At 44.9% G+C, this 70,570-nt stretch overlaps 4 protein-coding genes and 1 pseudogene across 6 annotated transcripts; all 5 read right to left on the reverse strand.

The window, feature by feature from the left end:
* Positions 1–3,133: 3,133 nt before the first annotated feature.
* Positions 3,134–8,049, reverse strand: PYCR2 (pyrroline-5-carboxylate reductase 2). 2 transcript variants are annotated; one of them, XM_061185361.1, is made up of 7 exons: positions 7,814–8,049; positions 7,443–7,513; positions 5,354–5,533; positions 5,038–5,259; positions 4,728–4,820; positions 4,379–4,542; positions 3,134–3,824 (listed from the first exon to the last, which is right to left on the reverse strand). In XM_061185361.1, exons 1-7 carry the CDS (start codon positions 7,878–7,880, stop codon positions 3,659–3,661), a joined length of 963 nt encoding a protein of 320 aa, XP_061041344.1. In that variant the 5' UTR covers positions 7,881–8,049; the 3' UTR covers positions 3,134–3,658. The 2 variants fall into 2 exon arrangements, with proteins under 2 accessions (XP_061041344.1, XP_061041345.1); XM_061185362.1 differs by lacking the exon at positions 5,354–5,533.
* On the reverse strand, positions 6,179–7,048 carry LOC133087753 (small ribosomal subunit protein eS1). The gene has a single exon (XM_061185358.1). The coding sequence runs from the start codon at positions 7,011–7,013 to the stop codon at positions 6,219–6,221; it is 795 nt and encodes a 264-aa protein (XP_061041341.1). The 5' UTR covers positions 7,014–7,048; the 3' UTR covers positions 6,179–6,218.
* A 6,701-nt stretch (positions 8,050–14,750) lies between the features above and the next one.
* Positions 14,751–17,976, reverse strand: LOC133087757 (left-right determination factor 2). Of its 2 annotated transcripts, XM_061185364.1 has the most exons (5): positions 17,727–17,976; positions 16,830–16,858; positions 16,612–16,727; positions 16,086–16,328; positions 14,751–15,114 (listed from the first exon to the last, which is right to left on the reverse strand). In XM_061185364.1, the coding sequence occupies exons 1-5, from the start codon at positions 17,974–17,976 to the stop codon at positions 14,751–14,753; spliced, it is 1,002 nt and encodes a 333-aa protein (XP_061041347.1). The 2 variants fall into 2 exon arrangements, with proteins under 2 accessions (XP_061041347.1, XP_061041346.1); XM_061185363.1 differs by having other exon boundaries at positions 16,612–16,858.
* A 161-nt stretch (positions 17,977–18,137) lies between these two features.
* Positions 18,138–27,796, reverse strand: LOC133086925 (deleted in azoospermia-like; annotated as a pseudogene).
* A 26,188-nt stretch (positions 27,797–53,984) lies between these two features.
* SDE2 (SDE2 telomere maintenance homolog) lies at positions 53,985–66,882 on the reverse strand. Its single transcript, XM_061185365.1, has 7 exons — positions 66,603–66,882; positions 60,925–61,042; positions 59,811–59,922; positions 59,306–59,475; positions 58,409–58,523; positions 56,214–56,718; positions 53,985–54,320 (listed from the first exon to the last, which is right to left on the reverse strand). The coding sequence occupies exons 1-7, from the start codon at positions 66,720–66,722 to the stop codon at positions 54,099–54,101; spliced, it is 1,362 nt and encodes a 453-aa protein (XP_061041348.1). The 5' UTR covers positions 66,723–66,882; the 3' UTR covers positions 53,985–54,098.
* Positions 66,883–70,570: the final 3,688 nt, after the last annotated feature.

The following is a 70,570-nucleotide window of genomic DNA, read 5'->3' on the forward strand; positions in this document are numbered from 1 at the left end:
TTAGATATGCAGAAAGGCCTGTCTACACCATCGCGAACGGTGAGGGAAGCACAGTGAGGCTCTCTGGTGTCCCTCCCCAGAGCGTTGCTTAGTAATGGTCACGTCGGGACAAGGATGAAGAAGGGTGTGTTTGCGCCCCACGCGGCCTGCCGGTGGGGATCAGTGGAAACGTTTTAAAATCTTTTAACTATGGAGATCATGCCTGCTTATTGCAAGCAACAATCTAAAGCAAAATAAACAGAGAAAGAAATCAAGTGAGAAGTCAACCTCAATCCCACATCCCCAAAGTAACTATTGCTAACATTTGGGCCGGAGGTCTGTGCCCCCATTTCACAGGAGAGCAAACCTGAGGCAATAGATGAGGGAGTGTTTGGGGGGTCCTGAGAGAAGCCAGTTATGAAACGAGGGCTGTGCCTGCTCTAGGCCCGGCTGCCCCCAGAGTCCAGGTGGGAGCAGTGAATGGGGGAGGGCAGGCAGGGGGTTAGTTGGCGCCCTTCCTCACTCTTACCCATCTCCGTGCTGCCTTTCCCTCTGCCTTCCCGTGTTTTCCGCTTCTCCTCCCTGTGTCCACGTCTTTCCTCGGCCCTTGTGCAACTCAGAACAAGGACCAAGTCTTCCTGACTGCGGCACGCCCAGGCCTCACAGGGCGCTTGGCGCAGAGGGAGTGCTGCGCACGTGCTTCTTAGGAAGGCTGCCCTAGCCTCTCACACCAGCTTTTACTCCTAAAAGGCGTCAGGAGGCATTCACAGGCTTTTCTGGTGGCTCGGGCCCCAGCCTCTAGACCCTCTGTCCAGGGTGTCCTCTGCAGCTCCAGCCCCCGCGCCCGTCAGCCCTGTGAGGAGGCGGGCAGCTGAGAGGGGCAGGCCTGAGGCCCCGCAGAAAGGCGACCGGAACTGATTTCCAAGGGGTGGCCCTCTTCGCCTACGCCCTGGAGGACTGGGGCCGCAGCCACCTTGGGTGAAATCTAGTCTTGACCACACCTGGTCGAAGCTCAGAAGCAAAGGGTAGGGGGTCCTGAGCAGGTGAGGACTCACCTGAGCCAGGTGGACCCTACACACCAAAGCATGAGCCAGGGTCTGGCAGTTAGTAGGTCCTCAGTAAATGTATGTTGGTGGATTTAGACCTGGGAAGGAGGTGGCCTTGCAGCGGGGCGGAGGAGAGGAGATGAAGGGCAGTCTCCTGTCACCTAAGACAGCTTGCCAGCAGGCTTGGTGCAGAAAGGACAGAATTTGGTATCAGACTTGGATTTGAGTCCTGGTACCACTTCCTAGCTAATTAAACCAGGTATTGAACTCGGGCCACAGCAGTGAAAGCCCAGAATCCTAACCACTATGCCACAAGGGAACTGCCTATTTCCTTTTTTTAAAGTTTTATGAAGTGTAACTTACATACCATAAAATTCATGCACTTTTAAGTTTACAATTCAATAACTATGTACAGAGTTGTGCAACCATTGCCATAATCTGATTTTAAATCACTTCATCACTCCAAAAGAAACCCTGTCCTCGTCCCATTCCCACCCCAGCCCTAGGCAACCAGTCTATCTCTATAGTTGCATTTTCTGGACATTTCATGTAAATGAAATCATATAATCAGTGGCCTTCTGCAAGCAACTTCCTTCACCTAACATGATGTTTTTGAGGTTCATATGTTATACCATGTGTCAGTGCTTCCTTTTTATTACTGAATAATATCCATCGTGTGGGTATAACACATTTTATCCCTTCACCAGTTTTTCAACATTTGGGTTGTTTTCACTTCTTGGCTATTTTGAGTAATGCTGCCACAAACAATCACGAGCAAGTTTTTGTGTGGACATCTGTTCTTATTTCCCTCGGGTAGGCATCTACAAGTAGAATTGCCTGGTCATATGGCAACTCTGTTTAACCTTTTGAGGAACTACCAGACTGTTTTCCAGAGTTGCTGCACATCCCTACCAGCAATACACAAGGGTTCTAACTTCTCCACATCCTTGCCAACATTTGTTATTATCCTTTTTAACTAGAAGTCACACTAGTGGGTGTGAAGTGGTATCTCACTGGGTTTTGGTTTGCATTTCCCTCATAACTAATGATGTCGAGCATCTCATTTGCCATTTGTAAATCTTCTTTGGTGAAATGTCTATCATCTTTTTGGGCCACTTACTTAACCTCTTACTCTTAATTATACCCAGCTCCTAAGGCCATGAGACTTTACGTAGAGAGTTTGCAAAGGGGCTGCCATATAATGAGGGCTTAAAGATGACAGCTTTTAGTATTGTCGTACTCGTTGTCACTTTGGCCCCCTAGGAATAAGTTGGAGTTGGGGCCCAGCTGCCCTCCCTCCTCAGGGGAGGGTGAAGGATGAGCTCCACTGGCACAAGGGTCCACATGTTCTAGATGTTCTGCTGAGCAATTCCACACGATCTCATTTCATACCCACCAGAACCTTTTGATGAAGCATGACCTCCATATTTCTAGGGATGAAACCTTGAGGTCCAAGATATTCAGTACCTTCTCCAAGGTCGCCTAGTTGAAAGTGGTGGGAACTAAGATGTGAACTCAGAGCTGACGCTAAAGCCAATGCCACAGGCAGGAGCTGGTGGGGACAAGCGCCAGGCACACGGACTGCACGGGGAGACTGCAGGCTCAGTCCAGCTGTGTAGACGGCCCCACGACTGATGAACAACTCAACTGGAGTAAGCTGCTTATCCCCTTCAGGCCTCAGCATCTTCTATAAAGTGAGAAAAAGAATAGTTCCTCCCTCGGAGGGCACCTGTCTGGATCCGATGTAGTGCCTGGCCCACTACAAGTAGGCAGCTTCCTCCTTTGTGTCTGGGCTGCGGCCAGCCCCCCACCAAGGCCACTTGGCTCTTCTTTGCCCTGAGCTTTGGCCCATCCTAGAACACAGTCTCCTGACCCTGACCCTGACCCTGACCCTAGGGGCCGGGCTGGAGCAGGGTGTCTTTACAGCTCTCAGGGCCTGGCCCCTTATTTCCTCTCATCCCTACTTCTTGCCTTTAGGCTTCTTGCTCCCGAAGCTGGAGCACCTGGAGAGGGCCTCGAGTTCTCTAGAATGATGACTTAAGATAAAGCATAAGAAAAGCAGGGTAATAAAAAATAAAGCTTTATTAAAGCAGCTAAACTTAGCAGCACTGAATAACACACTTTCAATGGTATACCTCTGAAGCAAGAGTTAAATATAACTCAGTCTAATACGTGCATTTCTGATTAACTGTGATAATTCTAAGTCACTCACTTCTTTTCCATTTACCAATTCAAACAGAAAAGCTCTTGTCATGTTTTGTACCTCTCATCTCCTTGACTTGGCAACAAACTGACCCTGCCTTGGGCTCCAGCTGGAGGACCCCAGTTGAAGGGGTCATCAGCTGAAGGTCTCCAGACCTCCCTATGGAGCTGGGGCTCTGACTGGAGTCCCAGCCTCTCTCTCCTGTAACCGTGTGAGGTGTGCAGGGCTGCATCTGGTTTCCAGCGTCAACCACCCCTTCAGAGCACCTTCTAACCCGAGACAGGAGGGGAAACTAGTGCTGCTTGGTCTGAACAGACTTAAGGAGGTTTTATCACAAGGACCCGAAGACTGACTGAGCCTACCCCTGCACTGCACAGCGCCCCTCATCCGAGGGCTCCGGTCACAGAGAGAAGGGCAGACCGAGGCTGCCTTAGTCCTTCTTGTCTCCTGGGACTGGGCTTCTTGTGAGGAGCTTCCCTGAGCTGGAGGGAGTCAGTGAGGTCACTGTGCGGGAGTCCAGCTTCACTCTGTCCAGGAGGGTCTTCTTGAGGGCAGCTGGGGAGATCTTTTCTTGGTCGGCCATGGACTGCAGCTCTCTGCAGACAAAGCCCCAACAGGTTGAAGGAGGAGCCAGAGCTGCACGAGGCTTCCCCATCCACTTAACCCCCAACCCTTGCTGACTTGGTACCAGCCAAACTTAGAACCCCAAACCAAAAACTCCCCTAAGCTTCCTAGAAGTGCTATTTAACTAAGTAGGGGTTACTACATAGATGTAGAGCTTTAAGTGTTATCTGTGATCAGATGGGGAGAGAGAGTGTGGAAAAATCACAGGACTGGAGGTCAAAGACTTGAGGTCGAATCCTGCCTCCATCACTTACTAGCTGTTTGACCTTGGGAAAAGCTGTATCTCTAAACCTCGACTTCCTCATCTGTAAATCAAGCTAACCCCAGCTATCAGAACTGTGTGAGAATTAAATGAAGGCCTACAAACCCTTAGCTAACAAAGTCTACTAAATCATGGTTATTAACAGAGCACAGACTCCAGCACTGGTAATAGGACCAAAGATGGCAGATTCTGCAAGACGGCGTGCAGCCCATACTGGGGCTGGCTGGGAGTAGAGGGCCTGGGCAGAGAAGGAGAGACACCCACCGTGTTTGGATGCAGGAGGCCTCAACTGCGTTGATGAGCAGGGAGCGGAAGCCCCCACTCTCTAGGACGTGCAGGGCGTGGATGGTGGCCCCCCCAGGGGAGCAGACATTGTCCTTGAGCTGGCCCGGATGCTGCTCTGAGTCCAGCAGCATCTTGGCAGCCCCCTAGGGCAGGAAGGAAGCATTAGAGCAGAAAACTGCTGGTGCCCCTTGAGATGAGCTTATCCACACCCACCGCTCCTCCCCAATCCTTATCCCAGCTTCCCCACCAAGCCCTGCCCCGGCCCAGTGACCCCTAAGAACCCCATCCCCACACTGTGGTCCAGAACACGCAGGCGGAAGATACTGACCAGCAAGGCCTGGGCCCCCAGTCGGACAGCCAGGCGCCTCGGCAGGCCCATCTTCACCCCACCGTCAGCCAACGCGTCCAGGGCCATGAACGCCTGTGGAGACACTCACTGAGCCCTGGGGCAGCAGGCACTCAGGGGCACGCCCTAGGGTCTACTTCTCCTGATGACTGGAACTAGCTCCAAGGGTTGACCTCCTCCACCAGCCTGCCTTGCCCAAGAGGTGGGTGACACCCCCAGCCCAGGCCTGCCTGCCAGCCCATCTTGCGCCCCTGGGTCCCCGGAAGGCTGCGTAAGTATATGAGGGCCTCACATAGGCAGGCCCGCTGCCGCTGAGCCCCGTGACGGCGTCAATCAGGTCCTCCTCCACCTCGGTGCAGAAGCCCACGCTGCTCATGAGCTGCTCCAGGAGCTGCCCATCCTCCACCAGGGCGTGGGTGCCCGTGGCGTACACTGTCGCGCCCTCTCGCACCAACACGGGCGTGTTGGTCATGCAGCGGATCACCTTGGGGGCCGGCTGGAATGCCATCAGCTTCTGGGGTTAAGGCAGAGGGCCGAGTGAGTTGCCAGTCCCACTAGCACCCACCCCTCCTCCCCTCACACAGGACTGCCAGGGCCGAGATGGGCACCTTCTCGACAGAGCTGATGGTGACACCTGCCGCGCAGGACACCACAATGTGCCTGGCCTGAACGTCGGCCCCGATCTCGTCCAGGATGAAGGGGATGATGTGTGGCTTCACGGCTAGGAACAGGACGTCACTGTGCCTCACTGTCTCGTTATTACTCCGGGTCAGGTTCACACCCATCTTCTGCGGGAGGAGACCACTGGGCTCACAGTGTGCAGCAGCCTCACTAGGCCCAGGGCCTCCCAAGGAGCAGCTGAACCCCCCGACAAGCCTGGAATTCCCTGCCCCTCAGGGTCTGCCCCTACCGCCACTGCAACAAAGTTTTCCAATGTTGCTACCGGGCAAGTGAGCATAGGTGCTGGACGCGGACAAGCTTCCCCATGGCAACCAGGAAATAGCTGTCCCCCATCCCCACCACTTCTCTGGCACCCAAGGCACCCCTCTGCCAGGTTAGAAGTCTCCATGGCTGGAAAGTGGCAAAGGGAAAGGTGAAATGCTAGTAGTGCCCAATGGTCGGAAGCGAGGCCGTATCCCAACTCCAGACACTTGTTCATCAGCGTGCGGCCTCTGTGTGGTCCAGGGGTGGGCTGGAGGACACCCATCTCTCTAAGACTCCACACTGAGAAGCAGGGCCCTCCAGTGCTGGTAACATCAGCCGTCCCCGGCACAGACACCGCCTGTCGCCTGCCTCATTAGACATCCTCTCCCACACTGCTCAGGTTTGGGGTGAAGACTTGGGATATTCTTTTAGACAGAGGAACAACTAACCTGCCAGGTTCCTTCCCAACACGCTCTTTTTTTTTTTTTTTTTTTTTTTTTAAATATCACAAATGAGGTCTTTTATTAGTCGCCATTGAAAGTCTGATTTTTAAACAGATTCCTGGACTGGTGGCTCATATCCATCAGCTCGTTCAACTTTAGCACCTGTCTCGTCCCCAGTAGCTTTTCCAGAACTACTGCCTTCACCATGTAGCTCCATGAGTTTTCCCAATTCAAACTTGGGCTTCTTCAGCATTTTTACTTTTCTAACAAAGACATCATGGAGTGGATAAATAGATTGGCAGGCCTTTTCTATGTCTTTTCCAATGCTGTCTGGAATCAATTTATTGACCACCTCTTTCAAGTCATTTGTCTGCACCTCTCGGGTCATGATTTCCATCATCTTCTTGCGGATCTGGCGGACCTGCTGGTGCTGGGCATAAGAGGTCTTCCGAATCTGATTGTTGCGTTTTTTAGTAAAACCCACACAGAAGAGACGAAGCAAATATCCATCGGTAGTCTTGACATCAACGTGAGCTTCAATCATGGTCTGCCATTTTTTGACCATGGAGCACATTTTGTCACGGGTAAGATCCATGCCATGGAAATTAGTCAGGCAGTTTTTGCCCTGAACATCCTCAGTAATAAGCTTGAATTTTCTAAATGCAACTTCATCGTTCTGCAGATCAGCAAGGCTCACTTCAAACACACGACCCTTGAGGCCATCAGATGCGATTTTGGTTCCTTGAGTTCTTGTGACTAGTGTTTTCCCAATATTTCTTATATTGAACATAGCTGGTGCTTTCACATCATACCAATCTTTCTTAGAAAATGGGTCAACCACTTTCTTCTTGGCTCCCTTTTTACCGCCTTTCGTAAGGCGCTTATTCTTTCCGACCGCCATATTGCTGCTCCGAGAGCCAAAAGGCCAACACGCTCTTTTATGCCTCAGAATAATTCAGCTAAGTGGCTATTGTGGTCTCCATTTTATAAATGAGGAAACTGAGTCTCAGAGTAGCCGAGTACCGTAAGGCCACTTAGCCAGTGGATAAAGAAAAGTGAGTATTTTATTGGATACCTACTATGTGCCAGGTGCTTTCCATACATAAAACCTCAACTAACCTTCTCACCACCCCAGTATCTGGAGTGGAACCCAAGTCTGTCTGCCTGGGTGCTCCCACCACCCTGAGCTGCGCCATGGAAGGTGGGAGATTATGATGCTCCTGGTGGGTAGGTCAGCGCCGACCATGGACCAGCACAGGGGCTCAGCTCATCAGGCCATCCTTCTCCTGGGCCTTCACCCTCTTCCCCAGTTACCCCCTGCCCCACCTACCCTGAGCGCGGACACTGTGGGCAGGTCCATGTCCGGGGAGCTGGCTATTATCTTGTGAGCCGACAGGATGCCTGCAGAAGACAGGGCTTTTCAACTGGGGATCATGGCCCACCCGGTTCCCATGCCTTCCCTGGGAAAGCAGAGTCAAAACCCACGACGTTCTGACCGTTGTGGAGAGGGCTGCTAGTGTCCTTCTCCCCGCTCAATCCCTTGTGCGAGCATGACTCTCTTGCTGCTTAAGAGGAGTTTCCTCTCCCCCAGCAGACACAAATTCCCCTTTCTTCATTCATTCACGTTCGTGGGGTGGAGGGCGGTTCACAGGGTAGGCTAGGGACCGTCCGCACATCCGCCTCCCGCCTCCAGGCACTTACCTGCGGCCGTGAAGCCCCGCACCAGGGCACAGGCCAGCTGGCCAGCGCCGATGAAGCCCACGCTCATGGTTCCAGGCTCTGCGTCTGCCGGGCCGCCGCAGAAGTCGGCTCACAGGTGCCCTAAAAGAAGAGTGGAGAACGGAGGGCCCAGCGGGCGCAGAGCCCCGGAGGCGAATCCCGGCAGCTGCCCGCAGCTTCCGGGCCGGATCCCGCCAGCCCTCCTCACTCACACTCACCGACTGCGCCGCAGGGGCCCAAGTGTCCCCGCCCCTCCAGGGCGACCAATCCGCGGCCGGGACGAGGCCGTGTGCCCGCCTCCTGCACACGGGATTGGCGGGTGGAATCTCGGACGCGGCGCGCGAAGCCGGGATTTCCGCCTCGTGTGGGTCCCAGCCCTGCGGGCCCGGGAGCCCAGCTTTTGGAAGCTGCCTGGGGCTCAGGGCTGAGGCCGGGTAGAGGTCTGGCTAATGTTATTCCTGGTGCTGGCCATGAACCGCACCTCGAGGGCAAGAGGAGCTCTCCAGGTTGCTGATTTGAGGGGACGAATGTGACGCTCTTGGCGGGGCTTCAGACAGGAGCTTGGGGACCTGTGGGCTCCGAGCCAGGCGCCTCGGTGCGCCCGGGGATTATCCGGGTTGGAGCTGGGAGGCCCCCGGCTGCCGCCCGCTCCCTCCCGGCCCGCGCAGGGCGGCGGCGGAGGAGCCGCGGTTACTCACTTGAACTTCCGTGGTTCACGCGATTGGTCTTATTAACTAGATTGCAAATAGGGTTAGTTCCTCTGTTTAGGAAATGATGGGCTCCTTAGAGCCTGACTAAAGTAACCCCGACCACCGCCACTTGCTTTAAAACCCTCCACAAATGTGATGTTTACTTTTTCATCAGTAGTAAATATAAGTACTACGGGGAACAGGTGACAGAGGAAGGAGATGGCGTCTCAAGAGGAAGGCGTCTCAGAACAGCAGGAGAGACCGTTGGTTCCCCACCGCCTCTCTCAGTCTTTCTACAGGCCTTTCCGTATAATCCACACCCCACCCCCAGCAGCGGGCTGCTTTCTGCAATGTTCCTCTAGTTGATCACGTCCAGGAGGACAAGTCCCTGGTTCTTGAGTTTCTGGACCCTTAGAAGTGAGGACCAGGGACTTCCCTGGTGTTGCAGTGGTTAAGAATCCGCCTGACAATGCAGGGGACACCGGTTGGATCCCTGGTCTGGGAAGATCCCACATGCCCACATGCCGCCGAGCAGCTAAGCCGGTGCGCCACAACTATTGAAGCCGCGCGCCTAGAGCCCGCGGGCCACGACTACTGAGCCCACGTGCCACAACTACTGAAGCCACAGCAATGAGAAGCCCGCGCACCGCAATGAAGAGTAGCCCCCCCCCCCGCTTCCTTTGCAGCAAGGAAGACCCAACACAGCCAAAAATTAATTAACTTTTAAAACGTGAGGACCAAATATTTACTATGAAGCAAAATTACATTTCTATAACTTTCTCTGATTAGGAAAGTAATACATGTATATTGAGAAAAAATTTAGAAAATACAATAAAAGTAAAAGTCAAAATCACCCATAGCCATACTTCCTAAGGATCATTTTCTGCAGACATTTCTTGGTGTGTTTCCTTACACGTTATTTTGTATGCATACATACCTTTTCCATCGTTGGAAATAAATGATATACATGTGGTTTTGAAATTTCTATACTAGATATACAATAAATATTTTCCAATGTCACTGAAAAGTTATTCAAAACAAGATTTTAGTGACTACTTAGCGTTCCATTAAATGGATGCACTGTACTAATTTAGCCATGCTCTCAAAGATCAGCATTAGGTTTATTAATTCATTCAATATATATTTATTGAGCCAGTTTCTGGGGATCCAGCCACGAACAAAACAGACAAAAGTCCTTATCTTCATAAAACCTATATCAATTTTTAAAATTATTGTTCATACTACTGTGAGAAAGTCTTTGCCTAACTCTTTGACTATTTCCTTAGCCTGGATCCCTAAAAGTGCGATCTCGTGGTTCAGTGTGTAGAAGCCTTAAATGCTTCCCATAGTGGCCATGTTGCAGCCCAGCCTAGCTGTCACCAGCATGGGCTCTGACACCAGAAACCCTACAGCTCAAACTAGCTGAAGGAAGAGGGGGACTTCTGACACAGCCCTTAGGAAAGGTGCCGAGGAGCACACTAACAGGAGGAGCACCTACATCATGAGGACCTTGGGGACGGGAACCAGAACTCCCTAATGGTGCCTGTGCTTCTGAGGGATGCTCGGGTTCCCCATGGTCCACTGGGAGGCTGCAGGGCCCCCTGGCTGTCTGGCTCTGGCCTGCAGTACAAAAGGTTGTGCACCGAGTGTGTGTGTGCGCGTGAGTGCGTGTGTGTGTGTGTGTTGGAGTGGGGTGAGGTGTAGGAGACACCAGTATCTCACACCTGTCAGTCCCCTTACACACATCCATCTCTTACCTGGTTGCCTTGGTAACTCCTGCCTCAGCTTCCAGGAGTGGAGGTGAAATATGAGGAGGACTGGAGAGCCTGGGAAAGGAGGCCGAGTTGGTGGCCCCCAGTGCTGGCTTGATTCCCAGCCAGGGCAGGCCACGTAAGACAGGGAGCAGCCAAAGCACTTGGTCCTCCTGACTAAGCTTGAACATGTGAACTCCTGACCAGAAACTGGCTATTTTTTGTGGTACTTTGTGATCTTTTTTTTTTTTCATCTCCAAAGTTTAAAGTTTATGCGTACAAAGTTTTAAATATATATTTTAATTGTAGGCAATCCCATTTCATTTTCTTGTAATGACCTTGCTGACTCTAAAGGCTCATTTCATCTGCACAACGGCCCCCGCCGTGGCTCCCATGGCCATTATGTTTGATACCTGTGAAGTTCCTTTGGGTACAAGTGTTGGATGGATGAGATGAGACGAGATGAGATGAGATGAGATGAGAAAAGACCCGTCCTCCCCACCCAGCCACTTAAGACATACCCTCAGGAAGCCTGGTGCTGCCATTCTGCCATGGACATATACTCTCCTTCTCTGGCACCTGTCTTCTTGGGTGCCTACTCTATCACTTTACTCCATCTGAATAGAGAAGTCCAGAAAGAAAACGGGGAGTTCACTAAGCTTCCAGGACTGCCCACCTCACTCCTCTCCTCTGATCCTCTCATCCACCAGTCAGATGGGTTCAGCTGTTCCTGCCCTTCCTCCCTTCTCACTCCCCACCCCACGGTCCTGCCCCCTCTTCACCTCCAGCTGTCCCAACAAAGTGGACAGTGCTTCATTTCTGCCTTCACTTGTCCAAGGTCTTCACTCTCAAGGCTTCAGGGCATCCTTCCTGGTCTGTCTCTGGATAGCAGGCTTATCTTCCTAAGAATGGAGATGATCCAGGGAAGGAGGGCGAATCCTGAGCTGCTCCTAGCCACTCAAATGGCAGGTCCCCTGGACTCCTAGTCCTTCCTGATATAGGAATCTCCAGGGAGTCACACTTTGCACGCATTTTTGCCTTGTTGTTGTTGTTCTTATACCAATAATCCATGTTTATTGTAGAACAATTAGAAATTAGGTCAAATGGAAAAATGAACACTGCCTTTAATCCCACCACCTAAAGAGAATCAATGTGACTCTTTTGGAATATGACTCTACACCTCTTTTTCATATGCGGTAAGGCACACCTTGACCTTGATTTTTTTTTTTTTTGGCCATGCCACGCGGCTTGCGGGATCAGGCTTTTTCCCCGACCAGGGATCGAACCTGGGGCCCTTGGCAGTGAGAGTGCTGAGTCCTGACCACTGGATCACCAGGGAATTCCCTTAACCTTGATTTTTTAAGACAGGTACGTACTCATGTTTTATGTAAACAGGTCAGGTTGTGTATGAACAGGAGATTCAAAAACCAAAACAGTTTTGTTTTAAGATGGTGGGATTATGGGTGGTTTTCAATTCATTCAAAATTATCTTTAACGTTGTTACTTTATCTATTCAGTGGAAAAAAATTGTAATTACAGCTCACTTCTAATGGGATTTGGTTCACTGTCCGTATTAGTTTTCTGCTGCTGCCATAAGAATTCACCACAGGGGGCTTCCCTGGTGGCGCAGTGGTTGAGAATCTGCCTGCCAATGCAGGGGACGCGGGTTCGCGCCCTGGTCTGGGAGGATCCCATATTGCCGCGGAGCAACTGGACCCGTGAGCCACAACTACTGAGCCTGCGCGTCTGGAGCCTGTGCCCCGCCACAAGAGAGGCTGCAACGGTGAAAGGCCCGCGCACCGCGATGAAGAGTGGCCCCGCTTGCCGCAACTAGAGAAAGCCCTCGCACAGAAACGAACACCCAACACAGTCAAAAATAAATAAATAAATAAATAAAATGCTGGTTTAACTCCTAGAGAGTTTCATTAAAAATATATGTATAAAAAATATAATACAAATCTTTAAAAAAAAAAAAAAAAGAATTCACCACAAAGTTAGCAGCTTAAAACAAAACGGATTTGTTATCTCACATTCTGTGGGTCAGAAATCTGAGTGGACCCAACTGGCTTCTGTGCACCAAATCAAGGTGTCACCTGATCTGGGTTCTTACCTGGAGGTGCTGGGGGGAAATCGGCATCCAGTCTCGTTCAGGTTGTTGGAAGAATTTGGTTCCATGTGGCTGTTAGGACTGAGGTCCCTTTTCCTTGCTGGCTGTCAGCTGGGAGTCATTCTCACCTTCTAGAAGTTACTCACGTTCCCTGGCTCATGGTCCTTTTCATCTTCAAACCGGCAATGGCAGATTGAGTCCTTCTCAAGCTTTGAATCTCTTTGACCTCCCCTTCTGCCTCATCTCTCCTGCCTCCAGTTGGAGAGAGTTCTCTGCTTTCATGTGATTAGATCGGGTGCACCTGCATAATCCAAACCAATCTCCCTATTTTAAGGTCTGTAAACTTAATTACATTTGCGAAGTCCCTTTGCCATGTAACAGAACATAGTCACAGTTTCTAAGGATTGGGGGGCATGGACGTATTTGGGGAGAACATTTTGTCTACCACATTGTCTCCCTGTGTGGATGAGCACATCCTTACATTTTGAAACGAAGCTGATCTCCTAGATATTTCTAGCTCGCATGGGATGATGTGAGCAGTCCCATCCTTGCTACTGATTGCATGGGACTGGTTGGGAGTCCACAGACCTTTTAGAGCCACAGATACATCACTGAGAAGCTGGTAGAATTCTTTAGATGATTTTGATATCCTTCTTGTAGAGAAAGCGACTGTATGCGCTGGTACTCACAACATGCCAAGTGGCAGTTCTTCATTTTGATGTCTTAGAGAGGTAAAATAGCCATTTAAAAGTCAGAGACAAATCTTCTCTCCCCATCTCCAACAATATTCTTGCCAAGTCCTCAAGTCCTGGCTGTCCATAGACTAGCTCCTTTTCCCCTTTGCTATTCAGTTGCTATTAATTAGCTTTGTATGCCAAAATAGAAAATCCATGAACTTCAATAAGTCAGGCATAAGGAAACCCCGCTGAGCGGGAAAGGTAAATGTAGGGGAATTGCCAGATGTGGCAGCTTCCAAATGACATGTTAACTAATGCCTGTGTCATCAGCAGAGCATGGGGCATGCTGATCTCTACCCCACAGATTTGCATTGCCTCAGCCTTGATTTCTTCATCTGAAAAATGGGAATAATAATACCTACCTCAAGGAGTAGTTGCAAGAATTAAGTCATATAATATATATGAGGTTGCCTAGCATAGCTCCCAGGTTCAGAGTGAATGCTCAGTAAACATTCGCTTGCCCGCCCTGTCCCCAGAACCACTATTGCAAAGGTTGAAGTGCTTTCTAAGGAGATGGCATATGTGAGTGATTGTTTACAATACTATTTTTGGAATGAGAGTTGGAGGGATATAAATATTACAAATAAAAGCAGAATCTAAACCGTTATTACAGTCTTCAGCGCCACCTAGGGGTTGGGGGTCCTTGGTCACGCCCATTCTTCAAATCATTATGTCGCTCTTATTCCCCATTATTGCTCCCTCTCTCCTACGTAAAGGACACTAGAAATTAAATACAGAGACACAGAGTGAAACATCACTTTTATTTCAGCAGATTATCTACATTCGATTGTTTTCTTTTTGCTAAGTTAAAAAAAACAAACACGTAAATACATGTGGGTTCTGGTGATAAGTTCTCTAAAACAGTGGGGGAAATAACCTAAATATGCACAGGCAATGCTCTGTCTCTGGAGGAGCAGAGGAGTGGGTGAGGTTAGGGCTGTCTGATCCCCAGGGCAATGAAGTCCTAGAGCTGAATCCCAAATCCTCCTTTTTAAAAGGAAATGGTGGCCCAAAGGCTTCTGCATTTGTTTGAGGTCACAGTTTATGGCCCTATTAGATCCAGAAACCAGGTGTCCTGATACCCTGTCCACTGCCCCTAGCCTAAAGCCCTTCATCCTCCCTTCTAGCACTCTCTCAGGGGACTGGGGACCCAAGTATATGTACAAAAGCCCAGAGTGGATCAACATTTTGGTGAATGGGGGTTCTTTTTAGACCTCCTCCCCACCTAGGGGAAACAGAGGAATTTTTTGTTTTGTTTTAATTCATCATATAATAGAGTAAATCGGTCTATTTTCCCACTTCTCATTGTAGGGTCTGTTGTCCCATACTCGGTTGAGAATCTGCTAGAGAACAGAAGCTCCTAGCTGACAATCTGTCCATGCTCAGCTATATCCTTTAACAAGTAGGCTGGGATTTCCTTCTACAGCTCTGCAATCGGGTTGCATTAATTACTCATGTAAGTGCTTAGGGTGGGTGACGGACAGGAGAGCAAGAAATGGAAGAACACACAAGAAAGGTAAAATAGGGGCACTCAATTGGGGCAGGGGTAACTTGCTAAGTAGAAAATTAAGACCTATGTTAAGACCTGCTTTGTGCACGTGTCTAGTCAGAGGCCTCCATGGCTGCACCCCACACCTACGGCTTCAGCTTCCTTGGTACAGGCGCCCCATCCGAGGCACAGCTGCACTTCTGCACCCTCATGTTGGGCAAGCTGACCACCTGGGTCCTGGGCTTGCCTCCCTCCGGGATGCTGACAATCATGGGCAGCGAGGTCGTCTCTGAGGCGATGCACTGTCTCGGCCCCAGAAATGGCCACTTGAAGGTCAGGGGCTCTGGGGGCTGCTGGCAGGTGCCCACACACTCATAGGCCAGGAAGCCTGGGGGCTCCAGGACCCAGTTCTCAGCCCACTTCATCCCCTGCAGGTCAATGTACACCTCCCGGCGGCAGCAGCGGGTGCCCTCGGTCACTGGTGCCTTAGGATCACAGTTTCCCTGAGCTCTGTGGGGGGCAAGGAGAGGCAGAGTCAGAGGTCAGCTGGGAGGGCAGAGGTCAGGGGGCCCAGGGCAGGGCTTAGTGGGGCATCTGGAGGGAGATTTATGATTCATCTCTCATATTAAAAAGGAACTGGTTATTTGTGATAAGTGGTGAATGAATAAACATATCCAAATATAAATTATAAATCAGGTACTGTTTACTAAAGGTTTCCTATTACGCTAGGCACTGAACTAAGTACTTTACATATATTATCTCAGATGATACCTGCATTTCATCCTCAGATGAACCTTGAAGAGGTTCCAGTATTATTCCTATCACACATGAGGACACAGAGACCCAAAGGTGTTAACTGACGTGCCAGAGTTCCTGCAGCAGTAGAAGGCAAAGCTACATGGACCCAGACTGTATGATTCCAAAGGCCTGTTATTAATCACCCTACTGCACAGCTCCATCCACTCCAAACAGCTAACTTGTCCCAAGAAGAAAGAACTCACTAATGCCAGAGGAAAGCTGTTCAACCTTAGCAACCGCTAATGCTAATATTTTTCAAAGAATTAATCAGGGAAAAGGGTAGAGTGAAAACAGATGATTACAATAATGTATATGTATCAATGACAACATAAAGCTCGTTGAAAATATCTGAAGTTTTTTGGTTTTTGGTTTTTGGTTTTGTTTGGGTTTTTTTGCCAGTCGGTTGGCTTGCGGGATCTTAGCTCCCCGACCAGGGACTGAACCTGCCCCCCCCGCCCCCCCGCAGTGAAAGCGAGGAGTTCTAACCACTGGGATGCCAGGGAATTCCCTGAAGATATTTTCAATAAAATATTTGAATAATAAAAATTTTTACCATTAGAAACTCTTAACATGTAGTGGGGAATCAGTTGCATCCTGGGGCTATCTGCATCTGCCCCCCAGCTGGTCCCCGCCGCCGTGGGCCTGGACCACCCAGTCTACTAGAGTCCTGGCCCTGCACCTACCCATAATCCCTGAGGTCCAGGGTGTGCAGCTCCAGCTGGGGCTCCCGCTGCCCGGCGCCCGACGGCCCCTGCGAGGCGAAGCGGACCAGCCTGTGGGCGCTGGAGGCCAGCGGGCCCAGGTGCTCCCGCTGCACCGACACCTGCAGCAGCAGCGGCTGCCGGGGCCGGCGCAGCTGCTGCCAGAAGTTCACGGCATCCGTCACGTCCAAGGCCTTCCAGCCGCTCTCGTGGACGGACACCAGCCTGCGACACCGCACGGAGACACAGGCCCGCGCTGAGGGGTGGGACTGGGACGGCTGGGGTGACCCCGGGGGGGGCCCTCTCCCCCCCCTCCCCCCTCCCCCTCCCCCTCCCCCCCTCCCCCTCCCCCTCCCCCTCCCCCCCCTCCCCCTCCCCCTCCCCCTCCCCCCCCCAGGGCCCCGGCCGGGACCGCGCCGCCCCTCCTCCCCCAGGCCGCCCCTCCTCCCGCGCCGGGCCCAGCCCCCCTCCTCATCCCCGCCCCGCACCCCAGCCGCCACCTCCCCACCTGGAGTCGATGAGGGAGGTGCGGTTGGAACCGTCGTCGCGGACGTGCAGCCACTGGACGGTGACCCGGGCGCGGTCGCTGCGCGGGAAGAGCCGCTCGTGGCTGCGGAGCGCGGCCTTGGGGACCGGCTCCTGGAAGAGGCGCAGCACGGCCTGCACCAGCTCGCTGTGGGGCGGCAGCCGCTGCTCCATGTCGAACACCAGCAGGTGCGAGGAGACCTCGGACACCAGGAACCTGCCGGCCACCTCTGGGGACACGAGCGGGGTCAGCGGGGCCCCTCCGGGCACCAGGGGAGCTCTGAGGGTGGCAGGGCCACTGAGGTGGTGGCCAGGCGGGGAGAGACCAGCCCCTGTTCTGTCTCCCTGGGCCAAGCCCAGTTACCTGAAAATCCCCCTATAGGTCTGGGCCTTGTTTGTAACAATCTCCGCCCAGCGGGAAGGCTGGCAGTGCTGACAGGGCTACCTCAGCTGAGATGCTGAAGATCAGAATCCTCACCTGGGGACACCTGGCCTTGGGTCTAGCTCTGGGCACTGAGGAGGTGAGTCCAGGCCCAGGGAGGTAAGAGGCTGAATAGGACTCAGGACGGCTGCATCCCTGACAGCTGAATAGCTCGGCGTTACGCTACAGTGTTGTCCCTACACCTTTTCATCCACAATAACGCACTTTAATATTCACAGCGCTGGGAGATGGGTCAGCTACAGTCACACCAGTGCTCCGGAGGAACAAACAGAGAAGCAAAAAGATGATTCTAAAACCATTTGCTCAAGGTCAGGCTACTAGTGGCAATGTGAAAATGGTACCCCGGAAGCCCTGACTCTACGCCGGCTCCCTGAGACTGCGCCAGGGTTCTCGCCACACCCACACGCTCCCATTGGCTCTGCTTTCTCTTCTCCATCCTCATCTTCTCTGATGCCTTAGCTTTGGTCCAGCTCCTCCTGGCCCCGAGGGGTGGGGCCCTCAGTGCAGACAGAGACCAGGGGCCGGGCCCAGCCTTCCTCACAGTCCATGGTCCCTCCCCATCGCCCTGTGGACCCTGCGCCCCCAGACTGCCTCCCCAGAGCAGGCCCTCCCCCCCACCGCGAGGACCAGGCTGCAGCAGGGAGGGAGGGCCTCACCTCGGAAGTTCTGGCTGAACCTCTTCCCCCGGGAGCGGGCCCCGTGGCTGCGCTGCAGCAGGGCCACGTACTGGGCCCTCACGTGGGCAGGGATGACCAGCCTCTCCGCATCGGCCTCGTCCAGGACGGGAGCCTCGCTGAGGCGCAGCTGCCGCAGCAGGCTGCCCAGGACTCGCTCCTCGGTCAGGGCCGCCCCGGGGCCGGCCAGGGGCAGCGCCCAGAGTGCCCAGCAGAGCCAGAGGGGCCGCATGGTGCTACTCGGGAGAGGGAGGGGCAGAGAGGACGTGTCCCCGGAGGAGGCTCCGGGAGGGTCCCAGCTGGGTGTGCTGAGGGCCAGGCTGGGCCAGCTTTATAGCCAGGCCTGGGCTGGGCCTGGGGGGTGGGAGGGAGGGAGCCCGGGAGGGAGGGAGGTCACACCCCTCGGACCTCCTGGGAGTTCAGCGGCCAGACAGGTCCCTGAGCCCCGAGGAGGGGGCTGTCTAGAAAGGGCACAAAGGGCTGTCTGGATGCCACACGGGCCTGGGGCCTCTGACCGCTGCTGTCTGGCAGCTCAATAATAATTTTAGTGCCTATTGAATTTCCCTGACCCCACCCCAGTCCTAGTCTATGAAAAAAGTGAGCCGCTTCTGTGAAAACAAGTGTCCCATTAGCCAGCTGTTTAAATCTCTTTCCTGCAGGCCAGTCTGGGTCTAGGTTTGCTCACTGAGAGGAAGGAGGGAACGTGTTCTGCACTCCTGCCTGTTCCGGTCCAGGACCCGTTCAGGGCACTTTCACAGAAGCCCCTTGAGTCGCCTCCCTCCATTCTCCAGTCCCTGCAAGCCCCCTCCCGCTCATCTCCACAGTCGCTCAGGTGACCCTGTCCTCCCCATGACAGAAGGAAGCTAGACGCTATCAGGACAGGAAAGCTGGCAGCTCGGCTCTCTGCCAGTCCCAGGAGAAGCGATTTCTGCAAATGTCTTTGCAACCACAGGACTGCAGTGAGGGAGCCCTCAGGTGCAGCATCCTTCCGGAGAGCCCTCTGCACAGTGAGCCTGCCGCGGGCTCACAGCACCAGCGCAGTCTGAGCCCAGGTCATGCCCGGATTCAGAACAACAGAGCTGCCCAGAGTCACGTGGGTGGGAGCCCCCAGTGCCTCCTGGAACACACATTTGAGGCTGGCTGGGCTCAAGTAGGGGGCCTGCTGCTCGCTGGCTATTTGACCTGCTAACAAGTCCCCTAACTTCTCAGTGTCTCAGTTTCTCCTCTGAAGGAGGGGGCGATGACAGGTCTACTTCACAGGCTAGTGTGAAGATTGAACGGATTCCATGCATAAGACGCTGGGTGCAGTGCCCGGTGTCGTGAGCACCCTAGAGGGTTTGCTCTGGTTACCATCTGCCTGCTCTTGCAGTCTCGGGGGCACCTTTCTAAAAATGACGATGACAAGAAGAGCAGTCATTTCCTGAGTCTCGCTCTGTGCCAGGCAGTGTTCTGGGCCCTGAACGTGTATTCACAACAGCCCTAGGAGGCAGGTGCCAGCATCCGCAGATCTTCCAGATGCGAAGTCAGAACACGCGCGGAGAAGGAACCTGCCTGCGCTCGCTCAGCAAGTCCCCGATGCCCCTCCTGGCACAGGGGATTTGAGTATGCGCAGGAGGAAGCCTTTCTCTAAACGAGACAGCCTCACCTCCCCCTGTCCTGTCACGTGGGAGGTGAGCAATGACGGTGGAAGAGGACAAGGATGGTGGTTGGGGGCCAAGGGGCCCAGTGCGCTGGGAGCACCCCTGAGCCCTTTCCCAGCAGGGGGCACTCTGGCCTCCTCTGTGGGTATGCTGTGTCACTGACAGTTCTCTCATGCCATCCCCCTGCCTCTGTGCTCCTCACATGTCCCAGGCAGAGGAAGAGAGAACCTTCTGGTGCTCGAGGGTGGAATTCCCCCCGGATGAGAGCACAAATTGCCACCATACGCCTATGTCTGTACATATATATAGATAGATAGATAGACGTATGCATATACCTGCGCGTGTGCATTTGCTTGGGTTTTAGTAGTAAGGTGGGGGGGGGTTTTGAATTCGAGGAAGGGGAGAAATAATAATAACGCTGATAATAATCATAATGGCTAATATTGTTTATGGGCTGCACACTGTTCTGAGTGCTTTATATACATTAACTCTTTATCCTCACAATTTGCCATTATTGTTCCCATTTCATAGATGAAGAAACTGAGGCATAAAACTGGGTACCTGACTTGCCCAAGGTCATACAGCTAGTAAGTGGCAGAGCTCGGGTTATTTGAAGGGAAGGAAACAAGGATTCTGTCAAACGCGCTCACAGGACAACCTAAGAGGAAATACAGAAATCCCGACAGTTGAACGGGGTGGGAGGGGTAATGGATAGGGAAGAGCTGGGAGCCTCTCAGGGGGCAGCACAATCATGACCTTTACTGCTTCTCTGCTCCCCTTTCCTTCTCTTGCACCTCTGTTTCCTCAGCATTTGTGTAATTCACAAGGCAGAATTCAAATCCCATCTTGGAGTTCATATATCACGTTGTTCCGACACCCCCTGAAATATAAGGCGCCACCTCTGGGTCCGGCCTGAGGGGGCCCTCCTGCTCTCCCTGTGAAAAGTGTAGCCTTCTTCAAAAGGAGAGCTGTTGCCTTTCTTTGCAAGTGATTAGCAAGGAAAGGACTTACTTGATGCAAACATTTGGGCCTTAAGTCAGGCCAAAAGGTGCAGAAGTGTCACATTTACAGGAGACCCAGGACTTGTGGCCCTCAGTCCCTGGAAGTTGTTCCATAAATATGCAGTAGCCCACCACGCTCGCTGCTGGGTGAGAGGAAGAGCTGTGGCTTATCACTGGCCAGGGCGGTGCCAAGGATATGACACCCAGGCTGCCCTTGCAAGCCGAGGCCCCCTCTCCAGGCCCCCAACATCTAGACCCCCCGGAGCCCCCCGGGGCTGGAAGCTCACGACGAGGCCTTGCGGGGCCCCTGTGCTGCAGCTCCCTGACAAGCCAGTGCGCCGAGGAGATGCCTCAGGGCTGAGGACCTCTGGGAGTCCCCCTGGTCAGAAGCCGCTTCTGCACCTGGGGTAACTGACCAGTTAAACTGAAACTTAGTTTTTCAGATAAGAAAATAAAGCGGAAGTACCCTCCTCTGCCGGATTCTCTGCCTTTCCCAGGTGTGTCACTGGGCTCCTGGGCTGGCCTCCCAGCACGGAGCCAACTCTAGAGCTGAGTCCTTCATGGGAACTGGAACTGACCGGGACCAGTCCTGCCTTCGTGGATGGGCTTCTGGGGTCTGGTGCTCAGGGACCTCCTAGGGCCACTGGTGCCTGGGCAGATGGTCCACGGTTTGGAAACTGAGAATCCTTCCCAATCTCCCTTAAGGCGCGAGAGCCTGGGAGCATTTGTCATCCTCAGAGGATATGTCCAGCAAGGTGCCCCATACCCGGCCTTTTCCTGGCTACTTTGTAGAATTGGAGGGCTTAAGGCTGAAGTGGACCATCCCATCCATTCTCTTGTCCCCTGGTTTTTAGAGCTAAGAAAACTGAGGCCCAGAGAGGTGACAGCATCTCCAAGCTCACACAGGTAATGATGGATGCCTGCATAAAGTCAGGTCTTCCGATTCCCAGCCCCAAATATTTCCACACCTTCAAACTATTTCCAGCACATGGTCCTGCAGGACCACCTGAAGCTGGCTGCGAGCATCCATAAGCCCCAGGCAAGCTGGGGACTCAGTCAATCCAGGGTCGAGTCTGGACTGGGCAGGGGATGCAGGGGAGGCAGACAGACAGAGGGCAAGTCCCCCAGACTCCTGAGGCTTTCTGGACACAGGCTCCTAGTCCTGAATGTGGATTCCAGGCGGACTGAAGAGTTTTGTTGGGGAAATAAAATAATTGAGCAATTAGCTAGTGGTGAATGTGGATTGGGAGACTTTTTTCAAGGGACCTATTAGTTGCAGGGAGGAAGGGCAGCTGCCCTTTGTCATGCAGAGTTGGGAACCAGGCCTCCCCTCTGACTGTGGATCTGGGGGGAGAGTCTGGTCAGGCAGTCTGTGGGGTCAGATTGGGCTTGAAAAGTGGAAAAATTGTAAAATAGCCTCCACTGACCTTGTGGGAGGGGAGACTACTTACAAAGCTGTCTGAATCAGACCTTTCTAAGGTAGAAGGAGTGCATACTGTTTACGAAACTGTGTTGTTAGGGGTTTGAAAAGTTTGTGAAGACTTTTTTTCCCAGAGATAGTATGTTTTGAATGCTCTAAGTGTAATCGTGTGAATTCTGTACAAGCATGCAATTACTCCACCTCCCGTCTGGTTGGTTGGCATGTTGTTGGCATGCACATGCGTTAGGACTGGGGACATTTACGACCAGTCTCCTCCCCGCCCCCGGTGGCCTTTAGATAACCCAGACTGGCAGCCTTGCTCTGTCTTCCCCAGACCAGTCCATGGCTCCTGCAGCCGCTTTCCCTGACCTGGCGTCACCCGGCCCGGCCATCCAGCACAGCTTGGCCATCATGGAACCACAAAGCCCGCAGCCCCTGAGTGTCAGGGGTGGGCCCCCCCATGCCTCCCCTCCCCTCAGCCCCAGACAGCTTCTCTACAACCCCTGTTCGGGCACCTCTCACCTTCCGCCAGGTCTGGGTGTTTTTCCACAGGAGACTCTTGGGGGCAAATCATCTGCGGAGCTGGTGTAACTACGGATTGCTGGACGCCAGCCCAGACCTCCTTAAAGGGCTTGGATGGGGGTCCGGGGCCAGGAATCTGAATGTTAGAGCTTCTGCACGTGCACGCGAGGGTGGAGGAGAGCAGGGTTGGGTGGCAGTGCGACAGCAGTCCTGTGGGAGAAAAGCATCCCATCCTACCATTAAGGAGAACCGTAACCCAGCCCTTTCCAGAGAGTTCCTCAGCTTCCTGATTGCCTGTGATGAGAGGAAATAAAGTGACCAGAAAAAAAAGGGAAAAGAATTTTTTCCCTGAGGTCTTTTGTGGGCTTTCCCCGAACATTTGAGAGTAAGAGCAGGCAAACAGAAAGGTTTTTTTTTCCTCTCTCTGGTAAAAAGCCCTTTTGTGTCTTTCCCCCCAACTTCAGTACTTCTGAATATTTTCACATTCAAGGACCGTGACATAGGACCCAGGAGCCCAGGGTGCTGATTCTGAACCGTGCCTCTCTGCCCAGGTGACGCCTAACTTGTCACTCTCGTAGCCACACGGAGCACAGACAGAGGTTCCTCCCCCAAGGCCCAGCCTGCTTTCCCATCCCCGCGTCCTGCCCCTCACAGCCGCCCTCCACTCAGCATTCAGGCCTCTCACAGAACACCCCCTGGAGGGTCATCTAGTGGCTCATTCTTCATCTCTCTTTTATCTTTGAAATGTTCTCATCTGGCAAGTCTCAGCCTACATTTCACTTCCTTTATGAAAACCCTTCCTAATGTTCTGAGCACCCCCATCTCTCCCTGCCCAGTTCATCACTATGTTCTCTGGATGCCCTTGGTCCCTCGTGAAAACAGGGGGATGACACTCCCTGTGACATTCTGGAAAGAGATGCTGGGGTGCAGCTCTCCCGATAGAGCACCTGCTCAGCGAGGGACGGACACCCTCTAGGTGTAATCATGCCTAACATGGTGCCCGGCAGATAGTTTGTGCTCGAACTGCACTTGCTGAAAAAAGAGAGAGGCAAGGGGTGGGCGGCAGGGGAAAAAGAGAAGAGTAGATGGATGGAAATTAGACACATGAGATCTTAGTCCAGATTAAGGCCACTATTGACTCAGGAAACTAACAACCAACACATACAACTTTAAAGTTGGCAAACTTGGCAGATGGACAGACAATGAGAAGTGTCTCCTGTGCTCACCTCTAACCTCTGCTCTGCTTCCCCAAAGCAACACTAAATCTTGTATGAGCTTCCAGAACGTCTGGACCTGCACAAGCCCAGGTGTGCGATAACATCCGTGTGGTAACATGTTCTCCTGTTTTCACCTGACAACACATCCTCCACTGCCTCCCTGCCCTTGGAGACACAGCCAGGAGTCATCAGGGCCAGAGCTGGGTCCTGGTTCTCCTGATCTCACGTGATTCCCTTGGCCTTTTCTTTATTTTTTTTTCAGTGTGTCAAGATTTGCTTTTATAAACTAACTTGGCCAGATTAAGAAACTGAACAATATTTACACTTCTGAACTTCAAGGATCTAAATCTTGTCACATACTCCCCACCCAAATCCCCACCATCTTTTTAGATAATATGACATGAGTAAGTAGGTCAAAACGCTTTTGAAAAAAATTTTTTTTTCTTTATTTCTATTTATTCATTTATGCAAAGACAGTATCAACATAGGTAATAGGAACACACTTTTAAGTTTAATTTTCCATTTTGAAAGGTTCAGAATTTTGTCTCTTCTTTCTACCTTTTTAAATACTTCGGTCCAACAAAACAGCACACAAATAAAAATTTATTCCCTTACTTTTCTTAAGGTCATATTGGGATAATTAGAATTGGCTCTTTAGAATTTAGGTATCATTTATAGTAAACTGGAGATTTAATCATAGAATAATACATGTAAGAATATTATAGCACACACACAAAAAAGTACAGAGAATTTTAAAAACAAATTTCAGGGCACTTTCAAATTCTGAGGCATAAGAAAGCACTCTTGGGGATCCTTAAGTTAAAAGACTCTTCCCTTCAGATTCAGAATGAAGATTATTAGGAATTGTAAGACAATGGGCACTGATGATATGGCCGATGGAAGATTCATTAGGTTAGGGAAAAATGGAGTTTCCATGTTTTAGTGAAGGGGCTGGCCAATGAAAGAAAACCCAGGAAGCCACTTTAAACTCATGTCCATGTCAGGTCAAATGATGCTGATACAAGAGTTTCCCTTAGAAAGGTATTATCCCGTTGCTACCTTTCCAAGGCTTAGCCCTCAAATTGTTTATACTGATACTTCTCTTCTTCACATCACCTGTTCTAGGAGCAAACCTCCTGGAAGAATGGTGCTACAGACTGGAAAAGCAAGACTGTGGGTACAGCAAAGGGGCTCTGGATCTCTAGTTTGTCATGGTTTACACTGTCTAACGAGGAATCTAGCTAATCTAAAAATGGACTGTTAACTCTAAATCTAGTATATTTTTGGGATATGCTTATTGCTAAACAACTTTTGTGGTTTAGAAACGCCAAAACTTCCTTGACTCTCCTGGACATATTTTACTTTAAAAAAGGAAATATAATAGGCTAAAAAACAAAAATAAAAATCTATCTGTTCTTTAACAAATAACTAATATTTTAATGTTTTTATAAAAACAATTCCTTTCAGGTACTCTGAGTAACTTTTAAGCAACATTAAAAAAAGTTTCAGGGCTTGCCTGGTGACGTAGTGGTTAAGAATCCGCCTGCCAATGCAGGAGAAACGGGTTCGAGCCCTGGTCTGGGAAGATCCCACATGCCGCGGAGCAGCTAAGCCAGTGCGCCACAACTGCTGAGGCTGCGAGCCACAGCTACTGAAGTCCGTGTGCCTAGAGCCGTGCTCCGCAACAAGAAGAAGCCACCACAATGAGAAGCCCGCGCACAGCAACGAAGAGTAGCCTCTGCTCACCTCAACTAGAGAAAGCCCGTGCACAGCAACGAAGACCCAACACAGCCAAAAATAAATAAATTTTAAAAAAAACAAAAAAAGTTTCAGCCTTCTTTAATACCAATATTTTGCACAATTTAAGATACAGCCATTGAATTTAGCATTTCAAGGGAAAAAAAAGTAAATAAAAAAAGGAGAATGGTAACTTATCGAGAAACTTATGTACTTAATAAAGTTTAGTTTGTTTTGGAGTCTTTAAAAAAAATTAGGCCCAGAATTTAATTATCCTAATTACCATCCCAATCGGATATCTCTATGTGTGGATTCTAGATAAGATAAAATATTTTGAACTAATAAATGTAAACCCACTGATTGGACTGTTTGTTTGGAATCTGTTTTACTGGGTTTAGATAAGGAAAACTTCAATAAAGCTAACTATATACTGAGTTCCACTGATTAAAAATGCAGTTTTAAAAACTGCTTTTGTAGTAAATTTCTGGACAAATCATAAAAGCACAACATCGTAGCTATTGTACTGTTCACAGGTACTTGCTGGAAAAGTGAAGTGCTTGTATTTAAACTATCAAAATTCTGACCTTTCAAAATAGGTTTTCTAAAACAATTTTTTTTGAAAATCAGCATTTGCTTTTAAACTCTTAAAATGTCAATTTAAAAAAATCCTTACAGATAAATCTTAAAGTTATTCCTTTCAGTCTCAATTATTTTTTTACTTTTAACTATATTTTGAACACAGAATCAGTTTCTAAGTAAATGTCTAATGAAAAAGTTTCAATGTAAAATAAAACTAGGCAATCTAATATAACTTGTATAGAAAAGTCTGAGTGTGATTTATCAAAATTCAGAATTAAATTTCTATAATAGTTGAAAAACTTTCAGTCTCTTCTTACTATTCAAAACCTGCAACTTCCTGTGAGACTAGAAAGTCAGCAGAGAAGATCAAACAGACTTAAGCACTGCCCAACTTCTTCTAAAGTGATGAAGAACTCTTCACTTCTAAAGTGATGAACTCTTATCCTACTCAAGTAGTCATCTTGAGCAACAAGGGAGTTTCTCAGTCTGTTCTCTGGATTAAATAGACACGATTCCACCGTCTGTATGCTTCAGCCCACAGATTTCTTTTGTGGGCCATTTCCAGAGGATGGAGTAACTTCATGAATTGAGCATTCACTTGGCAAAACTTCAGCTCCTGGATCAACTTCATTACAGTGGTAGTTAACAGCTGTATAATCCAGAGGACTAACGTTAACTCCTTTGTTCCCCAGTAGGCCACTGAGGTGGCATCTGATAATTATAAACCCACAGCTGATATCTGGTCATAACCTGAACTGGTGAATTTGTTTTTTTTTGTTTGTTTGTTTTTGTTTTTTTTTTAATCAGTCATCAATTTTATACACATCATTGTATACATGTCAATCCCAATCTCCCAATTCAGCACACCACCATCCCCACCCCACCGCGGTTTTCCCCCCTTGGTGTCCATACATTTTGAACTGGTGAATTTGGATAAGGAGGATAAGCCTGAACACACTTATTGATCATGGTTGGAGGCTGCATGTAAGTTTCAGTGTTGGGATTACTCCAGTGTTTGGATTACACTGAAACTCTGGTGGAGGAGGAGAATTAAAAACCAAAGGACGTGGTTGTACATGATAAGCACTTAAATTTTGTTTCCTGATTGCAGGGCCCAGTTTCAGCTTTTTACCATGGAAATTTACCTGTGATTCTACTATCTTCTGCACATCCATGTCATTATAAAATGAAACAAATCCATAGCCTTTGGACACACCAGTTCAGTCCGTGATTATCTTCACTTCTCTTACTGAACCATATCTAGCAAAGAAACTTGTAATTTCGGTTTCATCCATCCTAACATCAATTCCACCACCAAAAAAAAAAGGTATTTGGCATGATTTTGCCTTCTGGTAAAACATAGCCTTGGCTGGTCGTAGTTGATGAAGGCTGGGTGCTGGCCTCTCTGGAGGTGGTTGAGTTTGGAGTCTCAGGATTTGCAGCCTCAGGATGGCGGCAGCCAGGGTTCCTGCAGAGGGCCTTGAGGAGGGGCAGGGGCTGCTGTCAGGCCTGCTCGTGCCCGCCACCCGGCTTGACTGGGCAGAGGCGGATGAACGAGGACAGTCAGAGACGGGTGGCGAGGCCGAGGGGCACAGGCGGACTCCCTTGGCCTTTTCCTTAGGATCACCTGTTCTAGATGGAAAATTCTTTAAGGCCTGGATCAGATCATATTTTCTAGGCTGTCAGTACTAAGTTCATCCTAGTTGAGCCAGAGTTCTAACCAGTCCAGGGGAGAGTGTTAATGGAGGGCGGTGGTATTGATATTTGACATCATTAATTGATATTTGCTATCATAATCATTATTATGGTACTGATATCATGTCATGATCCTATTCTCTACCTGATTCTCTACCTCTCATACCTGATAAAGCAGGGAGGAAGCATTTGCACATTCTGACGGGTAATTGGATAGGTGGCCTGAGTAAACAAAATACATAATAACGAGTGTGGAGTCATTTGGGAATCCCTAGGATTAGCTCTGTCCTGCTGAGCCAGATCCTTTTCCCAGATACTTCAGCATTTTGTTAATAGCTCAGCACTGCAACTGTCATGGAAAGGAAACGAGCTTTTGCCATCCACTCTGGTGAGAAGCTACTGGCGTGTTTTACCCGCTTCCTGCATGTTCATTAGGGAATGTGACACTCCAGCCACCAAGCAGCCCCGACACCTCCTGGAAACACTTTTTGCTTCCTCTGCCATGCAGCTCTAAGCTGTCCTTTGAGCATTTGGCCTGCTGCTTGCTCTTGGAGTTCTGAGAGTTTCCTGGTGGGAGCTGATGAGTTTTCTGAAGAGCCTTGTGCGTGTGTGTGTGTGTGTGTGTGTGTGTGTGTGTGTTCAAAGACATATCTATGCTACTAAATCAAATAGCAAAGAAAGATTTATAATGAAAAGTAATAGTCTCCCACTCCATCCTTCCCCACTCTTCAAACATCACTTCTGACAGTTTACCTCCCAAACCATAAACAGTATGCTTGATTTCTTACCTTAGAGGTATCTGTTGACTCCCTGCTACGAAAAACAAGCATTTAGCTCTTTTCCCCCCTCATTCTGGATTCCATCTTCCTCTCAAATTTTTAATAAATGCATTGGTAATTTTAGTTATTTTCATCACTTTTGCAAATTTCAACAATATACGAAAACCTCTATTTCCTGCTCCCTGAGCTGCAGACAGTGTCTTATTTTTGCATCACATAAAACTAGACTATGACGCGACCATGTCTTGCACCTCCTCACCCACCCTGGTCTCCCAACCCTGTACTAGCTACACCTTGGCATTTGCAATGTCAAGATTTTGTTTAGTCCTTTGTTTATAAGTTGATTTTAAATGCTGAAAACAAGTAAGTGACATTTATGTTACCATTATTATGTAAATTTTCTTTTTGTAGAGCCAAAAAAAAGCTATGGGTCCAAAATAAACCCTGGGCCACTCATTCTAAACGAAGTAAGTCAGAAAGAGAAGGACAAATACCATATGATATCACTTATGTGTGGAATCTAAAATATGACACAAATGAACTTATCTATGAAACAGAAACAGACTCACAGACATAGAGAACAGACTTGTGGTTGCCAAGGGGGAGGGGGTGTGGGAGAGGGTCAGACTGGGAGTTTAAGATTAGCAGATGCAAACTATTATATATAGAATGGATAAACAACAAGGTCCTACTGTATAGCACAGGGAACTATATTCGATATCCTGTGATAAACCATAATAGAAAAGAATATATATATGTATATGTATAACTGAATCACTTTGCTGTACACCTGAAACTAACACAACACTGTAAATCAACTATACTTCAATTAAAAAACAAAAAAAAAAGGAATGCCTTCTTTACTCCAAGATCTGTGAGCCCTTCTCATCTGAAGGTAACTTTAGGAAATCTCTTCCTCTTCTTTTTTCTTTTAATAAAATTTCATCCTCCAACCCTGTCCATCCCCACTCTGTGGTCTTTGTTCTCTATATTCAGACCTGGTTGAACCTCTACATTTCTCATTTCATTTTGTTCATTTATTTGTTTGTTTGTTTATTTATATTTATTGTCAGTGCCTGTGGCTTCACATTCTGAAATATTCATGACTTTATAGCCTAGGCTTTCTGTTGCTGTTTCTTATTTTAAATAAATATTTTATTTTATTTTATTTTCTAGTTATACCGCATGGCTTGCAGGATTTTAGTTCCCTGACCAGGGATTGAACCGGCGCCCTCAGCAGCGAAAGTGCAGAGTCCTAACCACTGGACCTTCAGGAAATTCTCTAAAAATGTTATTTTAGAACAGTAAAGGAAATCATAAACAAAACGAAAAGCAACCTAAGGACTGGGGGAGGGATAAATTAGGAGTATGGGATTAACGGATACTCACCAGTATATACAAAATACATAAACAACAAGGACCTACTGTATAGCACAGGGAACTCTATTCAATACCTTGTAATCACCTATAATGGAAAAGAACTGGAAATATATATATATGTATAACTGAATCACTTTGCTGTACACCTGAAACTACCACAATATTGGAAATCAACTATATATTCAATTAAAAATCATTCTGAGAATACTGATTATAATTTTTGAGCGTTTTATGTTCCCAAATAATATTTGTTTGCTCTAGAGTCAGTCCTTCAAAGGGGACCAACTTAAGGAATCACCTATTACTTTGGAGAAAGTAGGGCTGTGGGTCTTCACTATCAAAATTTGTTCTTTGGGGGCTTCCCTGGTGGCGCAGTGGTTGAGAATCTGCCTGCGGGTGCAGGGGACATGGGTTCGAGCCCTGGTTTGGGAAGATCCCACATGCCGCGGAGCAACTAGGCCCGTGAGCCACAACTACTGAGCCTGCGCGTCTGGAGCCTGTGCTCCGCAACAAGAGAGGCCGCGATAGTGAGAGGCCCGTGCACCGCGATGAAGAGTGGCCCCCGCTTGCCGCAACTGGAGAAAGCCCTCGCACAGAAACGAAGTCCCAGCACAGCCAAAAATAATTAAATTAATTAATTAAAAAAATAATAATAATAAATTTTAAAAAAAATTTGTTCTTTGGCAAAGACCTGAGGCCATGTCTCCTCATTGTGAATTTAGGTCAGCGTGCTTCTTGTACGAGGATGCATGCATTTCAGCCTCATCTTCAGTGGGAGGCTGACCAGGGCTCTGTGAGCAAAAGAGACATCCCTGGACATCACCCAAGTCCCTTGTCCAAGGGCAGCTTCTAGGCTCCCCCAGGGGCACTAACCACAGAACTGTGCAGCCCCTTGAGTCTTTCCTGAGGAAGATTTCTCTAAGAAAAGGGTTCCCCTCCCCAACTTTCCCCAGAGCCTGGAGAAGCCTCTGAGGTGGACAAACTGAAGGACTGGGATGTAGGAGCCCAACACTTTGCCCGAAATCCTGCAGAAGGAAAGCAACCGGTGTGCCCCATAGAAGCCTGAAGAGGCAGTGAGATTGCGAATGAGACTCCGGGCTGAAACTGACATGCTGTTTGCAAAAGAGCACAGCGCAGCCCTTGCCCCTTAACCTGCTCGTGACCACTTACAGCAGGCAGCCTCTCAGAGGAAGATGTTGCTATTGCCGTATGTTAACATGGCCTGTTACTGGGTGTCTATAAACAGAATAATACTTTTTTTTTTCAAAGCCTTCAGAGTCCTTGCAAGAAAGAAGGCTCCAGCTGGAGTGGATGGGATGACCTCTGCCAGGCGGTCTGGGGACAGGACCCTGAGGCCAAAGCCCTAAGGCGGGTCTCTCAGTCCTGAGGACTTGTTTGCCTTGTCCCGGAATGAGAAGCCATCTCCCTCTGAGGGAGGCCAGAGGAGGGAGGCTGAGGGAGGCTGAGCCCCTGCCACCCCTTTGGGCCTACGTAGGAGAATGCCAGGAAAGAGAAAACGGGGAAGGGTGGAGGGAGGAGTTTCACAAAGGATGCAGCAGAGATGGGCCCTTGCTTCTGTGGTACCCTATTCCTTCCTCTGCCTTCACCACATCACCGTGGCCGCTTCTTAATTTGTTAACAGTGGGAGGGAAGTTTAGAACTTCCTGGAGTCCAGCCTCAGCCGATGTGAAACATGTCCAGCCAGACCCCAGAGGTCTTGGCATATCAGCTTCCTGCCTCTCAGAGGCTGAAGCCCTGTCAAGAGGGCAGAGGCCCCTTCAGGAAAAGCATTTATGAGTAGGGCAGGAAAGTCAACCCTGGAACCCCTAATGGTGCCGCCTTTGCTCCGAAGGAGCGAGATTGAGAGCAGACCCTGTGGCTCCAAGATCTCGGTCCAAAGGCTCAGCGCCCATCGTTTACATCTACCTGGGGCTCCTTGCCATCACATACATTCCATTTCTACCCTCACAACAATGGGGGCCTTTGAGAAGGAAAACTGAGGCCAAAACACACAAACTAATATCACCCAAGGCCATGAGCCTGAATGTCAGGGACACCACTGAGATTTGAACGCAGGCCCCCTGACCAGGGTAGGCTGTGCCCACAGCACCTTAATCTCATGGGTAAACAATCTCTTAATCTCAGTAGGTGGGCCGCTTCTTGCCAGCCAGCTCATCCCATCCGCAGTTCATTCATTCAATCAACATTCACTGAGCACCTATCAATCACCAGACACCTCAGGGCTGGGGAGACAAAGACAGGGTCCCAGCAGTAGGAAGTCCACCCTTAGTAAACAGACAGCTGCACGGGGTGATAAGTGTGGCTGGGCTGAGGTGAGGCTAATGTGGATTCTCCCTAGCTTCCCAGTGAGCAGTCGATGTCAGATTTCCCTTCCTCTGGGGTTTGGGACACTTCCATGCTGACTGGCAGAGGTAGCCCTGCCATCCACTGAGCTTTGGGGTTGGAAAAGGCCCTGGCACAGTGACTCATGGCTGTGATTCCTTATGACCTGTCTGTGCCACAGCCTTGACTACAAAGCAAGTGTCATTCTTGACACCCCAAGGACACTGGCCAGGCTGCCTGTAGGCCCGTTAATGTGACCAGGCTTGGCAACAGTGTCCATGAACTGTGCTCAAGGCACCTGAAGAAATACGACAGGGCCTAAAAGAAAGAAGGGTGATGAGTCAGGGAATGCGTGGCTGAGACCCAAATCAGAGGTGCTGGCTTCTTCGCGCAGCAGGAACCCTTCCCTGCTTCTGAGTGGCCCCAGCGCCTGCTCCCAGACCGAGCCCAGCTCTACCTTGTCACAAGTCAGGTGGCCTTGAGCTGCTCTCTGTGCCTTAGTTTCCACATCTACTGAATAAGGAGGATGACTATAGAGCCTTCATTGTAGGGTTATTTGAATTAGTATTTGTTAAGCACTCAAACAGTTCCCAGGACATGGAAAACACTATGGAAGGGCTTTTTAAAAAATATAAAAGAAGGGATCCAAGAGGCAGTGGCCCCATTACCTTCAGCCAGGATCCCATCCATGGAGCATGGAGCAGTCGAAAGAGGACAGGCTTAATTAACAGGAAGGTAGCACTGTTGGTGGAATGTAAATTGGTGCAGCCACTGTAGAAAACAGTATAGAGGTTCCTCAAAAAACAAAAATAGAGCTACCGTATGGTCCTGAAATCCCACTCCTGGGTATATATCCAGAGAAAACTATAATTCGAAAAGATACATGCAGCCCAATATTCACAGCAGCACTATTCACAATAGCCAAGACACGGAAGCAACCTAAATGTCCATCAACAGATGAATGGATAAAGAAGATGCGGTATATATATATATATATATATATACATACACACAGTGTATATGTATATATAATATTCCATTGTGTATATATATACACAATGGAATATTACTCAGCCATAAAAAAGAATGAAATAATGCCATTTGCAGCAACATGGGAAGACCTAGAGATTATCTTACTAAGCGAAGGAAGTCAGAGAAAGACAAATAGCATATGATATCACTTACATGTGGAATCTAAAAAATGATACAAATGATACAAATGAACTTATTTACAAAACAGAAACAGACTCACAGACATAGAAAATAAACTTATGGTTACCAAAGGGGAAAGGTGGGGGGATAAATTAGGAGTTTGTAATTAGCAGATACAAACTACTCTATACAAAATAGATAAACAACAAGGACCTACTGAATAGCACAGGGAACTATATTCAATATCTTGTAATAAACTATAATGGAAAAGAATCTGAAAAAGAATATATATCTGAATCACTTTGCTGTATACCTGAAACTAACACAGCATTGTAAATCAACTAACTTCAGTAAACAAAAACAAACCCAAAAAACAGGAAGGTAGCATTATTCAGGCACCAAATTAGTAAAGACTTCTTTTGAGAAGTTAATAGTCAATGTTGCAGAGAGAGCAGTGAGAAGGTGCCAGGTGCATTTACAGGTGCCACCTTTTCAGCAGTAATTTGGTCATATGTATCAAGGGCCTTAAAAATATTCATAAACTTGCCCCAGTAAGTCTCCTTTTAAATGAATCTGTCCCACAGAGATAATTTGAGATTTAGACAACAGTTGAAACACAAAGATTTTCTACAGCATTTCATACAATTACCAAAAACATTAAGAAAATGAAAATGCCCAAAAAAAGAAAGATAAATACACAAAATAAATTGTTAAATAGTCATTAAAAACCATGTTCAGAAGAATTTTAAATGGCATAAAGAAAGCTCACACTATGCAATGTCAGTTAAAAAGGAATATGTATCATCATTAAAATGTATGATTTCATGCTGGAAAGGGTGTAGAGAAAAGGGAACCCTCCTAAACTGTTGGTGGGAATGTAAATTGGTGGAGCCACTGTAGAAAACAGTATGGAGGGTCCTTAAAAAACTAAAAATAGAGTTATCATATGAGCCAGCAATCCCCCTTCTGGGCATATATCAGACAAAACTATAATTTGAAAAGATTCATGTGCCCTGATGTTGATAGTAGCACTATTTACAATAGCCAAGATGTGGAAACAACCTAAATGTCCAACAACAGATGAATGGATAAAGGAGATGTGGTACATATATGGAATATTACTCAGCCATAAAAAAAGAATGAAATAATGCCATTATCATATTAAGTGAAGTAAGTCAGACAGAGAAAGACAAATACCATAAGATATCACTTGTATGTAGAATATAAAAGATAACACAAATGAACTTATCTACGAAACAGAAACAGAAACAGACTCACGGACATAGAGAACAGACTTGTGGTTGCCAAGCGGGAGGGGGTACAGGAGAGGGTTGGGTTAGGAGTTTGGGATTAGCAGATGCAAACTATTATTTATAGAATGGATAAACAATAAGGCCCTACTGTATAGCCCAGGGAACTATATTCAATATCCTGTAATAAACCGTAATGGAAAAGAATATGAAAAAAATAAAATGTATGATTTCAGTCAACACACACAGAAGAAAAAAAAAAGGAAATTTACCAATGTGTTAACAATGATTACTACTGAGCTGAAGAAATCTGGGTGATTTTTAGTATCATCTTTATATTTCTTCTGTATTTTCCAGAATTTCTGAAGGCTTTTTTTTAGTAATCAGCAAAATGAGATTTTTGTTTTGCTTTGCTTTGTTTTTAATGCACAATCTCTGTAGTTAAAACAGATAAATTCTGACGATAACCTGCCTGCTTAGGAGCTTGGGCAAGTTATTTAAGCACTCTTGATAACTCGGTTTGATCCACCACAAAATGGGGGAAAGAATAACCTACTTCATGAAGATTGGAGGATGAGAAAATGAAGTAAAGCCAGCACCTGGCAGTTCCGTCCACCACACCGTACGCCAGGGGGGATGCTGCTGGGGAGGAGTCCCATCCTCCCTTGGGATGTCAGAATAGACCTTTTGAGAGTTTACAGACTGGCTTTGCTGCCCTTACAATTTTGAAAAACATTCAGAAGGAAGTGCTTCTTGGCTGCATAAGCTGTATTCATTAACCCACACAAAGAAATTTCCTTCCAAGCATTCGATTGAAAGAGCGTTCGTAAAACGGTCTTGCAGACAAAAGTTGTCAAGAGCTGTTCAAGGGTTGGGGATTGTTGTTGGTAAGAATTGTGTGACACATGGGAATATTTTTCAGCCACAAAAAAGAAAATCCTGCCATTTGAATAAGTGGGATGGAGCTGAAGGACATTACGCTAAGCAAAATAAGCAAGACACAGAAAGAGAAATACCACATTATCTCACTTTATGTGGAATCTAAAACAGTCAAACTCCTAGAAGCAGAGAGAAGGATGGTGGTTGCCAGGATGAGGGGAGGGGGAAGTGGGGTGATGTTGGTCAAAAGTACAGCGTTTCAGTTATGCAAGATTAATAGGTTCTGGAGACCTAATGTACTGCATGGTGACTATAGCTAATAATACGGTACTGTATAACTGATATCTGCTAAGAGGATGTAGCTTAAATCTTCTCCACACACACACATACAAATGGTAAGTACATAGACGTGATAGATACGTTAATTAGCTGGATTGTGGTGATCATTTCACAATTTATAAGTACATCAAAACATCAAGTTGTATCCCTTAAATATATACAATTTTTATATGTCAGTGATATCTCAATAAGGCTGTTTTAAAAAAAACAGACCCCCAAGTCCTAATACCCCCAACTCCTAATACCATCACACTGAGGGTTAAGGCTTGCACATATGAATTCTGGGGGGACACAATTCAGTCCACAGCTGTTCTTACCATGAACCCAGAACACAGTGCATTTTACAAGCACCAGTTCGACAGCTCTTCACCACGACCCTCAGGAAGGTGCTGTCATTACCCCCACTTCACAGATGAGGAACCCGCGGCACAGAGTGGTGAGCAACTTGTTAGTAACTTGGGGCTGAGAAGTAAACTCAAGCCATCTGGTTCTAGAGGGAAGGGGGAAGCGCTGAGAAGGTGAAGTATAGAGCACTTGGAGAGAAAATGAAAGTGCGTATCTGGGGTCTAATTTAGGGAGACAGGGAGTCAGGTCTCTGTGAGGAGCTGACATTTAATACGGTACATGGAGAATGAGTAGGCTTTAGCCAGGCAGGGCAGTGGAAAGAGAGGCTACCTGCTCCAGGCTGGGGACTCATTGCTCCCCACTCTTACTTTTAAGCTGAAAACACCCAAACAGATTTTTTTTTAAGGTTTTTTTTTTTTAATTTATTTTTGGCTGTGTTGGGTCTTCATTGCTGCACGCGGGCTTTCTCTAGTTGCGGCAAGCGAGGGCTACTGTTCCTTGCAGGGCACGTGCTTCTCATTGCGGTGGCTTCTCATTGCGGAGCACAGGCTCTAGGTGTGTGGGCTCAGTAGTTGTGGCTCACGGGCTCTAGAGCACAGGCTCAGTAGTTGTGGCACATGGGCTTCGTTGCTCCGTGGCATGTGGGATCTTCCTGGACCAGGGCTTGAACCTGTGTCCCCTGCATTGGCAGGCGGATTCTTAACCACTGCGCCACCAGGGAAGTCTCCAAACAGCCAGATTTTTGATGATCATTTTGAAACTTGAAAATGAGGTGGGGGGATAAAATTAATTGTACCTATAATCCTACAATTTTCATTCCTCCTTTTATTCCCTTACAATTTGGATTCATATATACCCCAAATTTTAGTAGATAATCTATACCCAAGTTTGATGAATTTTGTTTTTTTGTTTGTTTGTTTAATTTATTTTTTTAACACCTTTATTGGAGTATAATTGCTTTACAATGGTGTGTTAGTTTCTGCTTTATAACAAAGTGAATCAGCTATACATATACATATATCCCCATAGCTCCTCCCTCTTGCGTCTCCCTCCCACCCTCTCTCCATCATTTTTAAGACTGAATAATATTTTGTTGTCTGTATAGACCACATTTGCTTTGTCCATTCATCTGTTGATGGACATTTGGGTTGTTCCCTTGGCTATTGTGGACATGGAGGTGCAGATAGCTCTTTGAGATGGATTTTGTTTTTAATTTAATAGAATTTCATACTCTTCCCTGTTTTATGTAGTTACCGTACTCATCATTCTGATTGCTCTATGTTATCGTCACGTGGGGACACCATAGTTTGTTTCCAGTTTTCACTGTTGGAAGCACTGCTATTATAAACATCTCTATGCATGCAGCACTTTTCTTCTTTTTACTGACAGGAGGCAGGTGTAGATTTATAGGTGGTACTGGCATTTTTGATGCTCTGTTTGCCCAGTTGCCCTCCAAAGGAATGTTCACATTTTCTAAGTCTCCGGCAATGAAATGAGTGTATCTGTTTCCCAGAATTCTCAACAGTGCATGGGATTTTCAAAGTAGATTTCTTGAGTAGCTATCAATACAATAGTACCTCAGGATTGTTTAAGTTGTCCTTCCTTATAATTTTAGTTATTTTTCATATTTAGTGTTTTATTTCTTCTGGACTCTCTTATGTTGAAAAAGGATAATTTTAGACATCAGTTGCAGAAAATATCAAGAGGTAATATCCTCACTTATATCTGGAGGGGCAATTTGTCTTTAAAGTTTTTCATGGATCCCCTAGAGCTCATCTAAGACCTAAGATGGTGGCATTTGCATAGGGTGTAAGCGCTGCAGACATACCAGATGTGGAAAGGTGGCCAAAGGACAAATCTACTAAGGAATGTCCAGGAAACTCGCTGATATTTGTGTTGTGATTTTAAAAAACTTTAAACAGTACGGCTGAGGGACTTTCCTCGTAGTTCAGTGGCTACGATTCCGCACTCCCAATGCAGGGGGTCTGGGTCCGATCCCTGGTCAGGAAACTAGATCCTACATGCTGCAACTAAAGATCCCGCATGCCACAACTAAAGAGCCCACATGTCGCAAATAAGACCATGTGTAGCCAAAAAAAACAAACGGTAAAGTCGAAGCCCCCCTCTTCATCACATGTCACAAGAGATGGATCGAAGGAGATTTTGCTATGATTTATGTCAGGGAGTGTTCTGCCTATGTTTTCCTCAGGGAGTTTTGTGGTGTCCAGTCTTACATTTGGGTGTTTGGTCCATTTTTAGTTTACTTTTGTGTATGGTGTTCGGGAATGTTCTGGTTTCGTTCTTTTGCGCATAGCTGTCCAGTTTTCCCTGCACTGCTTGTTGAGGATACTGTCTTTTCTCCATTGTGTATTCTTGCCTCCTTTGTCATAGATTGATTGACCATGGGTGTGTGGGTTTGTTTCTGGGCTTTCTATCCTGTTCCATTGATGTACCTGTCTGTTTCTGTGCCAGTACCATGCTGTTTTTATTATTGTAGGTTTATGCTGTGGTCTGAGGTCAGGGAGCCTGATTCCTCCAACTCCATTCTTCTTTCTCGGGATTGCTTTCGCTATTCAGGGTCATTTGTGTTTCCATACAAATTAAAAAATTTTTTGTTCTAAAATAAAAGATTAAAAAGTAAATTCTTTCACAGAATTAAGACAACGTGGTGTTGGTAGGGATAGACAGGTACAGCAATAGAACAAAAGAGAGAGTCAGAAACAGACCCATGAATGTACGAACACTTGATTTATCACGAATGTACAACAGCATTGTAATAAAGAAAGAATGGTCTTTTCAACAAATAGTGCCATATCATTGAAGTATCCATATGGAAAAAAGTAAATTCGGACCCTTACATCATACACACAAATGAATTCTTTTTTTAAAATTTTAATTAATTAATTAATTTTATTTTTGGCTGTGTTGGGTCTTCATTACTGCACACGGGCTTTCTCTCATTGAGGTGAGTGAGGGCTACTCTTCATTGTGGTGTGCGTGCTTCTCATTGTGGTGGCTTCTCTTGTTGCAGAGCACGGGCTCTAGGCGTGCGGGCTTCAGTAGTTGTGGCACGTGGGCTCAGTAGTTGCGGCTCCCAGGCTCTAGAGTGCAGGCTCAGTCGTTGTGGCACACGGGCTTAGTTGCTCCGCGGCATGTGGGATCTTCCCGGACCAGGGATCGAACCCGTGTCCCCTGCAATGGCAGGCGGATTCTTAACCACTGCGCCACCAGGGAAGTCCCTCATTTCTTTTTTTTAATTGAAGTATAGTTGATTTACAATGTTGTGTTAATTTCTGCTGTACAGCAAAGTGATTCAGTTATACATATACATACATTCTTTTTTTATATTCTTTTCCATTATGGTTTATCTCAGGATATTGAACATAGTTCCCTGTGCTATACAGTAGGATCTTGTTGTTTATCCATTCTATATGTAATAGTTTGCATCTGCTAACCCCACACTCCCAGTCCATCCCTCCCCCTATCCACCCCCCAGATCAATTCTTAGTGGATTATGGACCTAAATGTGTGAGGCACAACTAAAAAATTTTTAGGAGAAAACATAGGGTTTATATCTCAATGAACGTAAGGTAGGGCAAGATTCCTTAGACACATAAGACACTAAAAGAACTATCATAAAAGAAAAGATTGCTCAATTTGACTATATTAAAATTGGAGATGTTTACTTATCAAAGATATTTTAATTAAACAGAAACAGAAAAGAGTTAACCATAAAGGAAAAAAATTGACAAGTTAGACTACATTAAATTTAAGATTTCCATTCCTCAAAAGCCACCACTGAGTAAAAAATCAAGCCAGAGAGTGGGAGAAGATACTCACAAGTCATATATTTGACAAAGGACTTGTATTCAGGATATAGAAAGACTTCCCAAAAGTCAGTAAGAAAAGGACAATAAGACAAGAACAGACAATCCAACAGAAAAATGGGCAAAAAACTAGAACAGGTGTGTCACAGAAGAGGCTATCCAAATGGCCAATAAACATATGAAAAGATGCTCAATTCATCATCAGGGAAATGCAAGTTAAACCACAATACAATATCAGCATCCTCTCACTGTAATGAAAAAGACAAAAAGTACCAAGTGTTGGTATTTCTCCCAGTGTCTCCTAAAGAGGAAGATATACACATCCTGTGACCAGCATAGGTGTATACCCAACAGAAACGTGTCCTCGTGCTCATCAAAAGCACGTACGAGAATGTTCACAGCAGCACTATTTGTAATGCCTCCAAACTGGAAACTATCCAAATGTCCATCAATCATAGAATGGATAAACTGTCATGTAATAGACTGCCATAATGCAACAAACATGAGTTCATAACAACTGCCCAAATCAATGCACTGAATCCCACACGCAAGCACACACCAAAGAGAACTTTCCTCATCTCCCATGTACGTAAGTCAGGATAGTGGTTACCTTGGAGGGGTGGTGACCAGAGGAGGCATAAAGGGGCTTTGGGGATGCTGGTGATGTTGATTCTCAATCTGGATGCTGGTCACACAGTTCATTTGTAAAAAATTCACATTGTACTGTATGATGTATTCACTGTTCTGTTTGTATGTATGTTATATTCAATAACGTATGAATAATGTATGTATGTTTATTTTAAGACCCCATTAATGAAAAGGCAAGATGAGAGTAGGAGGAGATATTTGCAACACAGAAAAAAATATGCCGGTACATATATCACTTAGCTCTTTGCCAGCATGTTAAATTAAGGGCTTTTCCTTTTAAGATCTCTTCATCCTTCTCTAACTATGCATTTTTATGTGTTTCTATAGATATGTGTAATTTGAAAATAAATTATTTTTTGTGTTTATTGAACAGATTTCCCCTCATTACAAACTTTTAAATGCAGATGAGTGGAAATTCTGCTCTTTCTCTGGGGAAATTTTTCAAATAATTTATTTATGTTGTTCTTGGTTTCTTTCCTCCTCTAGTTAAAAGATTTGATATATTTCTTTTTAAACTCTTTACCCGATATTCTCAGCTTCTCTCCCTCCCTACATCATCACAAAGTGCTAGGAAGTCAGGAGGAGACACACGCTGTCAGCATGCCCCACCTTGATTTGACGGAAGGAGAAAGTGAGACCTTCAGTCCAGCTACATGATCAGGAGGCTGTGGGTACAAGGAAGAGAGGGAGAAAACCTGGGTTCCTAACAGTAAAGTGCAACCCCTTGCAAGGTCACAACCACCTTCTAATATCAGTACTTTTATAAAAGCGCATTTAGGACAAGTGAGCAAGTGACACTAAATCATGGCAGGTCAAGCCCCCTGCAGACAGCCCGACAGCGCCCATTCAGCCAGGCGCTCATCAGAGCATCTTTACTGAGCCCACGGCAGTGACCCAGACGGCCAGGCTTGCATCTTGTGAAGCTCCCATTCCAAGGAGAGGAGACAGACAATAAACAAGCCACCAAAGAAGCCAGATAATGTGAAGGAAGTAAACAGGGTGATGAAAGAGAGAAGGACTGGGGAGGCCTCACCAAGGAGGCAACATCTGGACTGAGAATGAACCAGCGCCAAGGGAGCAGGGAAGATGGTTCCAGGCAGAGGGCAACGTGAGTGTGGGGCTGGGAAAGGGCTTGGCATGTTCCGGGATTAGGAACCGGCCCGTGTGGCCAGAGCACAGAGGCCGAGGGGCGGGAGCTGAAGGAGGGCATCCCAGCCATGGGAAGGCTTTGACTGAGAGCCATGGGAAGCCACTGAGGAGTCTTAAGCAAAAAAGGGACATGATCTGATTTGCATTTTAAAAGATAATTCTCATGGATAAACAAAGTGTGGTATACACATACAATGGGATATTATTCAGCCTTAAAAAAGGTAGACATTTTGACACATGCTACAACCTTGAGGATATTATGCTAGGTGAAATAAGCCAGTCACAAAAGGACCACTACTGTGTGATTCTACTTACACGAGGTACCTAGAGTCATCAAGTTAATAAAGACAGAAAGTAGGATGGTGGTTGCCAGGGGCTGGAAGCAGGGGGGATGGGGAATTACTGTTCAAAGCGTTCAGAGTTTCAGTTTGGGAAGATGAGAAAGTTCCGGAGGTGGACCGTGGTGACAGTTGCACAACAATGTTCATGTAATTAATGCCAGTGACGTGTACACTTAACAATACTTAAAATAGTAAATTGTATGTTATGTATATTTTACCACAATAAAAGAAAAACATTTTAAAGATAATTCTACCTGCTGTGTAGAGGATGAACAGCAGGGTTGGGGCTTCAGAGACGAAGCTGAGGGGCCTTCGAAGACTAAAGTGCTGAGGGCAGCCTGTCGGAGGGGTGGAGGCCTGACTAGGCAGTGGCCATGGGGGTGAGAGGAGCGGGCAGATGTGCCATCCAGGTCATTCCGGACTTGGCCATGGACTGGACTGGGGAGAAGGGGAGGGAGAGAGAGGTCAATATGTCTGTGACCTAACAACAAATGACAATAACAGAATACGAAATGCAGTAACAAGAAAGCATTCCAAAATAAGTTGTGCTAGCGTAGTATTTCATGTTTTCATTTTCAGAATTGTCTTTAACATCGTTGTATTCAAAAACGATGTATCTTTTTTTCAACAAGATTTTAAAACCCACACATAAGGCCACTTACAGTCTCCAAACCCGGCCTGTCTCAGCACGCAGGACACTGCATCAGACCCCTGTCCACAGGGTTGTGTTCCAGTGCGGTCTGGTTCAGGAGCTCAGCATCTCCTGACTCCCGGCTTTTGTCTGACAGCAGAGGGGAGCAAGTGCAGCCCCAAGCAATAGAAAACACAAGGCACTGTGACGGGTGCTTTAGGGAGACGATCTCGTTGAATCCTGGAGACCACTTTATGAGGCAGGGACTACAGTCCCTATTTTAAAGTAAGGGACTGAGCCTTTAGAGGTTGAATAAGCGGTGAATCTCTGCTGTCTACAGCTGGCAGAATGGGCCCTGCTCAGCAGCCAAATGCGACTCTGTCCCACAGTGGCACAAGGTGGATCCTGAGGGCAAGGGGGGCAGGTGGACACTAGGCCACCTCATAGCAAAGGAGGAGGGGGAGGAGGTGTGGACGGGGTCTCACCCTGAAACCCTCTGGGCCCAACAGGGGCAGAGAGTAATCAGGGGTCCTGAGGGCCTGGGCCTTTCTGGCACCTTCTCCTCTGGTGGGTGTGTCTGGCGAAGCTGCGTCCGCCTGGCTTAGTGACGCTCCAGGCCGCTCTGGAGGGTCAACAGGAGAGGCCGGAAGGTGGGTGGAAAGAGCGTGGCCTCAAAGTCCTCGGCTTCATCCCCAGCTCGGCATTCTCAAAGCTGTGTGCCCTGGGGCTGGGCATTTCGTATTTGTAAGCGTTAGTTTCCTGTCTGTAAAACAAGGATGATAACAATATCCTTTGAAGGGTTGTGGTGAGGAGCAAATAAAAGTATTTGAACAGCGTTTTCACCTCAGATTGTCTCTTTCTTTGGGAAGGCCTGGGAGGGTCTGCTGGAGGTTATGGGGACAAAGAACAGCAGCTAAGCGTCCCCACCTCAGCCAGCCTTGTCACTACCACTGGATGGGAAGGATTTTATGAATCATTGTATGGCATGCACGTGCTACTTCTTAGTAAGAACGCTGTCATTTTATACCCATTTTTTGTCTGGCATGGAAGATCTTTTAAAACCCAGGCCCCCAGTCGCCTCCCCAGTGACCTGGCCTCGCTCCACCAGATGGAATGAGTCCTCCTTCTTCGTGCTGTGTCGCCTATGAATACGCTTCATTATTGCACCTTCTATGTATTGATAAAAAACTACTATAACCACGTTATAGACACCTACTTTGGCTGCTGGATTTGAGCTCTGTGAGAAAGGCATCCCCAGGGCCGGGGAGAGTAGAGAATAGGGCAGGTGCTCAACGAGTATTTGTTAAATAAAATCGAAATAAACCAAAGTGGCGTTCCAGCAAAGGAGCCATAACATGTTTCATAACATGTTTCATGTTTCATGTTTCATTATAAAAATTATATACATGGGACTTCCCTGGTGGCGCAGTGGTTAAGAATCCTCCTGCCAATGCAGGGGACACGAGTTTGAGCCCTGGTCCGGGAAGATCCCACATGCCGCGGAGCAACTAAGCCCGTGCGCCACAACTACTGAGCCTGCGCTCTAGAGCCCATGAGCCACAACTACTGAGCCCACATGCCACAACTACTGAAGCACGCACGCCTAGAGCCTGTGCTCTGCAACAAGACAAGCCACTGCAATGAGAAGCCTGCGCACTGCAACGAAGACCCAACACAGCCAAAAATAGATAAATAAAAATTTTAAAAATTATATTAAAAAATCATATACATATATACATAATGGAATATTATTCAGCCATAAAAAAGAAGGAAATCCTGCCATTTTTGACAACATAGATGGACACTGAGGGCATTATGCTAAGTGAAATAAGTCAGACAAAGACAAATACTGTATGATCTCCCTTATATATGGAATCTAAAACAAAATAAAATGACGACTTGTAGATACAAAGAACAGATTAGTAGTTGCCAAAAAAAAAAAAAGCAACCTGATCATAGATCACAGAATATTTAGGGAATATATGAGATTGGGAAGAAGGGGGAGTTATCCATTTTCACATCCCCCAGTGATAATTTTGGTAAACATTAACCCGTATTTCTTTTTTTTTTAATATTTATTTATTTTATTTTTATTTATTTGGCTGCGCCGGGTCTTAGCTGCGGCACGCAGGATCTTCGTTGCGGCGTGGAGGATCTTTAGTTTTGGCATGCGAGATCTTTAGTTGCAGCATGCAGGATCTCTAGTTGTGGCATGTGGGATCTAGTTCCCTGACCAGGGATCGAACCCAGGCCCCCTGCATTGAGAGGGTGGGGTCTTAACTGCTGGACCACCAGGGAAGTCCCAACCTGTATTTCTTTCCAGTCATTTTTTCCTAGATGTGCTCTGTTTTTACATAATGATTTTGTAATTTATACATGCAATTTTTAAATCTGGCCTCTATTAACATTACAACTGTTACAATATTTCATTCTTAAATCTCAAGGTCAGTTTTCATTCTTTTTTCCCACTTTGTTCTGGATTATCCATTTTTCCAAAAATCATGTTTCCAAAATAACAATATAAAGAATTAATGTCTCAAAGCTTTCAAAATTGCTTTATCAATAAACCCTGTTTTTATCAATTGAATCTTATATAGAACTCCAATATACAAAGAGATAATACTTTATTCAAATAAAATCATTTTCTAAGTCAAAATCCTGGTATTTGCTTGTGGTAACATCAGTCGATTCGCACACTAAGGCTATTTAGGTGAAGTCAAAATTGGAGCCTGGGGCCATATTACAGCCTCTGAGGAGCCACACCCACAGAATCACAGCACCCTGAACACCCTGGGATTCTGTGGCAGCTCCATAGAGAAGGGGGCAGACTTGCCAGCTCCCCAGGAGCCTGGCAGATGGGTTTCCCTCCCCGTGCCAGGCTGTGACCAGTCAAGATTTCCGGGCAGCTCCAGGAGCCTCCCTAATTCCGCCAAGTGAACGGAGGAGAGGAAGAGGCATCTCTGAGGAACCCCATCTACCTCGACACTCACATAGGGTGATTGGGGGATTGCCTTTAAACAAAAGCAGCCACTTATCTTTGATTTTCCAGGGCAGAGGCTGGGATTTTGTCCTTCCCACCCCCAGCCTGATTTCTCCCTTCTGTCCCTCTCCTGCAGTCCCCTCTCACTCAATCTGTGGTCAAGGGCTTCCCTGGTGGTGCAGTGGTTAGGAATCCGCCTGCCAATGCAGGGGACACGGGTTCGAGCCCTGGTCCGGGAAGATCCCACGTGCCTCGGAGCAACTAAGCCCGTGCACCACAACTACTGAGCCCACGTGCCACAACTACTGAAGCCCACGCGCCTGGAGCCTGTGCTCCGCAACAAGAGAAGCCACCGCAATGAGAAGCCGGCGCACCGCAACCAAGAGTAGCCCCCGCTCGCCGCAACTAGAGAAAGCCTGTGTGCAGCAAGGAAGACCCAATGCAACAAAAAATAAAATAATTTAAAAAAAAAAATCTGTGGTCGAACCTTCCAACAACCTTTCTGCAGAGATGAGAGAGAAGGAAGAGAAGACGGTATATTTCCTTGTGTCTCTGCATTTCGGGACAGGAGGCCGGCTCTGGTCAGAGGCCTCTTCTGCCGGCTGGTGTGAGGGCAGTGAGGGGCAGGAGTACGCGCTGCAGCATCAGGGCACACAGTTCCCACTAAAGTGACCCGAGGACACCGGGCAGAAATAAATATGTCAGAGGTGTACAAAATACAGCTGTACCCACCTCCCCTAATTTGTTTTATAACACAAAAATAAAGCAATTGTTACACAAGGATACTCCAATTCCTCTGGCAGAAAACAACAGCAAATGATTAGGAGAGAGTTGTTTGTTGAGAAGTAGCTCTGGGATATTCAGCAAGCCTGTAAATGATTTATTAACACGTGGTCGAGTGAAAGCTGAAATGCAATACGGGAATCTCAGAATCAGAACGGATAGAGCCTGGCCAAATCCAGGCCAGCTGCACCTGACCCTCTGTCCGTCACCTCACCTCGGAGCAGGCTCCCATCCTGCCCCTGCTCCTGCTCACATTTGTTGGTGCCCAGCACCCCCTACTGGCAACAAGAAAAGTCTTTCTTCCTCCAGAAATTGGCAGTGTTTTGTCACTTGGCAGGCGGTGAGCAACAGAATCCCTTTCTGTAGGGTTGTCCTTCCTGCCCAACTTCAGATTGCTCTCAGATTTTATTTTGATAAAATATTAAGTTCCAGTCATTTTCCACAGCAACCTTCAAAGGCACCTACGTTTACAAGCAAAGGTTTCAAAGGCACTCCATGGGATATGCCATATGATGGATGATGAATATATTCGGAATTCTATGCTTATTGTTTTTATAAAATACATCATATTAGGGCAGTAGTACATTCATTCGTTCAATAAATATTTTTTAAGCAGCCTCTATGTACCAGGTACTAGAAAACAGACAAATATTTCTGCCCTGATGGAGCTTATCTCTATGGGGGGAGGGGGGAGAGGGACATTTAATAAACAAGTAAAATAAATAGCATGAAATTGGTAGTACAAAAAAGAATAGGCAGGAAAGAAAGGTAGGGATGTGTATGGGGGAGGGGTAGTTGCCTTTTTAAATTAGAGAAGTGAGGAGACACACCTGTGGATATCTGGAGATAGAATGTTCCGGGCAGAGGGAAGTTAGTGCAAAGCTCTGGAAGCAGAGTGTCTTTGGTGTGTTGGGTTTGTCCAAGAAACAGCAAGGACGCCGTCTTGGCTGAGGTGGAGTGAGGCAGGGAGATGAGGTCAGAGAGGGGCGAGGGCACAGACTGTGAAGGGGTTGCGGGGGATTGTAAGCAAGCACTTGGGCTTTTTATTCAGAGGCAGATGGGGCTCTAAATAGATAAGTGACATGATCTGGGGTACACACCCCCAAGTGTTTTACTGATAGACGTGCACAATTAATGTTTGGAAACTATAGGTCTGCAGAATGAACTCTAAAATCAGCCCACCGTTTCCTTTCACTGAGACCCACATTGGAGGAGGAAACGTGAGCTGTCTTGAAAGATGAGAACTTCAACAAGCAGACATTACAGGCCTTCCTAGACTAATCGTTATTCCTATGCTAAACCTCGAAGTGTAGCAAGTGATCTAGTTGGTAAACTGAGGTATCCAGCACTGGGGGCCTTCTCCGTACTGAATTCCTCACTCTCTTCCTTACTAGTCCTGATTCCTTACCTGAATCAGACTTCTCCCCAGAAACAGGTCGACAGACAGATGGCTTAGAGCAAGGGCCTGTGTGACACAGTGACACCTGGATTCCCCGTGTTCTAGTTCAGACACACAAGGAGTGTCATGAAGTTTAACAGTTGGTACCTTCCCGATTTTGATCAGAGCCAGCCTAGACTTGTTAATACCTGCTATTAAAATATTGGACTTTCTGGGAGGCACTTTTAATTTAGAAAACCCACTAACAGGTGCTGGTTCAGGATGGTAATCTGAGAACATACATTTAACTCCTTCTTGCAAACTCCCACTTAAGTGACCAAAGGAATATAACAAGAAAACTCTGTATTAGTACTAGAATCTGAGGAGAGAGAAAGGCTGCTACCTTCAAATCAAAGTGTGAGCAAGTGAACTGAGTCAGACAGAGGAAGACAAATTCACAATCTGACTTATATATAAGGAAAAAAAATCAAGCTTGTGGTTACCAGAGGTGGAGGGTGGGAGAGGGGGAATTGGAGGAAGATAGTTAAAAGGTACAAATTTATAAGATTAAAAAGTACTAGGCTGTGATAACCTATATAAGAATCTAAAAAAGAATGAATGTATACGTATAACTGAATCACTTTGCTGTACACCCGGAAGTAATACAACATTGTAAATCAACTATATTCCAATAAAATTAAAAAAAAATTTTTTTTTAAGTACTAGGGATGTAACGTATGACAGGACTATAGCCAACACTGCTGCGTGGCATGTAGGAAAGTTGTTACGAGTAAATCCTAAGAGTTCTCATCACAAGAAGAATTTTTTTTCCTTTTCTTCTTTTCCTTTTATTGTATATATATATACAATTTGGGAAGATGGATGTTAGTTGAACCTATTGTGGTAATCATTTCACAATATATGTAAATCAAATCATCATGCTGTACGTCTACAACTTATACAGTGATGTATGTCAACCATTTCTCAATAAAGCGGGAAAAATAAAAGTGTGAGCCATTGGAATGGACCCCAGCAGAAGCTCATTAACATCCCCACCTGTGGACCAGTGAGAGCTGGACAAACTACAGCCACATATAATGATGTCAAGATGGTCAGTCTCTGTTCATTGTGAACCTCCTTACTTCCGGTCTTTAATGCTACAAGGGGCAATTTCAGAATTATGATCTTCTTACTTTGCCAGTCCAGGTCATTTTGCTTTGGGGAGCAGGGTGAGGGCTGCTCACACTTCCACACTCAGTGAAGCAGGGCACAGCTCGAGCTGGCAACTGAAGGGCATCACCATGCCACTTGGGAAAGGGGCACTGACCCAGCCAACTTCATGCTGCCACAACAGAAAAATTCTTTGGACATGGCTGCCCAAATCTCTCACACGTCAAAGAACCTCTAATCTGACAAAGTAAACCTCCACTAAATCTAAACTCTTCCCTTCCCCCTTTGAGTGTGCTTTTTAACATTTGCACAGGTACCCACATAATTTGAAGAAAACGGATTTCAACTACCTGAACTAGAAAAATAATCCTAAGCAACAGAAGAACATACTGTGGCAACCATGAATAAATACCCTTCAGATCCCCCAGTGGAGAGCATCATTGACTGATGGTCCCATCGGCTGCCCCCTGGATCCACCAAGTTCACCTCAGCCTATACTTCCCGGGGACTCTTTCTAGCCAATGAGCATGGTGGGGTACTAAGGCAGGCCCATTCAGCGAGATGCTGGATTCCAACAGATGACTTTGGCTTGAGGACTCTCCATCCGCCTGGCCGAATCTTTCTTGGAACTGTAGTCTGAGATTCTTCCTATCTCCTTTCTTCCCTCTCCTTCCATGGGTGTCAAACCTAGATCTGAAGCCTCTCCCTACCTTCTCTGGCACCAGTCCCCAGCCCCAGCCCCCAGTGAATCTCTTGTATATCTAACCCCATCCTAGCAGACCTAAATGCATGCACATGCAGACATATTAAAAAGTCAAAAAATTGTAAAGAAATCAATTTGAGGGATTAGAGGAAAGGTGCCCTTATGAAAGAGAAACAGTAAACATAGAAGACCCTAAAGCATATGCATACCGAGTTTCAAAAGAACACATCTAAAAACAGAAGTAAGCATGAAGAGGGACTAACCTGAGAGTGAGAAAGATTCTCTAAGGGAAAAACCTAATTGTTGACAAATACAGGAGGAGCGGTAAACAGCAGATTGGATGTGGCAAAATATCAGGTTCCATGGAAACAGAGAATAAAGGCAAGAATCAAATAATAGGAAAATAATGGTCTAAAATTAAAAGGCTAGTCTTCAGACCTCAAAAAGGTTACCCAACACCAAGAAATATTAAGGAAGAGACCACACCTAGAAATAACATGGTGACATTTTAAAATTTAAAGGATAAAGAAAAAGATGTAGAGGTATCTATCTAAGGAGAAAAATTCACATTGTACACAACACAAAAGAAACTCAAAATCAGACAGAAAGCTTCTCTTCTGCAATACTCTATCCCAGAAAACAAAAGCAAATTAAAGGAGAAGATTGTAAGCTAAGGATTTGACATCCAGTCACGGTATCACATATGCAAAGGTAACAGAAAAACATTGCCAGGTATGTGAGGGTTCAGAAAGTGCACCACCCATATACTCTTTATTTAAAGAAAAAAAAGAAAGAAAGAAATTAAGAATACCAGCAGAAGACAAAAAAATAGTAATAATTAAAGAACTGGCCAGACTATGTAGTATGATACTGGCACATTAATTTGGGCCCAAATAAAAACTGAGACATTACAAAGGGAAGGGAAGGGAGTGGAGTGAAGACACAGTAAAAAAATAGCAACTAATGGAAACCAGGAAAAACAGAGCGGTGTCTCCGTAAGGTTGTTTCTATCATCATGAAACAAGGTAATGTCCAAAATATTCCTGAAAGAATAAAGAAAAAAATGCACTTCTTTTTGATTCCTTAGGTAACTATTTACTGTCCAGTTTTGCCCAAGGCATTTCATTGAACAGCTGTTTTCTGTGTAATAACCATACTTCTATATAAACAGAGAGCCCCTGGTAATACCGTGAAGGGAATTATGGCAGTGGCTTTCTCCTTTACAGAACACCGTTTGAAAAATCAGAAAAAATCAATAGCTAAGCACGTCTAATAAATGCTGTGCAGAGTTTAGCCCATTACATTTATGCCTTATGTAATCTTCACAACCCTATCATTATTCCTTTTACAGCTGAACAGACTGATTCCCAGAGAGGTTAAATAATTTTTCCAAAGCCACATAGCTTGTGAAGTGTATGAGCTAGGACTGGAAATATCTCCAAACCCAAGTTCTCCATCACTACACTAAAATGCTTCATTTTCTCCAGAATAAAAGCACATACACACAAAATTGTGCATATAATTTTACTTGTAGTTTTATAGACAACGCTACTGAGTTGTTAGGAACCATTAATACATGTGTATGAACAATTTCACCACATAAAATCATCCCTTCATAACTCAAAATATATGGACTCTTGCAATTCAGTTTATAAAGATATAGATACACACACATCTGTAATGCAGTACTAGAGGTTCTGCTCCTAATAATAAGGCTCAGCAGCTTCTTTTGGACCAACTCTCCTGTTGTTAATAGGTATAAACTCTGGACGAAATACAAAAAACAACTAACTGAATACACTGGAGAATGACCAGAAGCAGGCAGAGTTCACACTTCAAAGAAAGGAAAAGCACTGCGGAAGTCTTCCACTTTTACAGTTTTTAGTCCCTACTCTGTACCTTGCCAGGCAGCTAGAACTCTGACGGAAAAATTGCAGAGTATTGTTGATAAGAATTCAGGGAAATCACAGCTGCAGGAAAGTGAGGGAGGAGGTCCTGGAAGGCAGAGCCAGAGTAGGTAAGCCAAAAATTCTGTCTACATTAACTCTGCCCCCTGAACCACACAGGCACAGGGCAGACTCTAAGCAGCAACTGAGATATGAGGTGCTGCCAACCTAGAAAAAGAGCCTAGGGTTTGAGTCCAGCCAAGTTAAATGCCTAACAGGAAACAAACAAAGAGCAATACTCTTGAAGGCATATAACAGAACCCAGAATCTCTGTAACATCATTCACCATAGCTAAGATACAACCTAAAACTATTTGACATGTGAACACTCAGGAAAATGAGATCCATTTTCAAGAGAATCAACAAAGACTGAGCCTGAGATGATCCAAGTGTCAGAACAAGCAGACAAGGATTCGAAGGCTGCTTTTTCAAGTTTACGTGGAACATTCATCTAGACAGACCATACACTGTGTCATAATACAAGTCTCAATAAAATTAAAAGGATTGAAATCATAAACAGGCTATTTTCTGACCACAGTGGAATTAAAAGTAGAAACCAGTAACAATAAAATATTTAGGAGAAAAAACAAACATTTGTTCTATGTTACGCCATCCATAAAAATTAACTCAAATGGATTGAAGACTTGAACTTAAGACCTGAAACCATAAAACTCCTAGAAGAAAACATAGCAGTAAGCTCCTTGACATAGGTCTTGGCAATGATTTTTTTTCAATCTGACACCAAAAGTAAAAGCAACAAAAGCAAAAATAAACAAATGGGAATACACCAAACTAAAAAGCTTCTGCACAGCAAAGGAAACCATCAACAAAATGAAAAGGCAGTCTACTGAATGGGAGAAAATATTTGCTAATCATGTATCTGATAAGGGGCTAATATCCAAAATATATAAAGAACTCATATAACTCAACAGCAAAAAAACAAACAATCTGATAATAAAAATGGGCAGAAGATCTGAATACTTTTTTCCAAAGAAGACATACAGATGGCAAACAGGTACATGAAAAGATGCTCTACATCATTAATGATCAGGGAAATACAAATCAAAACCAGAGTGAGATATCACCTCATACCTATTACAATGGCTGTTATCAAAAAGACTAGAAGTAACAAGTGTTGGCAGGGATGTGGAGAAAAGGGAACCCTCCCTCATGCACTGTTGGTGGGAATGTGAATTGGTGCAGCTACTATGGAAAATAGTATGGAGGTTCCTCAAAAAATTAAAACTAGAACTACTATACAATATAGCAATCCCACTTCTAGGTATTTATCTGAGGAAAACGAAAACATTAACTTGAAAAGCTATACTCACCCCCATGTTCACTGCAGCATTATTTATAATAGCCAAGATATGAAAACAACCTAAGTGTCCATCGATGGATGATAGATGAATGAAGATGTGGTAACTATATATAGTGGAATATTATTCAGCTGTAACAAAGAAGTAAATCTTGCCATTTGCAACAACATGAATGGAACTTGAGGGCACTATGCTCAGTGAAATAAGTCAGATAAAGACAAATACCGTATGACCTCTCTTAAACATGGAATTAAAAGAAAAAATTTTTTAATTAAAAAATCCCCTCAAGCTGATAGATACAGAGAACTGATTGGTGGTTGTCAGAGGCAGGGGGGTACAGGGTGGGAGAAATGGGTGTACTTTTTTTTTAAGTTTAAATAAATTGAAAGTTTAACATTTGCTAATTAGACAACATACTTCTAGATAATCCATGGGTCAAAGAATTCAAAAGGAAGCTAGAAAATACTTGGAACTGAATGAAAATGAAAATACAACATGTTAAAATTTTTGAGATGCAGCTAAAACAGTGCTTAAAGAAAAACTTACAGCTTTAAATATTTATACTAGAAAAAAAGTCTAAAATCAATGACCTAGGACTTACCTTAAGAAGATAAAGAAAAAAGAGCAAAGTAAATCCAACCTAAGTAGAAGAAAGGAAATGATAAAGAGCAGAAATCAATGAAATTAAAAACAATTAAAAATCAACAAAGCCAAAAGTTGGCTCTTTGAAAACAGATCAACAAAACAATAAACTCCTAGCTAGACTGATCAAGAAGGAGAAAACAGAAATTATCAGTATCAGAATGAAAAAGAAGTTACCACTACAGCTCCTACAAGATGTTAAAAGGATAGAAAGGACTATTATGAATAACTTTATGTCCACAAATCTGACAACTGGGGTCAAATGGATAAATTCTTTGAAATTATAATTTACCTAAACGACACAAGATGAAACCCAAACTCTGAATAGCCCTGTATTTATTAAAGAAATAAGTTATAAGAAACCTTCCCACAAAAAAAACTTCAGGCCCAGAGGGTTTCACAAATTAATTCTATAAATCTAATAATGAAAAAGAGGATAGTTAGAATTTGGTTATTAAAAAGTCACCTTTAATAGCAACAAGAATAATGTCCAAGAGTCAACATTATACAGGTTGTAAGCGCTAGCCTATAAAGAAACAGGAAATCAGCTCCGATGAAATTCACTTCTTCTTCCCTTTCGAAGGCTTGGCAAATAAAGCTGGATCTATCCGCTCCTTTGCCAGTCCTCTGACAGAGAAGAGCCTCGCCGCCCGCTCCTGGAGGGTGCCCCCGCACTTCAGTCCCCGGGCCGTGAGTTCACACTTGAGCTTCTCCAAACCCAGCAACTCCACTTCTGCAACAGAGCTGAATGCCAGTAAATCTACAGTTTCCTGACCGATATCCTGAGAAGAAGAAAAAGAAAGAAAAATTTTAAATACGTCCATTCCTCTGAACAAAACTTTCTTCAATTGTCATCGACCTTCTGTTTTTCAAGAAATTTTCATTTACTATGCCATATCTTACTACTGAATTTTAATAATCATGTTATTCTCTATACATTGTCAATACATATAATTAATAAATATTAATTTTTTATCTATATACTTAGAAACAAGTATTCAGAAGAGTAACAAGTTACAGAATTCTTGAACAGATTCTTAATATTACTTTTTTTTTTATTTTTCCAGTAAAAATTCAAACAGCAAAATGTACCTCACCTACTCCCATACTATGACCAGAGAAAAGCACCCTATAAAGCCTCATTTTAATGAGATTCCTATGCCTGTGAATCTACTAACCCCATAATCCTAAGCTTTCCATTTTAATCAAATAACTGTGATTATCAAAGTTCTCACTTATATAACTTGACAAATTTAAATGCTGTTCAAAAGACTTGCAACTGTTCTATCCACCAAGTACCTTTATAGACTTTAAGACAAAATTAAATACTTTTTTTTTTAAATTAAATACTTCTAATGACGGGTGCTCTGCAAAGAATGAAAACATTCACCACCTAGGGTTTTTTTTAAAAAAACATATTCAAAGGTCAGTAATTTTCTCTCACAGTAAGTTGTTTTTTAAAAATATTGAAGAGTTCTAGGGACAAACTATCTTTCTAGGTGATCTTTATTTTTTTTAAAAAAAAGGTCCATTTTGTTAAGATATCTGGAGTGAATCTTGGCTTCTTTATATATGGCCAAATCCTAAACCACCACTTATGTGTCTTTGGAGAATCACACATGGTTGTACATGATTATTATGAATACAACAGCTACAACTACATCAAGTACAAAATTTCCACAGTTAAAAGCTCAAAGACTGAAAGTCAAATCAGGTTTTATTCTATTTCCCTTTCTTCATTTTTCCAAGACTTTGGTTAGGATAAACTCCTAGCATACATGAGTAACATAAAAGCTACATGCTTATAACTCCAGAGATGGTGTAAGGGTCAATTTAAAGCCCTTAGCATAAAAAATTTCACTATCTTCCCTAGAAAGGGCAATATGTGCATTTTCGCTTGTTTAACCAGCACAAGTAGGGAAGGTGCTGGTTAAATAAATAATGATAAGCTTTGTGTTTACCAAAGAAGCCAAGTAGTTCAGGTTTCATCTATCCTAAAAAGCAAATCATTAGACTGAAGAGTAAACATTAAAGATTTTTGCTGGAAGTTAAGTCCACTAAAGGCGGCAAATAACTATTTAAGGAAAAGCATGCACAATGAAAATAAATTTTTAAAAGGTTGAGTGTGGGGCTTAAGATTTAATGATAAATTAAAAAGGAGCCGCTCCTCTTCTACAGGAAAGATCTTCACATCCAACTGACAACTGTGTTCAAACAGTAACTCACATGAGAAAGAAAAACTAAGTAACTAGAAATTTAGTGATAGGAAAATAAGCACATTTTATCAAGCTAAAAATGTCATCTATCATAATATGCCTTATTAGTGCATGTGTTATTAAGAAAGAATAACAATACCAATTAAACTATAACGTGATATATATCCAAATTCAGAGGTATTAAAACGTGAAAAACGTGCATCTTAGAACTGATGAAATATGGAACCAAGGACACCACCTAGTGGCAAAATAATACCAATTCCAGAGCTTTAAAAAAAACAAAAACTAAGGATTTTTTGGGGGGACATGGCAAGCTTCACCATCATCTGTACTTCTGATTATTAAACAAGCCTTTCCACTAAGCAGCTGATGGGAAATAGCACATCTTTTCATTTTAATGACTTACTACAGAGATTAAACTGATTTGGCTTTAGACATCAACCCCCCAAATTTACTTACTGTGTTTCCTGACTGGCTTTCCTCCAGCTTGGCAACAGGTATGTTTTCCCTATCTTCTCCAGGTGCTCCCTTGGCAGCTCTTTCCCCATCAGTCATTTCTTTGGTCTCCTGCTCCTTATTCAGTCCAACTCCAGCTGCTTCCTTTTCTAAGGGTTCTTTACTCTCTGCCTCATTTTTCTCCTGGGTTTTCTCTGTTTCTATAGCCATCTTCCCTTCCATGTACTCCTGGGTAGATGCCTCTCCCAGCTCAGCATACAAGTCTTCTGAAATACCATTCCCAGAGTCCGTCACAGGGGACTGTAGTTTTTCTCGTGATCTAGAGTCTGCACTCAATACTCTTGTCTGCTGAGAGCTACTAGGAAATTCGGCTGCCATCTGAACACCATCACTGCCATTTTGGGGAACGTGAAAGCTCATTCCTGAAGTACTAGGTGCTTCTGCACTGTCATTATCGGAGCTCTCAGAGCCAGACCCTTCTGCAGTCTCTAGTCCTTCCATGCCCAACCTATTAGAAGCAACAAAAAGGTTTAACACCATTTACAGCTTCTACTTAAAAAAAAAAAAAAAGAGTTGCAGTTTGTCCAGGAAACAGACTCTGAATAAAGGTATCGGCTAGCTTGAGATGGAGAGTAGGTGAGTTTCAGAACAAGATATTCCAGAGGTATAAAAGGAAAAAAAACTTCAGTGAGACTGGAAGCAACATGCCAAAGATCCAACAGGATCTCTTTTTAAAAGCTGTGATTCTCTTAAAACAAACTGGTTTTGCTTAAAACTTTCCCCCCCCAATACTGTATGAATTTTAACTGTTGGAAATTAGATAAAATAATAAACAGTTAAAAGAAAATCCTGGGAATTCCCTGGCGGTCCAGTGGTTAGGGCTCCGAGTTTCCACTGCAGGGGGCACAGGTTCGATCCTTGGTTGAGGAACTAAGATCCCACATGCCACATGGCACGGCCAAAAAAAAAAGAAAGAAAATCCTGTTTTATTCACAATTGCCCAAAACTGGAAACTACCCAAACGTCTAACAACTAGAGAATGGATGATAAACAAATTGTGGTACAGCCATACCAGGCAACAATACTTGGCAATAGAAAGGAACGAACTACTGATACATGTAATACCATCTATGGATCTCAAAAGCATTATTGTAAGTGAAAGCAGCAGACATAATGACATTCTGGAAAAGACAAAACCATATGAACAAACATCACACCAGTGATCAGGGGTTGCCAGGAATGGCGGTGGAGGAAGAAAATTAACTGCAAAGGGACACGTGGGCACTTCTTAGGGTGATGAAAATATTCCATAGCTTGATTTTGGTGATGGTTACATGACTGTATATTATAAAATTTTCAAAACTTTTAGAACTGTTCAAAAAGGGTGAATTTTACCATATATAAATTATACCACAATAAACCTGGCTTAAGAAAGAGAAACCCACAGGAAATACTACTATCTTTTCTCTCAGGAACATTTAATTCACATTTCAGAAAGAACACAAAAAATTCTATGCTGGACTCACAGAGTTACATGGTGTTTAGTTAATAATTATCTTTCTATCCCCAAAGGGGAGGCCAACAAGGAAACCAAGATCCATTTGCACTTATCATATTCTAGAACTCGGCCCAAGGGAACTGAGCTGGTAACCAGAGGACCAACTGGGAAGGGTGGGAGAACTGTAAGAAGAATGGGTAAGAAAAAGTATTGTTGTGCTTTTCACCTGCAAGTGCAGAAGTGGTGAAGAGAGGTCTGGCAAAGTGACCAAAGACCTCAGTGACGACTACGAAAAACCACAGAGGAAACAGAACAACCTGGAAAGTAAAGCCATGGCTTCCACCTGGAATTTTTGAAAGTTAACTCTTTCAACACCTAACAGTAATTCAAGTATAAATATGTGATTTTCTACTGTAAGGAAAAAAATTATCCTTTAGATTCTATGAATGGCACTTATGGCAGAAACCATTACTAATGTATCCAATGTGAGAATCACTGAAACCTGAACTGAAGCACTCTGGAAAATTTCTGAGCTTCCATCAGACTTTACTTAATAGTATGTCTATTCCAGGTAGATAAGAAAAAAATAGAGTAGGTAAGTTTCAGAACAAGATATTCCAGAGGGATAAACAGAAGGAAAAAAAATTTTTTTTTCTTCAGTCCTCAAAGATCTATTTGAAATGAAAATGAACATACTTACCAAAAGCATTTCTTTTTCTCTGCACTGGCTGCTCTGTCTGTTTTTGATTTGTTAGGCCGTTTCCGACTCTCACGGATTCCTGCCGATACCGTCTTGCTGGAGGCAGCCTGCATACCTAACCAGACATTTTAACAACTCAGTTTCTACTATCAGGACTAAGTTCAATTAAAGAATTTATAAATAATCTGGATTGCAAAACAGCTGCAATCTAAAGCTCTAGATTTAAATTTCTTAACATACCAAAATTTAATCCAGTTAAAATGAGACTAATCTCAAATTTATACAGATTTAAGATAAGCATTCTGGCTCTTGAACCGGATTTTTAAAGCACCATGTCCAATTTGTAATTTTGAGGCTGACAGATTCATACCTATCTCTCCTCAAACCTAACGATTCATCCCCTTGTGCTTGTTATTTGCATACAACTTTCTTTCCCCTGTTATGCCATAACCCTTTTGATAGAAAAGGCTCCTTATTCAATTGAATGCACAATAGCCCTAGCATAATGCTTTGGATGCTAAAAACATAAACGTTAATGAAAATCATTCTCATTAAAAACCGTTTTTTAAAAAAGGGACCTAAAACTGGAAGCAAAATGTTGGGGTCTAGGCACCTCCTGAAGACTTAGCTTATTCCCATGAAGCACAAAAAGTATTCTTACCTGGGGCCCATGAGCCCACAGAGTTCAGGGGTCAAGTATGTCAAATGTTGTGTGAGTATATGGGTTTTTTCCCTGGGTTGTAAGATATACTGTATTCATTACTGAGGGGAGAAATTCCACAGCTTCATCAGTTTCTCAGAAGTCTGTAACCCAAAAAGGCTTAATAACTGCCCTCTGTGTGGAACAGCTGGCTTCAGGGACGCCTGCTGATGGCACTAAGGAATCCTCATTCTCACCTCGGAGGACGGAATCCTCCAGACGCTCGGCCATCTCATGGCACTGCTGCTGGTAGTCGGGGCTGGTGAAGCAGTGCCTGGGTTCTGCAAGCTTCCGCTGCAATCGTTCCAGGCGCTTTTGCTCCTTTTCAGCTTCTCGCTCGGCTTGTTGTTTTACCCATTCAGCCATTCTGGGGATGGGAGAGCAGAGATGTAACTGAATGGCTATATTATGCACATGTATTTTTATATATAAAACACCCCACCCAGACAAATTAATGGACTCTTGTTCATACTGTGATATTCCCTCAGAAAGGTGTGCCATGCTTACTACTAGCATACTGTTATGGACTTGACTAAAACCCAAAGATAATTATTAAATTACAGAAAAAGTTAAATCTGATAACAACAAATTAGAGCATAAGTATTTCAAGTTTACATTTCTGATATGCATGGCATGTGTACAATCACTAATGATAGAAAAGTATATTTCTTAAAAAAAAATAAAAACAGGTGGGCATCTTACGCTTTTTCGTGATTGACATCTCGCAGTCTCCTTCCACTGAGATCCCGGCAAGCTTCTCGATTGGTTGTCTTCTCAATCTGAGCACCAAGTGCTCGGAGCATAGAGCCAAAACCTGAGCAAATATGTTTGGAGAAAGCAGGTTAAAAAAGTGATCAAGGATGGACAAAAGCCAAATTTGTGAAAATAGTATTATATCACAAGACTACAGGTGATCTCTACTTTCTTTTCAGTTTTAAAGGAAATGTACATCAAGATTCTAACCCAGGTAGCAAAGGTAAGAGTACTGATAAATCTGATTCAATCTCATGCTTTTTACACTTCCTCTTATACTTCTGCAATATTGTATCAATACCTGCACCCCTGGGCTATTTTAGAGGGCTTTACCCAGTGCCAGAAATCCCAAGATTCCACGATTAAGAATTTTAAAAATTATATGGTGAGATTTTGCAAGGAGGCAATTTTAAGCTGTCACTGGCTGATACGACAAGCTTCATTCTTATTGACACAATTTCAAACAGCAGGATGATTATAATCTGAAATGTTAGCTCTTTGAAAACCAAACTGAATCACCACAGATTTTGAGAAAGCCTAAGGATTACGTTAGTGCATCAGGAGAAACACCAAGAACTGTTCATATTCAGTTTTTGCTCTTTTAGTTTCTTTTTTCTCTTCTAAGATGAGTTACTACAACCAGGACCTTAATCTACCTCAATCTGTAAACCGTTGTATTTCATAAAGTGACTTTAGACCTCCCTTGGAACTACAATAACTAGGCAAAAATCTTGAGAAAAACACAAGGAGATTTGATTGTTTTGACACTCATCTGCAAACTGGACAGAATAACAATCACCTCTCTTCATCTAATCCTCCCTAGAGTTTGAGAGCCTAGGGTGTCTAAGAGCGATCCAGCTGGAGAAGGTGGGAATTTTATCATACGGTATCTACCTCAAAAAGAATAAAAGAGAAAATATGCAAAATTAGATAAGCAAACAAAGGATTTCACAAGGCAAATCGAGTATGGTACATTACAGACACCAAGGAGTTTGTTAATTTAATACATATGGCTACAGAACGCAGATGTGTTACAACTAAGCTATCAACATTCATGTCCTACCTCCTTTTCCACCACGAAGTCTGGGTTCCAAACTATAAACAGCTCCATGCTGCACTGTGTCACTGGTGTTAACGAGTGATCCATTGCATTTCACAAAGTAGCAGTCCACTGGAACATCCTAGAGACAAGTTTGGGGTTCTTTCAATGCTGTTTATGAGACAATACAAGTTTCTTGCAGGAAGGGACCTAGCTTATCTTTTTATTACTCCAGTTACAAGGAGATAGTATGTGTTCAATTAATATTTGTTGAACTGCAAAAATGGAAACCACTAAAAGAAAAAACTCATTTTATATGATGTATTCTAGGTACGATTTCTTCCTAATACTTAATCATGATATACAGAAGAACTTTCTGCATTTTGGGTGAAAATTAAAACTGCTCTCGGGACTTCCCTGGTGGTCCAGTGGCTAAGACTCCACACTCCCAGTGCAGGGGGCCCGAGTTCGATCCCTGGTCAGGGAACTAGATACCCCACGCCACAACTAAGAGTTCGCATGCCATAACTAAAGATACTGCATGATGCAACTTTAAAAAAAGATCCCGAATGCTGCAAGAGCCCGCATGCGGCAATGAAGATCCCACGTGCCACAACTAAGACAGGCACAGCCAAATAAATAAATAAATTTAAAAAAAACAAAAACAGAAACAAAAAACCTGCTCTTTCTCCTTCTCTAATAGGAAATAGGGGTCAAGGTAGAAGACTATTCAGGGCTCAGATCTAGTAACTCTGAAGGTCCCATTTCCTCTGACTTTTTAAAACAGGTAGTATCAAGTTGAACACTGAGTGGCCCCAAGTTTAAAAGTGACATCTTGAAAAGTGTAGATAGGGATAAGAAGAGGGGAGAGGAGGAGACAAAAGTATGATTTTTAATATACTACCTATATAAGCTTTAACAGCTTTAGGACCAGCTGGCAGCTGGTGCCTCATCTCTTCTGCCAGCATCCCCCTGAGTTCCAGCCAATCACTGCAGAAGCCCAAGTACACTCCCCCAAACCCACTCTATGTATTTCAAAAAAATTCTCAGATCAAATGATGGAAAGAAAATATAAAAACTGTTAAGTCTTTCTAAACAAGTTTCTAATGCCATAAAATGAGACAAGAGAGGAGTATTCTCCAAAGTTATATGGAACTTAGGAGGTTGACAATTAAATCTGCAACATGAAGAAAAGAGAGATCTAAATAGGAATGGAAAGGAAAAATGCATTGCCGGCATCTTCCTGAAGTGGAAACTATGAACATTCATTCTGAACCACATCATACAGCTATTTCAATGGGACCCATTCATTCATTCAGCAAATATTAAGTACCTACTATTTGCCAGGTACTTTTCAAGTGTTGGAATACTACCATGAATACTACAGTGAATACAGATCCTGCCTCATGAAGCTTACATTCTAGTGGGGGAAGACAAATAATGAACAAATTATATATTATGTCAAGTAGTGATATGCAGGGTAAAGGGGATAAGATATGCGGATGGGTGTGGTGGTAATCTATTTAATATACATAGTCAAGGAGAGCCTCTCTGATCAAGTGACATTTGAGCAGAGAATTAAAGAAAGTGAGAGAATGAGCCATGTGGCTATCTGGGGGAACAGCATTCCAGACAGAGACAAGAGAAAACGCAACAGGAATGAACTTAGAGCATTCAAGGAACAACACCACAGCCAATGAGGCTAGAATGAAGTACACAAAAGGGGAGTGATGAGGCCTTCAAAACCATTGTAAGGACTCTGGATGTTACTCTGAATAAAACTATTGTAGAGTTTTGAACAAAGTGAGATCTGAGTCATGCTCTTAAAGTATCACTCTAGCTGTTAAATCGAAAGTAAGACTACAGAAGCAGAGAGATCATTGAGAAGCTATTGTGATAATCCAGGTGAGAAATGAAGGCTATTTGTACCAGGGCAGTAGTGGCAGAGATGATGAGAAATGTGAGATTCTGAGGATACTCTGAAGGTAAAGGCAACAGGATTTGCTAATGCTCTGGGTGAAGGGAGTGAGATCAATAGAGGAATTAGAGATGATTCCAAAAATCTGGTTTGATAACTGGGAAAATGGAGTTGTCATTCATTAAGAGGGAAAAGGAAGTTTGAGGGAGAAAATTAGTCTCATCTCAGATATTTTACTTTGAGATGTTTACTGCACAGCCAGATGGAGATGCCGAGTAGACTGGTGGCTATACAAGGCTGGAGTTTGGGGAAGAAGTCTGCACTGGGCATTTACATTTGAAAGTTGTCAGCGTACTGATGGTAGTTAAAGCCATGAGTATGGATGAAATCACTGGGATGAGGGAGGGGCCCCTCCAAGATTAGAGTTCAGGGTGATGAGGAGGAAGCTGCAAAAGAGACTGGAAAGGAGAGGCCAGTGAGGTGGAAGAGAACTGAGAGTGATATCTGGACAAGTGAGAAAAGTGTACTCCGGCGGGGAATGGTCAATTGTGCAAACTGGCACTGACAGACAAAGCAAGATGAAAACTGCAAACTGATCACTGGATATGGCAACATAGAAGATACTGACCAGTAAGACAAAGAGCTGTTCTATTGGAGTGATGGGAACAAAAAAGCCTAACTAGAGTGGGTTCTAAAGGAGAAAAGTTTTATGTTCAAGAATATTTTTTTTAAAGAAAATCAGAGAAAATAAGGTGATAGCTAGAAGGGATGTGGGCTCACATTTGCGCACTGGTAGGAATGATGCTGTAAAAAGGGAAAACACTGGAAAATACAGGGGAGAAAGAACTAATGCCAAAATAAGTCTTTCAGTAGGTGAGGGGGAGGGGTTACTGTACAAAGTAGAAGATAATTGCAAATTATTTGTAAAATAATGAACGTTCATCCACAGTAACAGACAAGAAGGCTGAATATACAGCGGGTACCTACCAGAGGCACTGGTGTGACGATGCAGAAATTCTCTCCTTACCGCTTGAGTACAAAGTATGGTCCTTGGGATGGAAGAAGTCTTGGAGATTTAAAGAGAGAAGATGTGAAAAAGTAATCTAGGAGAGTGAAAGAGTGATGAACTGAGCAGTGCCTCTCAACCCTTTTCACACCATGGTATACACAAATAATATTTGGATGACACTCTAGGGAAAATGAGCAAAGCTACTAAAGATGTGTTGAGATCCTGGGTTCTGTCCAGCTGCCCAAGGACCACTTAGATCAATATTCTCAGTAGTCCTGCAACCCAGTGGAAGCATGCTCTGGATTAGAGAAATACAGTAGAAATGCCAAGCACCACTAAGGTTGGTGTTTGTGAATTTGTAGTGAGACTGGTTTGCGTGATTAGTTCCCCTACCACAGTCACTGCCCAGATGCCAGGTAAAATAGGTGGAGAGTTGGATTTAAATTGACTGGAGTTTTCCCAGGCAAATATGATACCAGGAGAGAGGAGCAAGGGAGCTCAGGCTATATGCAATGATGCGATTAACATGAAGGACTATTCTTGCCTATAAAATACTGTCCACTTTAAAGAGCTGTAAAAATTAAATGAGACATGTAGTATACCTCCTATATGTTTACTGTTTATAAATTAAAAGCTACTTTAGTTTCTTTTAATATCTTATATATCCAATGGGTATGGTATTTCTAAAATCCTAAATAACTTTAAAAGACTTTAACATGAAGGCTGAAAGATTATACATCATGCATCATACTTCATTTCCAAACAGAACTGCTTATTTAACGAGACAACTGATTAACAAAATTGCATTTTCTACTTGTTAAAGATTCTTGTCAGTTAATAATCACTAGTAGAAAAAAATAACAAAGAAAATTTAGAATCAATTTAACTGTTTTTAACCATTATAAAGCATTTCAAGCACAAAGTAGCCAATCAGCCGAAGGTCACCAGAGACAACATATAGTTCAACAACTCAAATTTCTTGACTCACTACAACAAGAGAGGGACTGCACACCAGAGGAATCATGAGGTGTCTCACCAACAAATAAAAAGATATAGTTATAGGATTTGGGGCGGATGGAATTTAGGTAAAATTTAAATGAAACAATGTTTTGAGAGGCTCACAATAAAGCAGGGCTGTGTGTATATGGGTCAACATCAGGTCTAGACTGTGAAGGAGATCCAGGCTCCTGTTTCCTTGGAAACTACAAAGTTAAGATAAATGTGGAATGTTGTGTCCAGAAACCCCTAATCTGAAGCTCTGCACCTGGGAAATCAAGAGTGCTTCTCTACATCAAAGTGACTTAGATTCTCAAGGAAAGAATGGGATGCTTCTTACTGATATAACTTCCAACAGCAGTTTATTCTTATAGTCTATGATTTTTGAGGTAAGGTTCCACAAAGACTAAAAAAGAAGCAGACTTTCAAGGAAGTCATTGTGACATTTCATCACTGTACCATGTCCTTGGGAGAAACACTGTTTCCTATTAACTTTGCAGCTAGCTTTATCTGTGTGTTATCCCAGCCTGATGAAGAGCCAGGCTGATTTTTACTTTCTCAGGGAGAGCTAACACTAACTTTATCGTGTGTCAGAATAGTTCTGTTTTAAAAGGCATAAGCATGAACTTGAGCTATTTTTATTCGTTCCAGTATCTCATCAAATGCCCTTTTATAAGTTTTGTGTTTTTGTTCATATTTGTTATGGCCATGTGTCTTAAGTATATGAATGAATCCATTCGTTTATATTTCTTGCTTATTTTAAATTATTTTTTCCAAGACTCCTCATAATTAAGATCTTATTTTTTTCTGGTCTCACTTTGGATCAACTGTCAGTAAGTTTGAAAACTGGTCATCAGATAAAAGTTATTTTCAGAGATATTAAAATCCAACTATTTTGGAAAACATTCCCCACTCAGATGGTAAAAACATTTCTGACAGTTTTTAAACTGGACTGAAGTCTAGGAAGAAAAATGGGGAAACTGAAAAACCACATTATTTGCAAACAGACATTGCTTCTTCATGGAACCAATCCAAGTAAAGATTTGGTTTAGAGGAGATCAAATGTCAAAATTAAAATTAGATTCAGCGAGACCAGCATATTCTTTAAATAACTGAATAGGTTTAATATCTTATAGTTGGTAAAAGCTTGCTTACTTGATAATTAAGTAAACCACACATGTAACTTTAGAAGTCAATGATAGGTTTTCAAAAGTATGCCTGGGCAAATCAGAGCATCATAATGATTAGTGAAAACATCTACATGACAGGCCCTAAGAATCATGCCCTCGACATGACCTATGTGAGTGCTTGGCCCCGACCAGTGACCAGACAAATCCATTTCCTTCCCAACCATCCTTTGGCCTGGGTTTGGATATGACATACTTCTCTAGGTTGGAGCTAAGAGGGCTGTGTTATCAGTGGACAAAAAATGCACGTCATATAAGCACAGAGTGAACGTAAGGAAATGAGCCTTAAAAATCATCTGGTCCAACTGCCTCATTTACGGATGAATACCAAAGTGTATTCTGTTAGTCCAGACTGAGCGCCGGACTAAACGCCCGTGAGCGGAGGGGTTTTTCTCCCTTCTGTGAGACAAAACCACCACAAAACAAAAGCAAAGGCAGGCCTCAGCATCAGTTTGAAGCACCTTAAAACCCTAACCCTCAGCCTCAAAAACTGAGAACCCCAAAGAATAGACGTGGCCCCGACAGACCCTCACCGCACGTAATCCTGCCCCTGTCCTGCTTTCCCATTCCTTCCAGGAACCACAAACCTCACCTGATCTTGGCAGTGTAGGTGGATAAAATCGCGTACGGAGCGCGGGGCGGAGGCACACCACACCGCCTTGCATCCGAAGCTGGGGCTCCGAAGCCACACCAGGGCCGCGGCCTCCGCCATTTCACCCAGTCGCCGGATCTCAAGACTCCCAGACAGCGCTAAGCGCCACAACCAGCTCGGCGTATCTTGATGACGGTGAGCTCGCCCTCCAGCGCCCCGCCCCTCACATCTTCCGCTCGTCCCGTTCCTCCCCTGGGGATAGTCACGTGACTTTGGACGGCCGAGCCTGCTGCCTGGGGGAGGGGAACAGGAAGAGCCTGGCAGAGGCCGATAAGACCGCGGAGCACCCGGGCGAGGCGTTGCTAGGAGAAGTTGCTAGGGCGGGGCTCGAGGGACTCTCTATAAAAGGCTAGCGAGGGGTTAGGTTTCGAGCGTTCTGGCTGTAAGCGATAAGTTGGTAACTAAGCACCTCTCTGTGCCGCAGGCTTTGGCCCTTTTCCTCGAGTCTGTGTAGTTATTTTTGGGTCGCAGGGAATCGTGGGCTGAGAAGGCGCTGCTCCCTGGGGGCGTGAGGAGGGAAGCTTCAGTCCCGGAAGCGGTTTTGGGGGGCTGCTTCCTCGGCTCTGGGGAGCTCCCCCAACCCTAGGGGCAAGGGAAACGGAGGTCGGGAGGTTTGTAAACAACAGCCCTGGGCGGTTTTTTCCTCCCGGTTTACCAAGCATTCTCTTCCTTTGCGGAAACTGCCAACCTCTCGGTTTCTGCCAGCCACGCTCAGTTTATTCGTACTTCCGCCTGTTTGCGCTCTGCGTTAGCTTCACTTCAGCTCTGTTTTCAAAATATTTCACAGCAAGTGGGCCCTTGTGAAAGGCAGTGGCAGGAGTGACGCTTATAGAAATGCTGCTTCGAAAAACCCTGCCATAACTTTCATTCCGCACCATGGAAACACACTCGCACACATTTGCATAGCCTAACTTTAAGGCTCTGGGAATCCGAAGGAGCCCCTTCATATTTAATATGCTGAGATTATGGTATTCCTAAAATCCTGAAAAATATAAAGGCGACGAGTGTGAAGATAGGAGGGTTCTTAGGAGATATCTTTGCCTGTTAAACACAAATATATCCGCCCACAGAATCGAATTCTCTGCCGCTCAGGTACTTGGCAAATGAAACTCTGCTGAAGGGAAAGCAACAAAAAATTCAGAAATCATTTTAACTGTGGCGGTATGAGCAACAATAAAATTTCAAGCCCTCTGAAGTTATAGACTCTGTTGCCTTTATTTCACTTACACAGGAGGAAAAATGAGAAAGTGCCTCCATGGGGGTGCCAGGAAATAAAGAAAAATTACACAAAATAACAAAGATGCGGTGCTAGAGACCAGTGTTTTGCAAAGAGTGTGACATGGTGACCCTGGAGTCAGTAAATGTCTCACTAAGTATGTATCTTTCTAATAAGGGAAGTCCACATTGTTTATTACTAACTAACATATCTAGTCCTTCCAAAACCTGAAGTCTGAATGAAATTGTTCACTCTTTATCCCTTTGTTGCATTTAAATTCCTATTGTTAAAAAAAAAATCCCAAGTATTGAAAAGGCATTTGTCATATAATATATGAAATAACTATTATTAACTTTTCAAAGACAAAAATCTCCTGAGCAGTATATAATCTGTTGTTAAATCTTCACAATAAGCACTTAGCACTATGACACACACGAAGTAGACATTAAATCAATATTAGCTGGATATTTGATGAATTACTAAGGTAGTAAGTCTAATTATTCCCAGTATACATCTGAAGAGACATAGCTTGCACTAATAGAACGCTTTCTCTCCTAAGGATGCAGATTCAACCTGGGTTATCATTACTGAATACATTTAAATAATGAGGAAATTGATGTACCTAAAGTTAGGGCTGTGGCCAAGAAAACAATGCACATCAGTGGAAAAAAATCTAGAAACACAGCTGACTGGCTGGATGGCTGAGAGTGTGTGGTGGTGTCCAGTAGACGGTGTTGTGTGGCCAGGCTGGTCAGTGGTTATGATAAAATAGAGACAACCGCTAACACGTTTCCCACCTCACGGTGTTAGGTAGGGAAGGGACAGGAAGACACATGTAGGGTTGTGACACCAAGTGGTGAGTGGGTGGGGGCCTAGTTCCTCTACTATCAAAAGAGTGTAGCTGTGCTCTTAGAACTGTATTTGGTGTTCTTTCCAATAAACCACACTGGCCTTGTTTCTGCCCATCTTCTCCAAAAGATTGACTCTAGCTATACATTTGCTTTTTGAAGACTGGTTCAACCGCCACGAGAAGGACACTGTGAGAGCATCCTGAGGCAATGGGGAATATTGTTCACTGCCAGGAAATGACAGCACCAGACAACGTTTGTGTGGCAGCCCATGACAGGGGCTCAACTGAGCCAGAATGTCCTGCTGGTCTGTAAGAACAGGAAGCAGAGCCATACAACTCTGGCAGTTTTCATAAATGACAGCAAGGCTCCTGAACTAGTGAATTCACAGACTATATCCATGTGTGACATACAAGTCGCCCTTCCGTGTTTTCAGCCATGTTCGTGCTCAGAGAAGACGAAAGGAGGTTGTTAATGCCATCTTTATGACAAAAGACAATGGGACAAGATGACTCCTCCAGTGCCACAAACGCAAAACTGCTCTAGACTCCCCAATTGGTAAGTGTCGCCTTGTAGATGGCTCCCGACCCAGGAACAATGAGGTCAGCTCCTAGGATGGAAAAACAACTTCTGGGTAAGAGCTGTGTAGTCCACACTGGGTGGTGGTTGGTGTGGGAGGTGGAGCCTGAAGCAAGCACCCAAGATGTTTGGCTGCCAATGAAGGCACAGCTCCACCCTCCTTCCTTTACTGGATGGAAGAAAACAGGACCCGTCAAGGGTGAGATGGAGTTGAGAGGTAGAAGAGGTTTTTTTTTAGCTCTGATGCTGGAAAGGATCTGGAGAGGGTAGAAGAGGAGAGTAGGGTAGAAGCGCAGAGCAGAGATAAAAAGCTGGACCCACAGTCAGTGCTGAATGTAGAAGCCCAACTCTTTGTAGTATCAGCAAGAAGAAAGCATCTCAACTTAGGGTGGACTTACATCAATACATTCTATCACTCCTGATCGCCCTAGATATTACCTTGTTTGCATCATCATGCCAACAGTAGTTTCCAAAGGCTTATTTGGTATCATCATTCTTACATCACCATCAAATAATGTCATTACATTAAAAATTTCTGCCGTGCTGTTCAGTGTACTAGAACTATAAAACAAAACTGGCAAAGCACCTATCTTCCAGAAATTTACTATCTCAGCACTGGAATTTTTTCAACACTGAAATTTAATTTCTCTCTAGTCAATAGAAATCCACAATCCTTTATGAATTCTGCGTAGCCAAGCCTTTCAAAAGGGGATTTTCCTGCTGGAGAAGTGATACGTCTTTGGGAGTATTTTTTCCTTTAATTAGTTGACATTAGAGTATGTCCACTACATTAGTCAGGGTTCTCCAGAGAAACAGAGTCAATAGGAGAAATATGTATGTGTGTGTTTGTGTGTGTGTGTGTGTATGTATGTATATATATATATATATATATATAGAGAGAGAGAGAGAGAGAGAGACACTTATTATAAAGAATTGGCTCACACCTCATGCAATTATGAAGGCTGACAAGTCACAAGATCTGCAGGGCGAGTGGGCAAGTTGGAGACCCAGGAGAGCTCATGGTATAGTTCTAGTCTGAAGGTCAGCAGGCTCAAGACTCAGAAAGAGCCAATGTTTCAGTTCGAGTTTGAAGGCAGGAAAAAGCTGATGTTCCAATTTGAAAGCAGTCAGGTAGAAGGAATTCTCCCTTACTGGGAGGAGGGTTGGGCTTTTTGCTCTATTCAGGCCTTCAACTGATTGGACGGGGCCCACCCACATTAGGGAGGGCAATCTGCTTTGCTCAGTCTACTGGTTCAAATGTTAAT

Source organism: Eubalaena glacialis, chromosome 3 (genome assembly GCF_028564815.1).
Source record: "Eubalaena glacialis isolate mEubGla1 chromosome 3, mEubGla1.1.hap2.+ XY, whole genome shotgun sequence".
Classification (NCBI taxonomy): domain Eukaryota; kingdom Metazoa; phylum Chordata; class Mammalia; order Artiodactyla; family Balaenidae; genus Eubalaena; species Eubalaena glacialis.

Excerpts from the sequence above, each read along its gene's own strand:
- SDE2 (XM_061185365.1), bottom strand. The coding sequence starts at position 66,722 with ATGGCGGAGGCCGCGGCCCTGGTGTGGCTTCGGAGCCCCAGCTTCGGA. Across the intron at positions 58,524-59,305 it reads GGAGGATTCCGTCCTCCGAG|GTATGCAGGCTGCCTCCAGC; the intron begins GTGAGAATGAGG and ends ATGTCTGGTTAG. Across the intron at positions 54,321-56,213 it reads AAAGCCAGTCAGGAAACACA|GATATCGGTCAGGAAACTGT; the intron begins GTAAGTAAATTT and ends TCTTCTTCTCAG.
- LOC133087753 (XM_061185358.1), bottom strand. The coding sequence starts at position 7,013 with ATGGCGGTCGGAAAGAATAAGCGCCTTACGAAAGGCGGTAAAAAGGGA.
- LOC133087757 (XM_061185363.1), bottom strand. The coding sequence starts at position 17,976 with ATGCGGCCCCTCTGGCTCTGCTGGGCACTCTGGGCGCTGCCCCTGGCC. Across the intron at positions 16,859-17,726 it reads GTTCAGCCAGAACTTCCGAG|AGGTGGCCGGCAGGTTCCTG; the intron begins GTGAGGCCCTCC and ends TCGTGTCCCCAG. Across the intron at positions 16,329-16,611 it reads ACCTCCCTCATCGACTCCAG|GCTGGTGTCCGTCCACGAGA; the intron begins GTGGGGAGGTGG and ends GCGGTGTCGCAG.
- PYCR2 (XM_061185361.1), bottom strand. The coding sequence starts at position 7,880 with ATGAGCGTGGGCTTCATCGGCGCTGGCCAGCTGGCCTGTGCCCTGGTG. Across the intron at positions 5,534-7,442 it reads CCACAGTGTCCGCGCTCAGG|AAGATGGGTGTGAACCTGAC; the intron begins GTAGGTGGGGCA and ends CTCCTCCCGCAG. Across the intron at positions 4,821-5,037 it reads GCGGCAGCGGGCCTGCCTAT|GCGTTCATGGCCCTGGACGC; the intron begins GTGAGGCCCTCA and ends GTGTCTCCACAG.